Raw genomic sequence first — 72,089 nt, 5'->3', positions numbered from 1 at the left:
CGAGGATGCATCAGAAACGAGGGCTAGAATAGCAGTGTGGCCCTTTCGCAAACACTTCTGGGCCTTGAGGAAAGAGATAATGCCTATGACTGCACCACTTTTGTCACCACGAATCACGAGAGGTTCTTCACCAGAACGAGGGATACGGACGATTTTCTCCTTGCAAAGAATCTCCGCTTGATGTTGAGACAACCAATCCATCCCAATGACGACGTCAAAGCTACCAAGAACGATGGGAAGAAGGTCGATAGAGAAAGACTGACCAGCTAAGACGAGATTGCAACCCTTAACTATGTGTGTGGCCTCGAGACTTTTACCATTAGCTAGTTCTACAATGTGCTTGGTGTTCAAAAGTGTTGGAGTACGTTTAAGCATCTGACTAACTTTTAAGGACACAAAACTAGTATCGGCACCTGAATCAAATAAAACTGAAACAAAGAAGTCATCCAGTAGGAACTTACCCATCACGACGTTGGGATCATTCCTCGCATCACCCTGACCAATCATGAAAGCACGACCCTTGGCACCGTTGCCACCATTGTTGCCCCCATTGCTTCCATTTCCCTGATTGTTGTTGTTGTTCTGATTCTGGTTCAGCTGTGGACAGTTTCTCTTGAAGTGACCTTCAGCACCACACTGATAGCATCCCCTGTTACCCTGCTGTTGCTGCTGCTGATTCTGTGGAGCTTGTGGCTGCTGTTGACGATTCTGATTTGCAGGACGTGAGCTCCTGCAATCCTTGGCTTCATGACCCAGCTTATTACATCTCTGACAACGACCCTTGTTGCACTTAGGGTGATTTCCCCTGTATCCACCCTGACCTTGGTTCCCAGAAGACTGCTGACTGGTGCTCCTATACTCATCTGTCTTTCGCTGCTGGGACTGATACTGAACTGAAGTAGAACCCTTGCTCGAATTTCCATCCCACTTGCGCTTGTTGTCACTAGGAGCATCTGAAGTGGTTGTAGCACTAATGCGCTTGGGCAGCCTGTTTTGCTCAACTGCGTGGTTAGTGAGACGATGAGCCAACCGGATGATTTGCTGAATGGTGCCAAGATTAGCTGAGGTCACGTGGCTCTGAATTTCTGGCACTAAAACCTTAAGGTACAGCTCGATACGCTTGATAGGAGGATCCACCATAGTAGGACACAAGATAGCCAGCTCGTTCGATCTCTTCGTGTATGCCTCGATCTCTGACCCTGTCATCTTTAAATTGAAAAACTCCACCTCCAGCTTGTGGATGTCGTCACGACTACAGTACTCTTCCTTGATCAAATCCTTGAAGTCGTTCCATGGGGTGGCATTGGCAACCACCAACCCTAGCAATTGATCCTGTGCCTTCCACCAGGTTAACGCAACACCTTCGAGTGTTCCTGTAGCAAACTTTACCCTACGAGACTCAGGGCATTCACACATCTCGAAAACAGACTCAATCTTCTCAAACCAGTGAAGAAGACCTACAGCTTCTTCTGTGTCGCTGAAGGTACTAGGTCGGCATCCATGAATGTTTTGAATGTACATACAGGAGGCTGAGCATGTTGACCTGTTGCGCGAGAAAAAATGATAAAGTTAAGCAAAAGGGTTGGTTCATGGAAGTAGGATCTAAACGTCCAAAGATATGTTGAAAAGGGCAGGCTATACCTCCTGCTTGAGCTGCAACGAGTGCTGCAGTAACTTGTTCATTGATTAGAGCCGTCAATTGGGCTTGAGTCATGTTAATACGTCCACTCATGATCTTCACAATAAAGAGAACATAGGTGAGAAAAGTGTCGTGACAATGCATATGTGTGGAGTAACAGAAGAGAGTAAGCACACAATGGGTTTCTAACAATAGTTGCTACATTAACTAAGCATACAATAAACAATGTATCAAGCAAACTAATAGATAGGAAAAATAAACATAAACCATAGCACCTATAGTGTTGAGTCTTGCACGTGGAGCGAAGTGTCGTTGTGGATCGTTGAGCACTGTACAGGTTATAGTCTGGTTTTATCAAAAGTTTTTCCCTTTTTAAAACCCAGTTCACTAAAACCAATGGCTCTGATACCAATCTGTCACACCCCCAAAATCCACAAGCGGAGTATCACCGCATGGAGGCTTGACTGACCAGGATCAAGCCACCAATCATATTGAACATTGTATTTAAAATAAATAAAATCCAACCACACAATATAATTGGTGTTCAAAAACGAGTTAACCAAGTTCAAGTTAAATAGCGGAAGCATAAAACGTAAAACCAAAATATAAGTTCAATAAGTTGAAATGTTTAACATGGCATAAGACTATCCATGTCCCACAACGATCACGTCTCCTCATGCAAGCTCCATAGATACCTAACGACCTGCAAGGCACGTAACAATGAGTCAACAACAAAGTTGAGCGAGTTCACAGTTGGTGTTCTTTGTTAGGTTGTTTCAAAAAAACCATGAGTTCGTTGTAAACCGTAAGTTAACCAGTTTCCTTGTTTCCCAAACCATATCCATAACCAGTGGGGGCTTCCCCATGTGAACCACTAGACCGTTACCATATCGACAACTGATGAAAGTAAGTTGTGCCCTACGTCAATGTCTATCATCATTGGCTAAGTGCCCAGATCCATTAGTACACGCCCGTCCTACCGGCACGGTGTGAGGCTTGTCAACTCTAATAACGCTATCAACTAATGACCCGCTCGCCATTGGCTCGGCGATTAAGTCGATATAAAAATGAGGGACTTCATGATAGAGTTTTGTCTAGTAAGTTTAAGGTTGTTGTCCTACCCAAGGAGGACGAACGTACGTATTCTACCCAAGGAGAATACGCAGGATTAATATTGGCATCCTACCCATGGAGGATGGCGGTACATATCCTACCCAAGGAGGATATGCAGGTTCCGTTTTAGTTCTTTAACACATTCCCAACCACCGGGAATCCCATGCCTTAGAAAGAGTGTGAATCACCTTGGTTTGCTCGGTAAGATTAAAGTATGTGTTCACAGTTTAATCAATCCAATCCTAGTATAAATTTCAATGCCAGTCAGTTACTTACACCCTTAGTTCACATATTCCTATCATGTAAGTATGAACAAGCACGACACATATTATCATACAAGCTAAGATGCAAATTTCGGATCAAATGTATTTTTCCACATTACTAGTTCATTCATCAAAACACCACATGTTAACAGTTCATTCTTAACTCAAAGAATCATACACACACTGTATTATCATATGATAAATATTTGTTTGATTTATAAAAAAAAACCATGTCACTAGTTCACACTTACAAAACTCATGTTCGCTAATTAAGTAATTTCCTATGGTGTGGCCCCCAACGAGTGAACAGCCCAACATCTTACAGCCCAACTCAAATGTAATGTGTAAGGCTCAAATGAGTCAATTAACCCAATTACGTATTGTGCGATATTTATTTTGTGTGAGGTCATCGTTTACCCTTTTATTTCTGATTGTAAGTGGTCCCCATGACCATTAGAATAACTTATTAGAATAACTTCAATATTTGTTACAAAGCACCACTTCAATATTTGTTACACATGCAAGCGGCTACTGACAAACTTATTAGAATAATTCATGGTTTGACTAGACCTGCACATGGGCCGCCGTTTCTATTTCAAAGCCTATAGAGAGTCTGTGAACTATTTCTATATGATTACCATTACTTTTGGATCTCACATGGGCCATATATATTCGATTATATTGGACCGATAATACAACTGGTATCTCAATTCCCTAGAATGTCATGTGATCACCAACATGATTTATTAGTTAACACAATTATCTAGGCCATTCAAATTACATAAATGATTAAATAATCATCACATACTCAAAACCTTATGCAGCCTTAACCGAGTAACATGTGTGCGGCCCACTACTAGCAAAGATTAGTCACATGTGTGCGGCCCACTACTAGCAAAGATTAGTCCATAAACAGTTTTATTCCAATCAAATCAACCAGTATCATATTCCTTTAATTCACACAAACCCAAAAATATTAACATGTGATCGATGACTCAACTAACATCCTCTCAAATCAATTGTTATTGTACTAGACCTAAGTGCACAAAGCCTAAGTAATAATTGTTCCCCCATGTGAATTTGAGGCATGCAAGAACATGGGTGGACCCCATGTCTTTCCACTAACATGAACAATCATTATTTCACAGTCAATCATCATACAATTTACATGTGTTTGCACTTATCCATCCAATTCATGCATTAAATCATGTACACATACATATATACCCTTGATAATCAGAATCATACATAAACAAGATTAACAATTAGAGAATAACATAAATATGAATCAACTAACCACACAAAGTCTCGATGGAAAAAGGGGGGGGGGTCTCCTGCCGCACGTAACTTGGAGAAAGTAGGGTTGGATTTGAATTCTTGTCATCAAAGTTACAATATTACGTACCTATATACTACAACTTGGGCGGTGCATTCCTATTTGGCCGATTACTGGGCTTAATCCCAACAACTGATATCGAAATATTATGTGGATCAAGGGGAAGGGCTGCGGCTGCCCAATCCAAATCTTAACACAAGTTTGGCCCAATAAAGACATATACCCAAGTATATTAAACGTTTACTAATTTTATACCGACACATGTGTAATTCCTATTTTTTTATTTTTTTAATTTTTTCAGCGTGGGAAATGTGAAAGAGGAATACAAGAAACAGGATCACGTGACCAAGAGATACTGACCTTGAAAGTTCGGGTTGTCACATCGGTATATACCAAACGTATACACTTGTGTATTATTCAAGTACATAGTGTATACAGATGGGTATATACCAGACTTATACACTTGTTTATCATTACATATTGTTTCTACTATGCATCTTTTCATCAAACATTGATCTATACATATATGTATAGAGAATGTAATTAAATATTTTTAATCGTTTTCTAGATGGAATAATATTTGATAATGTTTGAATTTTTTTTAAATTATCAAATATTAAGTTAGGTAATTTGTGAGAGAAAAAAGTATAGAAAATGTAATTAAACGAGTTAACACTAACCCGCGCGTTGCGGCGGGTTGTTAATTATTTAAAAAGTAAACCATACCTAAAAATATATTCGTACAGGTCGTTGATTTGTTATTATTAACTTAGAATGCATGTTCAAAAGATATAAAGTATTGGTGGTTTCAATAGGGCAAAAACGCATTGGGTCTCCTGGGAAACTATAATTGCACCTAAAGATCAGGGTGGTCTAGGAATTGTTCTACTAAAACCCTCAAACGTGGGGATGTTGTCTAGATGATGGTGGCAATATAAAACGAAAAAACATAGGGTATTTTGATCAATACATAATCATTCAAGATCTTGGAGTTTTATCACTGCTTGGAGGACGCCCGGAGATGGGATGATCGATTCACTGTCAAACATGTTAAAAACTTGTACTCGTGTGTAGTCCACACAGGAAACTATTACAACTTCCCTTGGAATCTTGGGTGCCAAATTATTTATTGGTGATGAAACAAATAAATACTGGTTAGAATTCTGATGCGTATTCAATTTATGCCTAAAATTCGTCAAACAACATATCAATGACAAATTTATAATAAACAGATTTTTTAGATGATATATTTAATAGAGATGTGTAGTGATTCAAGAAGGGGAAAAAACAACAAACATGACAATGCATATGTGAATCCAATGACAAAGTTTAAGAACTATTTGTCTCAAAGTGTTATCCCAATATCACTCTGTATATCCACAAAATTACTGTTTCTGCAAATTGTAATTTAAAAGTACCCCCTAATAGAATTATCTTACCATAGAATCACCGAATATGTACCCACGTACAACCATGAATCTATGTTATATGGATAATATCAACAATCAAAAACATTATAACAGACAAATGATGACAAATGATCTGATAGTGTATAAACAATCAAAATGAAAATTCAATGCGAACGAATCAACCGAATTCAACACAAAATGTTCTAGAAAAACACAAACTGAATTACAAACCTGAAGATGACTTACGCATTCAAATAACAATAATGCAAATAACAAATTATTCAATGGTTTAATAAAATAATATGATAACAATTAAGGGTTATATTAACTAGTAGGATTCTTCCGCGCCATGCGGCGGGAATTCGATCGTTATCGGTTCTGCTCGTTAAAATATTGGCATTCGCTATAGCAATCGAAAGATAAAAAATATAATAAAAAGTAAAGTCGTGGCTTGTTCAAAAAGATTTTGAAATATGTTTTACATCGATCAAAAACAACGAAAAAAGAATAGCAGTATAATAAGTTACCATTCATCGTCGGTTTCAGTTAAGTTTGATATGAAAACAACACAATATCTATTTTCATTAAACTTTGTATATCATAATATTGAATAACAATACACACAATTGTGGAGTTAGAAACTTTTTTTTTAAAAAAAAGTTGTAGTTTAAAAGTTAAAACAAATACCTAAAAATTATAATCACTACTAAAACCAAATAATAAATAATCAATTATCAAAATAAACTAAAACAAATACCTAAAACATTGTTATTCTAAAAAAATTATAATCACCATTCAAAGTAAATATTAAACAATGAATAATCTTTTATAAAAAAAACTAAATGAAATACCTAAAATATGTGGTCACTGTTCATGACGACTTTATAATTTATAATTATATGTATAATGTATAATGTATAATGGGCATGGAGGATGGAAGAATCATATGCCTCAATTGAACGGTATTTAAAGGTTTACCTGTGGTAAATGATGGATTTGTTTTGGATTATTGAATGGAGTTTGAGGGATGAATAATGGGATTTGGAGATCCGGATGAAAAGGGCAATTCAGATCTTGATTATAACATACAATTTTAGTAACATAAGAAGAAAGGGTTAAAAAATAGGAAGGAAACGCCCAGACGGGAATCGAACGGACGTCAAATGAAATGTGAACATGTACGACTACCAGTGAAACGATTTGAATTTTGTCATGTAGAATCATTTTATTTATTATATAAAGACGCGTTAGTGAAAAAGTGGCACCAACTTGCAAAGAGACGCGTCGATTAATTGAGTTTGAGTGGTGACCGTTGTTGCTTTTTGTAGTATTATATAATATTCTTTTAATTGGAAAGAGAAATCAAGAGAGAGAGAAAAAATCAATTAATTAAAATTAATTAAATGAAGAGAGAAAAATACAATTATACCCTTGGGTCTATTAAAATACATGTAAATTACAAAAGATAATTACAATCTTGTCAGTAAAGAAAAAATTATCTAGCTCTACAAAATCAATGGTCATGATAAAATTATTTTGTTCACAAATGCATCATTGTTCACTCATGCTATATATATATATATATATATATATATATATATATATATATATATATATATATATATATATATATAGGGAGAAGATCATGCGAGAACCACCTCTTATTGTGAGAACCGCGAGAACCAATGTGAACACACAAAAAATGCCTAAAAATAGCTAAAAATCACACAATTTTTTTTTTAATATTTTTTATATAAAAATCGCTACTTTTCGAAGCAAAAAAAAGTTTTATTAAAAAAAAATTAAATTTTTTTTTGCCACTAAAAGTAGCGATTTGAGCATAAAAAATATTTAAAAATTTTTTTTTAGATTTTTTTAGGTTTTTTTGGGGGTTTAGTTTTTAGCATTTTAGCTTGAGGGGGGGGGGGGTTAGGTTTTTGGGGGGTGGGGGAGGGGGGTTTAGGTTTTTTTGGGGGGAGGGGGGTTAGGTTTTTTTTTGGGGGAGGGGGGGTGGGGGTTAGGTTTTTTTAGGTTTTTTTTAGCTATTTTAGGTTGTGTTCACATTGGTTGTCAAGGTTATCACAATAAGGGTGGTTCTCGCATGAGCCCCTCCCTATATATATATATATATATATATATATATATATATATATATATATATAGTTTCTCCTTTTTAAGTGTATATATAACAGTTTTTTGACATGAGGAACATATGATTGTAATTTGAAAGAATAATAAATAATGAGAGAAACTATAATGGTGAGCCATACGAATAGTTAGTGGATGTTACAGGAGTTGACAAAGTTGGTATTATAAGTTATCCCAAAACGTTTGTGGATATCTAAATCCATAAAAAATGAATGAACTAAAAACACACAAATGCGTTTTATAGTGTTGCACTCACGAATTAATTTGTATTTTGTATTTTAGAGTATGATAACTAAAAACACAATCTATACGTTTATGTGATTTTTTTAAATGCATAAATCATAAAACATAATATCTGTTTAATAAAAACCCGATTTAACATATATATATAAAGGATAATCCAACTGGTTTTTGGCTTATTATCATTTTTGATGATTTTTCTTTCTTGTTTTCGGTTAATATTATAATTTTACTCTAAAGTCGAAACATTGGATATTTAACTCCTTACGTGATGCAAAGCACGTTATGGAAATAACCAGATTTTGCTTTGGAACACATAATTTACCTCCCTCATGTTGGTCGTGAGACAAGTCAGTGAAAGACACCCAATGGTGGCGTATACCATTTAAACCCGAACCGAACCGAACCGAACCCAACCCACTTAATTAAACAGATTCAACAATTCACAAGGCACAAGTTGTTTATTAAATAGGTTAGATATCTCAAGATTTGTGTTATGTTCATTTTGTGTTTCGGATATCTCAAGATTTGCTACTACATTCCTATATGTAAACGATGACCTCTCAGTGTCACTGTTACTTATAATTATTAGATATATTAAACATAATTCTTGTTATTATTTAGGATATGTAATATTTATGTGATTACGTATGTCTGTGTAACGATGTAACTCGAATATTGATCCGGTATGTCGTTTGGTTGACCTCCATTCAAATGGCAGTTATTCCCGCCATTATTCAACCGAAACACATAACCGCTTCATGTCTGAATATATATATATATATATATATATATATATATATATATATATATATATATATTTGTTGCCGGGAACTGTTCTTGGCACCAAGACAATTAACCGCCAAAATTGTCCATTCAATTTTATCATCATCGATTCATTATCAATCCGTTTTGTAATCATGGAACCAAACCAATATGATGATTCCGCTGCACATCAATCTGATGTCTATCGTAGTGGTATCAGAGCACAAGGTTATTCTGATCTTAGGGCAACATCTACAACATTTCCATGCCAACATTGTGCAGACGAAAGAAGGGAAAGAAAGTGGCCGATGAAGCGATGTTACTATTGTAACAACCCAGGCCATCAAATATCGAACTGCAAGGAGAAAGAAGACGATGAAGAATCCCAACTAATATGTCTTGCCATTAATACTGGGGTGCAACGACAGTATGACGAAAATGAAGAACACAGAATCAGTCAGAAATAAGAGTATCTCGTAGCCGGAACTAATGGAGGTTTTTGGTCGGAAATGTGGTATGTTAGTAAAACTCTAAAACATCACTTCTCTGGAAATCTGAACACGTTTAAGCGCATTAAGTGTATGAATGATGTAAAAACAAACACGGGTGAAAATCAGTTTTTCTTTATAAGGGGTATCGGTGTTGTGGATATTGTTTCAGTGGTTGAAAAAATTCGTGTTCAAAGTGTATTCTATACACAAGACATAGATAGGAATGTTTTAAGTTATGATCAATTAATTACACAAGGTTTCACGGTGAAATTCATTGGGGACAAGTGTAAACTATTTCCTACTTTTAGTATTCCCCTAAACAACATTAGAAGTGCAAAATCTGGATTAACGAAAGAAGAAGAAATGTGTGTCAAGGAAAAACAGAAGATGATGGAAAAAGAAACCGAATTTATGGTGTTCAAAACAAATTACTTGAACAGTTATTTCGAAAAACTTGAAATATCATCCAACGAACCAGATTGGAACGTGATGATACTTCAAACAATGGAGTTCAAGGAATTTCTGGATTGTAAGGCTTTACTCGACATGATGGACGATGATGAGTATATCGGAAAGTACAAGTTCATTCTTCAAACAAAGTTTGAAGAGATGGTGGAGTGGTTTATAACGAAGAAACTGGGGGTGACTACAAGACCAATTCCGGCTTATGCGTCGAATAATCGAAAGGTGAATCTGTTAGATCTATATATGGAAATAGAAAAGGAAGGTGGGCATAGAAGAGTGACTGAAAATAACATGTGGCCTAAGGTGGCCAAAGATATGAGATTAGAGTGCAGTGATGGTGAATTAATGCGTCTTATGTACGCAATGTACTTAGATGTCCTCGTCTATTACTATAAATTCAAGACTGTTCAATCAAAAGTCTATGATAAGAAGGTGACAGATGAAAAGGAAGTGCTTGGTAGTAAGATGGATCCAAGAAGCAGCCGGAGTGAAGGAGAAGATGTCGAACCAGATGCAGGTGAAGATGCAGGAAATGATGACAGTCAAGAGGTTGCTGGAAATCCGATGGAGCACTACGTACTGTTCACTGATGATGGATGGAATGAGATCAAAAGGAGGCGGATCAGAAAGACCTTCGATTTCAACAGAGCAAGGGCAGCCATGGATGAAGCTAATGCAAGTGTCCTTAAATACTCTCGTAAACAGGATCATGTTTAGGGGAGAGTATTAGACATATTATAAACATAATTCTTGTTATTATTTAGGATATGTAATATTTATGTGATTACGTATGTCTGTGTAACGATGTAACTCGAATATTGAACCGGTATGTCGTTTGGTTGACCTCCATTCAAATGGCAGTTATTCCCGCCATTATTCAACCGAAACACATAACCGCTTCATGTCTGAATATATATATATATATATATATATATATATATATATATATATATATATATATATATATATATTTGTTGCCGGGAACTGTTCTTGGCACCAAGACAATTAACCGCCAAAATTGTCCATTCAATTTTATCATCATCGATTCATTATCAATCCGTTTTATAATCATGGAACCAAATCAATATGATGATTCCGCTGCACATCAATCTGATGTCTATCAATAATTCCATTCATAAAGATTCCTTTCCCACATAAAATTGTAATCATATATTAAAGAAACTTTTTACTTTCTAAATTACATATCGTATACAGATAGTGGAGATGGAAGTGTTACTGAAGGCGTGGATGAAATTTTTATATAATGGTTTTACAATGATATGATTACAGGTGTTTACCTACTTTAGGTCACTAATACTTGGTGGCAAGAAAGATAAATAGCAACATGTTAAATAAATTCGTTATATTTTAATTTTTGAACATATACAAATCCTTCTAGATCACTTTATTTAGAGATTATACTAATTTATAAACATACTTAAAAATTTAATTATAAATGAAAAATAAAAATAAAGAGTTGAGATTAAAAAAAAAGGAAATCACCAATAAATATATACATGTTGACTAGCTAAGTTAACAAACGCCCCGCTTGTGGTATGCGCATATAATGTATATATGTGTGGGCGCTCGAGGGGCAAAAGTGAAAGTGCACTAATTTTAACGTTATTTTACTAATTTCGTGAAAATAACGTTAAAAGAGAGAGATGGTTAATCATGCATCATGTGGCGTCGTTGATAGCCGAAAGAGAAGGGGGTACATGCACTAATCGGCAGTTGTCTGTGTTATGTGCCTTACGTCCAAGGCTTGATGTAAAACTACTATTGAGCCGGGGGTCTCACTAGAAGCAGTCTCTCTATTCCTACGGGATAGAGGTAAGGCTCTATACATCTTACACTCCTTAGACCCTACCTTAACTTTGCTATTGGTGAGATTTACTGAGTATGATGATGATGATGACTAGCTAAGTTAACAAAATGAACATGGACATCTAGCCCTTACCAGAAGACACGTACCCAATCAGAGCTCATTCAGATGACAAATATGAATAGCTAGCCGAGACCGTTAAGGCGTAGCCGGCACAAAAATTCATAGTAAAGTGCAAAGAGGGTTCATATCATTGTCAAATTGAAACACGTGTAAAGTGTGAGCTAAATTTAATTAGTTTGGAGCTACGATTTAGCCCTCACTTTTAGCCACCATTTATCCCCAGCTTTTTCGTCTGTCGACTGACTTTTGCCCCCGCTTTTTCATTCGCCGGCTAAATTTAGCTCACCTTTTACAGGTGTCTTTTTTGTGTTTGTCTAATTAAATAACACTTCTTTTTTTTCCAAGAAAAAAATTGTTTGGTATTATATTCCAAAAAGTTACTCATGCAAAATTACCCTCTAGCTAACTGATTGGCCCCAACATTCCACCTCAAATACTACTGTAATGCAACAAAAACTCAAACAAACGAAGGCATGAGCAGCAAGGAAGAAGGTGCAAAAGTGGTGTGTGTGACCGGAGCATCTGGTTACATAGCTTCATGGATGGTTAAGCTCTTGCTCCACCGTGGCTACACTGTCAAAGCCACCGTTCGTGACCTCAGTTACTCCCTCTCTTGTTCTCTATATTTTGTTATATACTTCAGTATCTCAGTTTCTTAGTTATATACATGCATAACTTTAATTGCAATGCGATCATTGTTTTTTATTTGAATGGAATTAATGGTTCATACACATTCAGATGACCCAAAGAAAACCAACCATTTGCTTGCACTTGATGGAGCAAAAGAAAGGCTTCATTTGTTTCAAGCAGACCTGTTGAAAGATGGTTCGTTTGATGATGTCGTTAATGGTTGCGATGGCGTTTTTCATACTGCATCTCCCTTCTTCATTCATACTGATAACCCACAGGTTCCTTTGTACCTTTGTAGCCAAGTTTATTATTATTATTATTATTATTATTATTATTATTATTATTATTATTATTATTATTATTATTATCATCATCATCATCATTAGACGTATCATTTATCTTTAAGTTTGTTTGTTAGTTTTTGACGCGCGTTTGATTAGTATTTTGTTAGCTTTATACAAAGAGATCCGATTGTTATTTATTTAACTTAACACACGGAAAATATTATTCACCAATACAGTTTCTCAATTATTTTGAATTCTTTGATCCTTCATTTAATTACTTTCTTGTTATCAATTTTTGTGACTACAAATTAATGCTTTTTTGTTGTTCTTAGGAAGATCTGATTGATCCGGCAGTGAAAGGGACACTAAATGTTTTGAGTTCATGTTCTAAGGTTAAATCCATTAAAAGGGTGGTCTTGACTTCATCTGTGGCTGCAGTGTTGTACAATGGTTCACCATTGACACCAGAAGTTGTGGTTGATGAAAGTTGGTTTTCTGATCAAGGGTTTTGTAAAGAAACAAAGGTGTGTTTACTTAATCCATGATGTTTTTAAACTATTGAAAGTTGAACCCAAAAACTTTTGGTTGGTTTTGGTATTTTCAGTTGTGGTACCCTCTTTCAAAGACTTTGGCTGAAGAAGCTGCATGGAAATATGTGAAGGAGAAAGCGATAGACATGGTTACCATTAACCCTGCCATGGTCATCGGCCCGCTCTTGCAGCCAACGCTCAACACAAGTGCGCGAGCCATTTTCAACTTGATCAATGGTATGCCTTGAAAATATGTCGGGGTACCGTCCCTGTTACCCAAAATAAAAAAAAAAAAAAGCAAAAAAAAAAAGAAAGAAAGAACGATACGCATAGACACTCGAGGTGACACATCAAGTCACATGTCAAAACGGGTTTGGGCTAACCACAACAACGTTTAATCTTTTTTTAATAATTGATAGAATAAAAATAAAAGATAAATAGATTATTGGTGACTTTCAAACTTGTTTTTTCGATCTGTTCACCTTTTAGCTAAAGTTCCAAACTCCGTTCATTTGAGATAAAATACAACCTAAATCACCTTAGGGGAATTGACCTGTAATAATCCTACCTAAACCTTATTGACCATTAATAATCTCACCTTAAAATATTCCCCCCCACCAGTCCCACCTTTCACCTATTTTTCCTACAATAACCCCCGTTAAAAAAGTTAACGGAGTTAAGTTTTTTTCCAAATTACAAACAGATTTTTTATGCCTTTTGATCTGAACGATGATACGAGTCCACTAATGTAAAACTTACTTCGAAATGGTGCTCAAAATGACTTGATTTTGGTTAATTGGAAATTTAAATACCCGAATTGAAGCCCTGTTTTCATCGTTTGGAGCAACGTTTCGAGGCAATTTTTACATCAATGGACTCGTATCGTCGTTATAATCAAAAGCCCTAAAAAATATGTTTTTAATTTGGAAAAAAGCTTAATTCCATTAAGTTTTTTTAACGGGGGACCATTGTAGGAAAAATAGGTAAAAGGGGACTGGTGGAAGGAATATTCTAAGGTGGGATTATTAATGGCCAATAATGTCTAGGTGGGATTATTACATGCCAATTTCCCAATCAACTTATTTACAAGTACCTATGTCAAAACTCAAAATTACCACTTGTAATTGCCATTTTTATCTGATCCAAAATTGGTTATTTAATTTTCTGCAATAATTCAACTTCAAGTTCTTAAATTCTCGGCTGCTAACATGTTCACTAAAAAGCAGCATCAACATACAGCAACATCACTGTTGGGTGTGTTCATGTCAAGGATGTAGCGAATGCACATATTTTGGCATTCGAGACGCCTTCTGCAAGTGGAAGATACTGCATGGCTGAAAGTGTTGTCCATTTTTCCGAACTAGTAGAGATACTACACAAGCTTTATCCTTCATTCAAGCTTCCTGATAAGTAAGTTCTTTTAACCCCATTACTTGATTAAAAGCACATAAACAATTTGGAAACAAATGATTCTTGACTTTATAAAATGTATCAATCATAAGATTGACTTTATAACATGAACAATGTAACATATGTAACAGATAATAATATGGGATGGCTGCAGGTGTGCAGATGATGATCCAATTGTGAAGTATCAAATTTCTAATGAAAAAGTAAGAAGCTTAATGGGGGTTGACTATATACCTCTTGAAGATGGCATTAAAGAGACCATTGAGAGCTTGAAGGAGAAGAAATATATTTAGGTTTCATCATCCATATATATATATGAACATTACAAGCTAATATTTGCTAGTAACTAAATAATTATTAGTCGTTATATTTCTCTTGTAAGCGTATGTATAAGATGATAATAAATGGTGTTAAAGCTAATATTTGCTAGTAACAAAATAATTATTTGTCGTTATATTTCTCTTGTAAGCTTATGTATAAGATGATAATAAATGATGTATGCGTTCATGAGGGCACACGCGATGGGATTACAAGTATCACAAGTGATGAAATAACTTTGTAATATGTGGGTAGTAGCATTCAAATAAATCTGATGAAAGCATGAACATTGGATAAAACAGAAGCTTTTATTGGATGTAAATAATATCTCAGAGAGTAAATGTTTAGGGTGTATTCATAAACATTAACCTGATAAGCATCCTTTAAGAAGTCAAAACAAAAGTGTAGCTCAAGAATACTATTTAACACCTTTCATGCTTTTATTTAAACTAGTAGAAGTCACCACGCTTCGCGGCGTGCGTTTGGTTTGTCGTAATATTAGAATCGAAAGCAATTACATAAATTAGTAATTGTTGTTAAGTTAAATTTAAGTTTAACACTAAAAAGAAAAGAATCATTAAAATCCTTTAGAAACATAAAGTGAACTCCAACAAAAGTTCAGTGTTAAAAACTCATATTCAGAAACATAAAACTTCTTAACCTTTCTAGAGCATGACTTGTGGTGGCCAACGTATAGGAAAAAAATTTTGTTGTTACCAAATTCTGAATCCCTATTGACTCTCTCTCGTCTCTAACTCTCTGGGTCTTTCTTTATCAAGTCCCTCAACTCTCTTTTTTTCAACTAATAAAGTCTGATGGCAATTGTGTAAATACCACTTTAAAGTTGACAAATTTGTATACTATTCCTAAGACATCTCATGTTTTGTTATCATAAATAATAATAACTAGGTGTTGCCCCGTCCGCATTGCGGGGCGATGGCCGAATAATTCTCAATCAATTAAAAAACAGTACAATAATTTTGCTAGAAAGAAAAAGTAAAAAGAGTGTTAGGCAGCTCCTTAACACGATTTTTAGCTGAGGGTAAATTCATATTTTTATTTTTACTTGGGGGAAAATCAATTTTTTTCCCAAGGGTAAAATCCTAATTTATAGCTAGAGGAAAACCATATTTTTATTTTGCACCGGGGCAAAAAAACGTAAGTTTGAATTGAGGGTGATATCAAAATTTTGAATTGAGGGTGATATCGTAATTTTGAACCGAGGGGAAAATCGTAAATTTTAGCTGGGAGCAAAAGCATAATTTTATTTTGAACTGGGGGCAAAGATGTAATTTTAAACTGGTGTAAAATCGTAATGTTGAGCCGGGGGAAAAAACAAAATTTTATTTTGAACTGTGGCGAAAATGTAATTTTTGCAGAGGGTAACAGCGTAATTTTTTTTTACCGAGGACGAAATCGTATTTTCGATTTAGCTAGGTGTAAAGTCATATTTTTATTTTGAACTGAGGGAAAATCATAATTTTGAACCGAGGGTAAAATCGTAATTTTGAGGTAGGGGAAAACCATAATTTTATTTTAGTTGGGGAAAAAAGTAAATTTAAACTGAGGGTGAAATCGTAATTTTGCACCGAGTGAAAAATCATAATTTTGAGCTGGGGGCAAAAGCATAATTTTATTTTGAACTGAGGGCGAAGACTTAATTTTAAATTGGGGGCAAAACCGTAATTTTAAAGCGGGTATAAAATAAAAAGCTGAGGGTAAAATCGTAATTTTTTAACCGATGGCAAAATCGTAATTTGGAGCTGCTGGCAAAAGGGTTATTATATTTTTTAGTTAGGAGAAAAGCGTAAGTTTAAATTGGGAGAAAAACGTAATGTAAATATAAAATAATAAAATGGTTGGTCCAATAGAAGAGGGGCGGCCGCCCATTTCGACCAATGAAGGGAAGCACTATTCCCTATGGTAAATGTATATGTTGAAAATGAAAATTATAAGTCACACCTTTAAAACAATGGAAACTCACAAAAATATCAGTTTTCAATATCTTATTTGATGAAATGCAATAATCGAACACATAATTTCCCCATAACAGGTTTTTTAGGAAGAATAAAAAAAAGTAGGTAAAATCACTAAGATAATCGAGGTTGACCCATAACTTTCAAAATAGACATGAATCTTAGCGTTTATCAAAATAATAATTAAAAACGCAGCTTAGCTGGCAGTTTTTTCAAAAAGTGTAGGCTAAATCCTACCCGTCTCAACCAGCGAAGCTGATGTGGTGGCTTCTCAATGAAGGAAATGAGGGGTGATTACTTTGGCAAAGGCGAAAATTCCATATCTATTTTTTAATATTTTTGTTAACTTTGACTATTTTAGTAATTTTTCCAAAAAAAAAAAAAATTATGTAACATTCAACCTATTAAAGTCAGGTTTTACTAAATGGCTTCATTTGCTTAAATTCGGAAAAGAGCATCATGAACATTAACGAGTTTGAACTACCATTTGCATATGCTTGAATCCGGGTTTAACTTATGCATTCAAATGTTAATTATTATAAAAATGGTTTGGATAATCATTATGAAAATGGTTTGGATAAAAACTTGTAATTCCAAAACTTTAGTTTGTATATCTTTTACCAAAATAACATGTGTATTAATTTTCAATGTGTGTAAAGTTTCATATATTTCTGCTAAAACAATTGAAGGATTTTTCAGATTAGACAGACTCAAACTTTTTGTTCAATAATATTATTGGTTACTAAAATAGGGGTGTTGCATTTGCATAAATACTTGAGCTCACAATAAGTGATACAACTCCAACTATTTTTCACACTTACCCTAAACAAAAATGCCAATTTTATATGATATCTATAATTACATGATTAAAGCATATGAAACAAATAGGAGCCTAAACTTTCGCTTTTTGGTAGTCATTTCCTTAAACTTTTTATGCATGCCAAATTTCTTTATTGCTAAAATATTTAAAAGTGTTTTTTACCTACAATTTTGAAGCGTGACTATCAAACCTCTTTCTCCCTACCCCTTCGCTCTCTTCTCCAAGGTAGGTTGTCTTTGTATGACTTGACCACTCTAACAGCTTCTATAAGGCTATACCACTATAGTGGAGAGTTCAAATGAGAAGAATTAAGAATTAAGAATAAAAAGAATAAAGGATACAAAGGTAATTTGAACAAATCATTTAATGATTCTATTATTTATTTTTGTTATTCAAATTAATGAACTCTAATCATTTAATGAGCCTATCTTAAAAAATAGTTGTGCATCTTACACAATAAAAACAATCATGCACATGATCTTACGTTTTCAACGTTTCCTACACCATTAAAACAATATTTTGGTATAGGATACAGAATGTGTAGGACTCAAACACTTTTAAATAATTTTGCGACTCATAATAAAATGTGTAGGACACAATTTTTTTAAATAATTTTGTCCCTTCTAATAAAATTTGTGTAGGAGCCAATACATTAATGATGGTGAAGGAGTAATTTATGGTTACATTAATAAGATTTGTGTAACTCTTTAAAAAATTTATTAATATTCTACATCAAAATGTCTATACTACCCTTAGTAATTAAAACGTTAATTAAAAGTAGACAAAAATGATATATTGATTCACAACCATTGATCAAAAAAATATAGGGCCTAGATTAATTCATTTTTTCTTCTTTTAAGAAGATTCTTCTCAAATGAACCTCCCCCTACCACTATAACACCTTCTATACGGTTATACCTTGTTAATTTTATTTGAATAAAAAATGGGGTAAGATGTATATTAATTAGGAGACTTTCATATATAACCTTGTTAATTTCGTCTACATCCAAGCAAAACTTAGCTAGAGATATCAAATATACTCGAGTAAATTGCCATTTTCGTCCCTGAGGTTTGGGCACGTTTGCCATTTTCGTCCAAAATGACACTTTTCTACCATTTTGCCCCCCACGTTTGGCCATTTTTGCCATTTTCATCCAAATTCCTAACTTGGTTAGAAAGTTCAGTTTAATAAGGATTTTTTTTAATTTATAATGTTTTTGAATAAAAGGTAGATTTTTTTTTAATTTATAATGTAATCGAAAACTCAAAATCAGAACATAACATCATCATCATCATCTGCAAGAAGCTCTCATCCACCATCACCGACACCACCATTCCCCACCACCTCCACCTCCGCCACCAATCCCCACCACAACACCACCTCCACCTCCACAACCGGCTTCATCTTTCTCTCTCTCGGAAACCACAACCATCGTCATCAGTCATCTTCATCGGAATCCACAACCATCTTCGTCGGAACCCACAACCAGTTCCATCTCAGATTCAGTTTCTAATCTGTCTATTTTTACCAGATTCAGGTTCGATTCCTGTTCATCTTCATCTCAAGTTCCGATCTGCTTCATAAGAACATGGTCGTGATGGTGGAACGAAACGGAGAAGATGCAGTTGACGACGGCGATGGAACCGTGACGTTTTTTGGTGATGGCGGAGAAGGACGACGGCGACGTCGTCTCTCTCTCTCTCTCTTATCTCTCTCTAAACCCTTTCTTGAAGATCTTGAAATTGCATCAGATCTACAAACAATAGTCGAAGATTATGATGGTTGAAATGGATTTGCAGATTATGAAGATGATGTGATGTAGTTTGCTCATAGTGTTTTGAAAGGAATTGAATAGTTTGGTAGAGATCTTGAATTTGGTGTCTCGGAATTTGCAGATGATGATGTTCATAGGATTCTTATAATTATTATTTTGAATATTTTGTGATAGATGATGATGTTCATGTGAAGATTGATTTGTTCTTGATTTGGGTTTGAAGATGATGATGATGATGATGATGATGTTCAGAGATAGAGATGATGATGTTCATGTGTAAATTGTTTTTTAGTTTTGTTTTACAACTTACCCCCTCCCTTATAATTGAGAATTTCAAAAACAACTCTATCAGACGACATAATGTAACTAGGTTAGGAATTTGGATGAAAATGGCAAAAATGGCCAAACGTGGGGGGCAAAATGGTAGAAAAGTGTCATTTTGGACGAAAATGGCAAACGTGCCTAAACCTCAGGGACGAAAATGACAATTTACTCAATATACTCATTGTTAACTTTATAATATAGAACAAAGTTACCTTTATTTATTTCTCACAAAACAAAAACGGTTCTAGAGGAGAAAGGATTCCAAGATGAACAGAAAAAACAAAAGAAGGCCATGTTTCCATCGAGTTCATATGTAACATTGACCATTTGTGGTATATCTCATCACAAACTTTGTTCAATGTATGTGTGCTCCAAATGCCACAAACCACAACTTGTTTATTCAAGTTTTAAGATAAAGAAGGGTAAGATGGTTATTGTTGCAGGGTGGATGATGATATCAAATTAAGGATTAAACAAGAATGGAAGAGCAAACTAACAACATGATTGAGATGTGGGTCAGTAAATTGGCAAAGACACCAACTTCATACATGAATGAGGTTTCAATGAAATTTCTTAGGAACCAGTTAACTAGACGATCAAACTCCAAACTAAGTTTGTATCTGTACCTTAGGATTGCCTCATAAACTTGTAAAAGATCAAGAAAGGCTAGGAAGTCATCAATTAAAGTTATTACAGATGGATCTCTAATGTACCTTTATCCTTGTTAGTGACGAATATCTCTTGGTTAGATGAGATATCTACCTTCTCAAAATAGTGTTGCAAGTATTATGTTTCCTTCGCTTGGTCGCGTTCTTCTTCGTCTTCTTCATTGTTGCCTTCAAATCGCTCATCTCCCTTCTGCAAACTTGATGGAAACATCTCTTTAACTTTACATTCAATAGCTTCCATGACAACATCGAATCCGTGGTTTAACAAGTAATCCGGACTAAGTATGCTTCTTTTCTGAGATGGAACATACATAACACTCATTATTCTTTCGTTGATCCTTTAAATTCTAGACCAATTTTACCAAATCCCTTTACAAACATTATATTGTTCTCATATGTAGTGGTTTCTATTACTTGAATGCAGTGTATACTTTGTGATTACAAATCATATGTTTTTTAAAAGTCGGGTTCATATACCATATCTCACTCCATGAATGATTGTATGTCCCCATTAGCATGAACTTAGTCTTTTGTAGGGCCTTGTCCCTTCATTTTGCCTCCAAATCTCTGCAATATTCATTAAGTGTCTGGGATTATTACAATAAAAGCAATGAGTTACGTGCTTCCTTCTTTTTCCGAGAGCTTTTATCCTTCCAGACTTATTCTATACATTGCTTGATGAATATTGATAGATAACATCATCCAATTTTAATTTGTTTAAATTGACGAGCTTCCTTATTACACTGTTCGAGTCTGGCTACCACCTAAACATACTTTCCCCGATCGGAATTTTTTTCTTTCCATCCTTATTATTGAGTTTTCGAATGATGATAACAAAATACCAGAGGAGGCTCTGATACCACTTGTTGTTGGGTTGATGATATTGAATTTAAGACTAAACAAGAATGAAAGAACAAAATGGTAAGATGCTTGTGATGTGGGTCGATAAATTGATAAAGACCCAAACGTCATGCACTAATGAGTTGTTACAAATTTGAAACATTCTATAAATCCATTTATATACTAATTTGGTTAACCAACTAATGGTAATTAACTAACAACTAACATTAACTACCCTTAACCGCCAAACTTCCTGAAACACCCGTAAGCCGGAGGTCATGGTTGATTTACTCATCAAGACATAGTTGTTAAAAACGAGAAATTCAATGAAACATCGAAGCAAAAAGCCAAGTCTAAAAATTCATTGCAAAAAGGTATACATTGCCTAAAACAAAACATGATGTTCGTAATGGCTAACCTACACTTGCCTACTTACCTGAAGTGCATACTAAAAGTCAGCTATGTTGGTTTAGTTCTAGTTTTAAACACAATAAACTACTTTAACATTTATGGTGCAGTTTAGGTAAGTCAACACATAATAATAACTTTACCACCCCCACTAGGTTGCCAGTCATTTGATAGTTATCTGTAGTGTACATTCATAGTTGTCAATAGTATTCATTCAATAGGTATCTAAAGTGTAAACATGAACAAAGTTCGCAGACCCTCTCCATGTTTACTTCTTAGTGTGTAAACGCCTACAAAGCTCTAATACCTTCCCTATGCTTACTTATTATGGGGGGGGATAGTGCACGGTCCTCCCAACCGCCGGAGTGATCCCACTCCCCCAGCCGCTACCCGACCAAGCTAGCTCCGCGGTGAATTCCCCTTGCCGAGTTCTTACCCTGGGCGACATATGCCACTCCCAAGACTCGAACCCGGTACCTCTAGGAAGAGGTGGGTGTCGGTGGCCAACTGGGCTACCCCAGTTGGTTCCCTATGCTTACTTATTACCATTACACATGTCGTGTATAACCATTACATTTAACCCAGACGGGCAATCATCGTTGTCATACATTCCACATGTCACGTAGAACCCATTCTAATAATGTAAGCACGTATAAGGTTTGTTGACCTTCCCTATGTTACACTAGAAACTCACATATGGTCAAAGTTATGTGCAACATAACTAACCGAGAAATCCTGACTTTAAACACTAAGTTAACCTGGTCAAAGATCACATATACTATATCAACTTTTCGCTACCAATTCTCAACGACAGACAATATTTTTCTACAAATAAAACATTTCCAAACTGTACACATCTTGTCCGACCAATGATTCGATGGAAACATTTCGTTGTACACATGTAACTTTTCGTTGGTCGAACATTTCATTGCAATAGAGAACTTTTTGCTAAATAATACATTTTGGTGGGCATAAATTTCTTTATACTCCGTAGCAGACATTCACCATTTTAATATTTCGCTAAACATACTTTCCATTAAGCGGGTGCATCGAAATATTACCTCTATTCGTGAAGAAAACCTAGATCAACCTATTAGCGGCGACTAGGATCTGAAAACACATCAAGACATCAACTTTATGGATCCATATCACCCGGAATACAAGGCAAACAAGGTCCCAAGCATAATGTTTCATGAAGTCATAAGCTTTAATCTGTTTTCTTCCCTTAAAATCACTGGGAACCATAACGTGTTGTAACCGCTATTATTCACCTCTTGGTCTTGTTAATACTAACCATGAGTAAACCCATACCGACTTCCTTTGATTCTCACTTGAATCTGTCTTGAAAATGGCTCAAACCCAACTTTCTCTCTCTAGAACCTCTCTCTAAGTTGGTGAGATTAAGAATAGGAGCCGCCCCCATGCCTTTCCATATTAGGTTCCAAATTACCATAATGCCTTTAAGGCCCTCTCCATTCTCTATTACAATAAGTCAATAACGGGCTTAAACAAAGCCTGTGCTCAAAATGTCCCTATTTTTTAATCTTTTAATTACTATTTTGCCCTTAGTAGAAATGGCAATTCTATTGATAATTTTGGATGTTACACTTCCTAAGGGTGTCAAGGAAGTTAATTGTGACCAAGTTTTACAAACATAATAATAACATTCTTGATTTTGGTTTACTAATCAATAGTTTTACACTAAATAAGATTAGTGAAATAAATTAACAATTAATAATTATTAAACTGGAAAAAGCATCTTGCCGTGCCAGGTCAAAAAATCGAGTAAACATGAGTTCGGGTTAAAACACAACGTTTTAAGAAGGTATCACTTTGGTTCGGGTCAGAGTGGATTCAGACTAAAATTAGCTTGTGTTAGCGGCGAAGCTGGTTGCGCCCGCATTCGTGGTGCCGATAGGAGTGTTAGAGAAGGAAACTGTGGTGGTGACTGCGACGGTGACGAGAAGGCGGTGGAGGTGGTGTTGGAGGTGTTCGACAACGACCATGGTTTCATGGGTGGCGGTTGTCACACCCCCAATTTCCACGTGTCACCGGTGGGCCCGGTGTGGGGTACAGTGACGTAGTTGGCATCGTCATAGACAATCAACACAAATAATAATGCACAGCGGAAGCAGAATAGAAACATTTCAACTTTTAGACAAGTGTAACAATAAATATCACAGTAGTTGAAATGGATCCACAGGCGGATCAAATAAAAATAGAAATAAATAGTTCAACAGAAGCCTACTACAAACATCAAATTCACTCTTTAAATCAGATTATCACTTCATTCTTGGACATTTTCCATAGTAAACAAGGAGCACTCTTTCAAGAACTCTCAAGAAAAGCTCTCTGGAGGAAATCTGATCAACAAGGCCGACTCCTAGAGTTCACTAAACATCTTTAGGACCATTGTAAGCCTTCAATCCGTTCTACAATCCGTTTTTGCTTTGATTATTAGTAAAAGTCAAACTGGGTGTTCATAACCTTTGACTTTCTGATTAAACGGATTTCTTTCAGTAATTTCTCGAATTGAAACTTGTTATAGATTGGTATTTATGTGGGAAACAAACCCTCTAAAGGGCACTAACTGATTCCCACTACATGCATGCTAAATGTCGAGTCAAACCTATTTCTAAAAAGTCAACAGAAACGATTTTGGTGAAAAATGACATGATTAATGATATAGATGACATGCAATCTGATTGATCATCATAAATAACTTGTAATACATATAAGAATGTGTTTTAATCATCATCAACTCGACAATCTATAGTATAGCCACGAATCGGAACCGAAAGTCTTGTAAAACGATTATTTCGTAGACTATCGATTCGGATTCGTACATGCATGTTCGAGATCTGTATTGGAAAGTATTTTTGACTATTTTTATTTTAGTTAAACTTTCTGGAATTTTCTTTGATTGAGTCTATGCTTAGCCTATTCGAATGCATGTTTCCGGTTTATGCATAAAGTTGACTATTTTGCCCTTTTTGATTTAAAACGGGGTTTTTGGAAAAGTGAAAGGATAGAAATCTTTATTTTTAATATATGAACTTGCACCGAAAGTTTCGGATCAGTTGGTGGTCCAGATTGTGAGTTATGGCCATTAGCGTAAAACTATATTATAAATTTACATAAACGGTCCTTTTCGCGTAGAACCCGTTTCTGGCCACGTTTTGGTATAAAACTTTTTACCAACAGAAGTAATATAATATTCTGGGAATTTTGATGATTTTTATTTGATTTTTGGCTGAACGGATCCTAGATCGCCTAGTCATTTCGGCTTATGTCGGTTTTGACCGTTTTAGCCATAAAATGAGTTTTACACATCCTTTTGACCCGAAACCTTTTTCTACTGATTTTATATGATGAATAAATTATTTTAAGTATTCTGGAAATATAAAAATCTCAGATTTGATTTGAAAACCCGAAAACGCCCTTGAATCGCATATTTAGCGTTTTAAGCGCATAGTAAGCGTTATACTTGTTTTAAACCTATAAGACTTATACCTACTGATGTAAATTACATATTTTCATATAATAACAGTAAGTATAATATTTTGAACTCAGGTTTCCAGTTTTGGCATTTTTAGCCCTTGTGAAATTACTAAATTGCCCCTACGGTGCATAGTTTGGTTTTAAATGATATATTTGGTATATGGGTCATACCCTACTGATATAATATGTTATATTAAGTATATTTACTGTATGAACCAGACCCGAAACTCAGATTTCTGATTTTACCCTTTTATTATCTTTTAAATGACCAAAATGCCCTTTTAAGGCATAAATTGGGTTTAAAATTATTCCGGGCAATATAGAACATAACTTACTGATATGATATCATATTTTAAGCATATTACATCAGGGAACTTGCATTTGAATCATTGGCCTACCCGTATCGCCGTTTTCGCGTTCGGTTCGGTTTACGTAACTAGTTTGCGTAAATTGACCGAAACGGGTCAAACGATATCATTTTTATTTCAAAATCCAGAATGTATTTAGTATACCCATATTATACAAGTATTCAAACTTGTCGGGTCTAAATCACATTCTATCCGGTCTTTCGCTTAATCGTGCGTAAACCGTATCATTCCTAAAACTAATCGGTCAAAGCTTAAGCTTAAATAAAAGGCCGTTAGGAATCTAATAGGTTAATTATAAACCTTTGTTCCAGATTAGGAGGCCCGGTAAAAGCTACCAACACTTATCATTTGTGACTTATACTTTGCTCAGGTAAATACATTTTGACTTATTTTCCCTATACGGGCTTGGGGTACGGTATTTAAAATACCGCTTGATCGGGCGCACAAGTCCTGCGCCTTATAGGTGTACAGTCTTGAATAGCTTGTGCGACTTCGTTTAAACAGTTTTGTCTTACTTAAAGGCTTTGGGGGGTTATTGACCGTGTCCCGGATATCCTTGGCATTATCTTACGAGATGGCCACGACTAGAGCACGGGGTGTAGGCGTACACTCGGCGTGTATAACTCTTTAATGTGGTGTGTCATTTAATTCTTAGCCCGGACAGCAGATCCCGGGCCACCAGAGATATAAGTGCATGTAATTCGTTCACAAGTTTATATTTTATAAATATCCCAAGTTAATAAAAATATTTATGCCTTGTGCATTTAAATCAATTTTCAATCATTTTCAAAATGAGTCAGTCGATTTGTATTTACCAGTGTAAACTGACGTATTTTTCCCAAAAAGGTTAAGTGCAGGTACTACACGAAAATAGGCTGGCTGTTTCCTAAAGAGCGTCCACAATAGTCTCGCAAACTCGGACGACAATTATCTGTTGAACTATTTTATCTTATTTTATTTGATCCGCCTGTGGATCCATTTCAACTACTGTGATAATTATTATTGCACTTTATTTAAAGTTGAAATGTTTCTATTCTGCTTCCGCTGTGCATTTATTATATTGTGTTGATTGTCTATGACGATGTCAACCACGTCACTGTACCCCACACCGGGCCCACCGGTGACACGTGGAGATCGGGGTGTGACAGGTTGGTATCAGAGCCAACGCTGAGTGAATTAAACACTATCCTAATGTGTTTAATCTCAGTTACACAATTGCACATTCCTCGATTTTCGAGTCTAGACAAGAAACTTAGGAAATGTTCAACATTTCGTTTAATTTATTTTATTATTTATTATTGCATTGTCTTATATATTTTGTTGTGCAACTTGTTTGACTTTTGACAGGATCAGGATGCCGCCAAGGATGAGAGGTCGTGGAGGATTTCCCACATCACATGACCATGAGGCTGGTCCCTCACATAGGCGGGCCCCATCTGCTTCACACCACACAGCCGCCAACGACCTTTGGAGGTCTATTGCCGAGCCTGCTAGGCATTCGGTTTCCGCGAGCACTTCTCCGTCATTACCCCACTCGTTTGGGCCCCATTCGGAGAACGGGCCCCATGATTCGCTTGGATCATACATACCGTTGCACCAGTCACCACACCAGCACCCAGCGCCAGCCTACCAGGGTTTGTATAACCCTAATGCTTATGTGGAGGAGCCAGTGGGCCATAACCCACTTGGACAGGAGGACCACTTTTCTGGTGGTCACGAGATGGACGTAGACGAGGAGACGGACCCTTCGCTCCCACCATCAGGCACACCAAACCACCCGATTGAGATATCGGATGGGTCGCCATACACAGGATCACCATTTAATGGTGTGGACAGCTTCCAGGAGAGGTTCAAGCAGCATGATTGGTACTTCACCCCTAGCCACAACTCTCCGATGCTTCAATCACTCCATGGTACTCCGATGCTTCAATCGCTCCATGGTTCGCCGGTGCACTCACAGCACCACTCGCAGCAGCAGCAGCTCCAGCAGCAGCCGCCTCTACCGCAGGACCTATCTGAGGCCCTGTGGCGTGACGTGATCACTCCGTCACCACCGCCGCCGCCAGTCTTACCTCCTCCGCCTCAGAGGCCAAGGAGGAACGCGCGCATGTCTACGCGCGGAGGGATTCGCATAGGCACCCCTCCACGTGTTAGTAGCAGCCGCTACACATCTCTACCCGGGGAGTCTGAGACAGGGGAGTCTCAGCATCCCGTATCGGAGGTTACTTCTGTTCCGATCCCGCCTCTGCCGCCGCAGAATTTTGGAGAGCCGATTCCGGCTTATGCTAGTGCCGCTCAGTTCAACCCGTTCGAGCAGGTATTCCCTCAGGGTTATGATTACACGGGAGACCCTTATTGGCAAGCTGTGAACTACAGCTCACTCCCACATAGTGGTCCACTTGGAGACCCTTGGGCTGCTGGCCCATCTACTTTTGGTTACCCTCCGGGTTACCAACAGCCACCGCAGCCGCAGCCTTACCAGCCGCCGCAGCCGCAGCACTACCAGCCACCACCACCGGCGCCTATGATGTCGCCACCGCAGGTTCAGGAGATCCTGCAGGGGATTGATAGCATGCGACGCGAGTTTCAGCACAATATGCGAGAGGATCGCCGACGCACCAGTGGCCTGTTTAAGAAGGTATTTGATTTGCTCAAGGGTAAGGGCAAGAAGGATCGATGAATCCTTCGATTATCATTGCATGTACTCATGTCCCTGCGTGGACATTTATTCCAGTACTCTACCCCTGCGTGGGTATATCTATCTTTCTCTACCCCTGTGTGGGTATGTTATCTTGTTAACCCCTGCGTGGGTTTGTTTTATTTTATTTTGTTATTGTTGTACTTGTTTAGCCCCTGCGCGGGCATGTTATTCATGCTAGTTATGTTATTTCAAAGTCCCGTTTAGGGCAATTATGTACTGGTATTTTATTGAAAATTTAAATGGTTAATTTGAATTTATCATTTTAATTATATGCATGAATAATATTAAAATAATGGAAAATATCAATTTTTTTTTTGATTTGCCATTTCATAAGAATCTTAGTAAGGTATAACCTAGCCTGAATGCCTTATTAACAGGCCTGGCCCTGATGGTAAAACCTGATTGAAAGGATTTAACTCCCTGTTAACATCTGAGAACATGTTAACATTCTGGGCTAAGCGTGATCTGTAGAATCACACGACCCATTTTTTTTTATAAATTATCTACAGATTATATCTGTATACAAGTCTATTAATGACTTGATACCTACGGGTTATGACTATGTCATATAGTGGCAGTTGTGGTCTATGACTCCCTGCCTAGTAAAGAATTATCTACAGATTTTTATCTGTACACAAGTCTATTAATGGCTTGATACCTACGGGTTATAACTATGTTATATAGTGACAGTTGCGGTTTATGACTCTCTGTCTAGTAAAGGATTATTTGTTTTATTATACAATTTATAGTCCTATAAAAATCTAAATTTATAATTTAGTGATTGTCCTTGTGACTAGGCCTATAGTGCCAATATATATATTTTCATTCCTTGATTGCTAATAAGAGCCTGAATGAAATTTATTAAATTAACTGCTAAGGTTTTTGATACCATGGTTAATATATCGTCTAGGACGATAATACTGTTAGGTTCTAAATAAGACCTTGTCCCTTATTGTAGCTTAAAGCTACGATGGCCAAATCGGAAGAAACCAACAGTCATTCTGGGGAACGCTCAGATAATGCAAAGATTCACGTTACCGGTGCAGAATTGCAAGCACTGATTGATAATGCTGTCGCCAAGGCTATGGATAGGCAGTTCAAAGAATCTAGTGGTACTCAGAGTAGAACCCGCTCAGTGACGCATGTCAAGGCTAAGACTCATTCTGGGGCTCATAGTAAGCCTCCTTCTAAAAAGAGTGAGCCAAAGAAAGTTGAGGATGATAATCATTCCTCCAACCACAGCAGCGTCCCAAAGCAGGAGATTAAGCTGAAACATGACACGTACAGCAGGTCCTGTACGTACAAGTATTTTGTATCTTGCAAGCCCAGAGATTTCACTGGGGAAAAAGGAGCCGTCGACTGCATGACGTGGATTGACGAAATGGACACTGTGGTGGATATCAGCGGGTGTGCTGATAGAGATGTTGTGAAATACGCGTCCCAGTCGTTCAAGGGAGACGCGTTAGCTTGGTGGAAGTCGCTACTTCAAGCTACTGGAAAGGCCGCCCTATACAGCATGAATTGGGATCAGTTCGTAGCACTGATCAAGGAAAATTTTTGTCCGCAGCATGAAGTCGAGCGAATTGAATCGGATTTTGTGTCTCTTGTTATGAAGAATCTCGACTGTCAAACGTATCTTACTACGTTCAACACGTTGTCTCGTTTGGTGCCTTACCTGGTGACCCCAGAGCCGCGTAGGATTGCTCGATTTATTGGGGGTCTGGCACCAGAAATAAAGGCGAGTGTTAAAGCGTCAAGACCTACTACCTTTCGATCCGTAGCAGATCTATCCCTCTCCCTCACTCAGGATGTGGTAAGATTGAGAGCTATGAAGAGCTCTGAGGAGAACAAACGGAAACGTGAGGAGGACGCCTCACGAAGATCCGAAAAGCGACATAGAGGGAACAACGACCACAGGAAAGGGTCGGGGTCTAGGAAAAATGATCATCAGTCGGGTGAAAAACCCAGATGCAAGTTTTGTAGGAGACACCACTTTGGGAGGTGTCGGTTTGAAACAAAATCCCAGTCTTCGGAGAAGCGATGTGGAATCTGCAAGTCCACCGATCATAAGGCTGTGGATTGCAAGAAGATGAAGGATGCAACGTGTTTTGGTTGCAACGAAAAAGGTCACATTCGGCCCAACTGTCCAAAGTTCGCGAAGAAGGCCGAGGAAGGGAAGAAGACTAATGCGAGAGTCTTCAAAATGGACGCAAAGGAAGCAGTCCTTGATGATAACGTCATTACCGGTACGTTCCTTGTAAACGATATATTTGCTAGAGTTTTGTTTGATTCGGGGGCTGATAAGTCGTTTGTAGATAATAAATTTTGTAAACTGTTGAACCTTCCTGTTAAAACCTTAAGTGTGAAATATGAGGTGGAATTAGCCGATGGAACCTTAGAAACCGCCTCGACTGTTCTAGATGGATGTGTTATATCCATTAGGAATCACTCTTTCCCGTTATCCTTGCTTCCCTTTAAGCTAGCCGGATTCGATATAGTAATAGGCATGGATTGGTTGTCGAGTAACCAAGCCCAGATTCTGTGCAACAGAAAGCAAGTAATAGTTAAGACTCCGTCCGGTGAGTCACTTACTATTCAAGGAGATACCCAACATGGATTGCCCGAGCAAGTGTCCATGCTCAAGGCATCCAGATGCATGCAGAAGGGTTGTGTCATTTATATGGCACAAGTTACCATTGATGAACCAAAGCCGAAGATTGAAGATATTCCTGTTATCTCGGAATATCCTGAAGTGTTTCCTGAAGAACTACCCGGATTGCCACCGGATAGACAAGTAGAGTTTCGGATAGATATCATTCCAGGCACTGCGCCTGTAGCAAGAGCACCATACAGATTGGCACCAACGGAGATGAAGGAGTTGAGGACGCAGTTGGATGATCTATTAGCTAAGGGTTTTATCAGACCTAGCTCATCTCCTTGGGGAGCGCCAATCTTGTTCGTTAAAAAGAAGGATGGTTCGATGCGTCTGTGCATCGATTATCGTGAGCTTAATAAGGTCACTATCAAGAATCGGTATCCGCTACCCAGGATCGACGATCTGTTCGATCAGTTACAAGGAGCAAGTTATTTCTCCAAGATTGACCTAAGGTCAGGTTATCATCAGTTGAAGGTCAAGGAAGAAGACGTACACAAGACCGCGTTTAGGACTCGTTATGGACATTACGAGTTCCTAGTGATGCCGTTCGGGCTCACTAACGCACCAGCCGCGTTCATGGATCTCATGAATCGTGTCTGCAAACCTTATTTAGATAAGTTCGTCATAGTCTTTATTGATGATATTCTTATCTACTCGAAGAGCCAAGCTGATCATGAGAAACACCTTCGTTGTATTCTCAAACTTCTGTATCAAGAGAAGCTTTATGCCAAATTCTCGAAGTGTGAATTTTGGCTTCGTGAAGTCCAGTTCCTTGGACATGTAGTAAGCGAGCGTGGTATCCAAGTAGATCCCGCTAAAGTAGAAGCAGTCATGAACTGGCAGGAGCCGAAGACTCCTACCGAGATTCGCAGTTTCCTCGGATTGGCAGGATATTATAGGAGATTCATCGAGAACTTCTCAAGGATTGCTGCGCCCCTAACTTTGTTGACCCGTAAGAAGATTAAGTTTGATTGGGGCCCTAAGCAGCAGGAATCCTTTGACATTCTGAAGCAGAAGCTGAGCAATGCGCCAGTATTGACATTGCCCGATGGTATAGATGAATTTGTGGTGTATTGTGATGCATCACATACTGGCATGGGTTGCGTACTCATGCAGAAAGGCAAAGTCATTGCCTACGCTTCTCGACAGCTCAAGGTGCACGAGAAGAACTACACCACCCACGATTTGGAATTGGGTGCGGTTGTATTTGCTCTGAAGCTATGGAGACATTACTTGTATGGAACCAAGTGTATCATTTATTCGGATCACAAGAGTCTTCAGCATCTGTTCAATCAGAAGGAATTGAACATGCGTCAAAGGCGATGGATGGAAACTCTCAATGACTATGACTGTGAGATAAGATACCATCCAGGCAAGGCAAATGTGGTTGCCGACGCCTTAAGCAGAAAGGAAAGGGTCAAACCGATCAGAATCAATGCCAAGCGCATTGAGATAAGAAATAACTTGAATGAAAGGGTGTTAGCTGCACAGAAGGAAGCTGTGCTGGAAGCTAACTATCCTGCAGAAAAGTTGGGAGTAACTGAGGAGCAGTTATCCCACGACAAAGATGGAATGCTACGCCTAAACGGACGAATATGGGTTCCAGTATATGGAGGACTTCGGGATGTTATCCTCCAGGAAGCCCATAGCTCTAAATACTCAGTTCATCCTGGAGCAGATAAGATGTACCAGGATTTGAAGTCAAACTACTGGTGGATTGGTTTGAAAAAGTCCGTGGCCGAGTATGTGGCCAAATGCTTGACTTGTGCGCAAGTCAAAGCTGAGCATCAGAAGCCGTCAGGTTTGCTTCAACAACCTGAAATTCCCAAATGGAAATGGGAAATGGTGACAATGGATTTTATCACCAAGTTACCAAAGACGAAAAAGGGAAATGATACCATATGGGTCATAGTAGACAGACTGACTAAGTCAGCTCATTTTCTACCCATCAAAGAGACGTATAGCTCAGATATGTTGGCTCAATTATACGTCGATAAGATTGTAGCATTGCATGGTATACCTGTATCTATCATTTCTGATAGAGATACGAGGTATACGTCGCATTTTTGGAAGAGTTTCCAACAGTCGTTGGGCACTCGTTTGAATTTTAGTACGGCTTACCATCCTCAGACTGATGGTCAGAGCGAGCGTACTATTCAAACCTTGGAAGACATGCTTCGAGCATGTGCGATCGACTTAGGTGGTAGTTGGGATAAGAACTTACCACTGATTGAATTCTCCTACAACAATAGCTACCATTCCAGCATAAAGGCTGCGCCTTTTGAGGCCCTATACGGTAGAAAGTGTAGATCGCCCATTTGTTGGGCAGAAGTTGGAGATGTCCAGTTGTCTGGACCAGATATCGTCTTTGAGACGACAGACAAGATCGTTCAGATCCGTGATCGTTTGAAAGCTGCCAGGGATAGGCAGAAAAGTTATGCGGATCCTAAGCGCAAAGATTTTCACTTCGATGTGGGTGAAAAAGTGTTGCTTAAAGTATCACCTTGGAAAGGTGTAATGCGATTTGGAAAGAAAGGCAAGCTAAGCCCAAGATACATAGGACCTTTCGAGATAATCGAACGTGTCGGGGCAGTCGCTTATAAGTTAAAATTGCCTGAAGAACTTAGCGCTATTCATAATGTGTTCCATATCTGTAATTTGAAGAAGTGTTTCGCTGACGATTCACTGGTTATACCGCATACGGATATACACATAGACGAGAGTCTAAAGTTTGTTGAAAAACCTTTGTCGATTGAGGATCGACAGGTAAAGAAGCTTCGAAGGAAGCACGTGCCTATTGTTAAGGTCAAGTGGGATGCCCGTAGAGGTCCCGAATACACGTGGGAAGTGGAATCCACGATGAAAGAAAAATATCCCCATTTGTTTGAATAAATCTCGGGGTCGAGATTTCTTTTAAGGGGGTGAGGATGTAACACCTCGAAAAATTTCGTCCAATAATGTCTTGACACGTGTCATAAGGTTCCGTTATGTGAAAACATACTTTAGAGGGACTAAAAGTGACAAACAGTGAAAACTATGGAACGTAAGGGTCCAAAGTGTCAACAATGGATAAATAGGCTCTATGATAACCCCACATAATGTTTATAACCTTTAACGGATGGTTCATGGATCATACGACGCGGAAATTGCACAAAAGTGAAGTATTGTAAACTATAGGGGCCAAAAGTGTCAACATGTTTAAATTATACCTCTGAGTGAACTTTTGGCAGACCCGAAGCTTTGTATAGCTAAAATATACTCACTAGAATATGTGGTAAAAATTTCATGAAGTTTCGTCAACGTATGAGAAAGTTATGGCCAAAACCGTACTTAAGGGACTAAAAGCGTCAACGTCGAATTCAGGGCTTTTCGGTTGAGCGCAAAGTTATCCGAGAGCATTACCATGTTGGTAAAAGTCCTAAGGTACATAAAAACCAAGTTTGGGGGTTTACGGGTCGAGAAAAGTAGCCGAAACATCGCGTGCAAGTCCAGGGGGCAAATCTGCCAAACATTGAAAGTTGCTGGTTGCAGACCAGGCCCTTACGGACCGTATGGGGAGGGGCTTGCGGTCCGTAAAGGTTGCCCAGAACCTCAGTTTCGCGAATTCAGCTGATTTGGGTCCGAATTTAAATTGTTTACAGCTCATTCCACCTCCCATTTGCTCCAATACGTGCCCTTGCATGCCTAGTTCAACAGGAGCCTACTACAAACATCAAATTCACTCTTTAAATCAGATTATCACTTCATTCTTGGACATTTTCCATAGTAAACAAGGAGCACTCTTTCAAGAACTCTCAAGAAAAGCTCTCTGGAGGAAATCTGATCAACAAGGCCGACTCCTAGAGTTCACTAAACGTCTTTAGGACCATTGTAAGCCTTCAATCCGTTCTACAATCCGTTTTTGCTTTGATTATTAGTAAAAGTCAAACTGGGTGTTCATAACCTTTGACTTTCTGATTAAACGGATTTCTTTCAGTAATTTCTCGAATTGAAACTTGTTATAGATTGGTATTTATGTGGGAAACAAACCCTCTAAAGGGCACTAACTGATTCCCACTACATGCATGCTAAATGTCGAGTCAAACCTATTTCTAAAAAGTCAACAGAAACGATTTTGGTGAAAAATGACATGATTAATGATATAGATGACATGCAATCTGATTGATCATCATAAATAACTTGTAATACATATAAGAATGTGTTTTAATCATCATCAACTCGACAATCTATAGTATAGCCACGAATCGGAACCGAAAGTCTTGTAAAACGATTATTTCGTAGACTATCGATTCGGATTCGTACATGCATGTTCGAGATCTGTATTGGAAAGTATTTTTGACTATTTTTATTTTAGTTAAACTTTCTGGAATTTTCTTTGATTGAGTCTATGCTTAGCCTATTCGAATGCATGTTTCCGGTTTATGCATAAAGTTGACTATTTTGCCCTTTTTGATTTAAAACGGGGTTTTTGGAAAAGTGAAAGGATAGAAATCTTTATTTTTAATATATGAACTTGCACCGAAAGTTTCGGATCAGTTGGTGGTCCAGATTGTGAGTTATGGCCATTAGCGTAAAACTATATTATAAATTTACATAAACGGTCCTTTTCGCGTAGAACCCGTTTCTGGCCACGTTTTGGTATAAAACTTTTTACCAACAGAAGTAATATAATATTCTGGGAATTTTGATGATTTTTATTTGATTTTTGGCTGAACGGATCCTAGATCGCCTAGTCATTTCGGCTTATGTCGGTTTTGACCGTTTTAGCCATAAAATGAGTTTTACACATCCTTTTGACCCGAAACCTTTTTCTACTGATTTTATATGATGAATAAATTATTTTAAGTATTCTGGAAATATAAAAATCTCAGATTTGATTTGAAAACCCGAAAACGCCCTTGAATCGCATATTTAGCGTTTTAAGCGCATAGTAAGCGTTATACTTGTTTTAAACCTATAAGACTTATACCTACTGATGTAAATTACATATTTTCATATAATAACAGTAAGTATAATATTTTGAACTCAGGTTTCCAGTTTTGGCATTTTTAGCCCTTGTGAAATTACTAAATTGCCCCTACGGTGCATAGTTTGGTTTTAAATGATATATTTGGTATATGGGTCATACCCTACTGATATAATATGTTATATTAAGTATATTTACTGTATGAACCAGACCCGAAACTCAGATTTCTGATTTTACCCTTTTATTATCTTTTAAATGACCAAAATGCCCTTTTAAGGCATAAATTGGGTTTAAAATTATTCCGGGCAATATAGAACATAACTTACTGATATGATATCATATTTTAAGCATATTACATCAGGGAACTTGCATTTGAATCATTGGCCTACCCGTATCGCCGTTTTCGCGTTCGGTTCGGTTTACGTAACTAGTTTGCGTAAATTGACCGAAACGGGTCAAACGATATCATTTTTATTTCAAAATCCAGAATGTATTTAGTATACCCATATTATACAAGTATTCAAACTTGTCGGGTCTAAATCACATTCTATCCGGTCTTTCGCTTAATCGTGCGTAAACCGTATCATTCCTAAAACTAATCGGTCAAAGCTTAAGCTTAAATAAAAGGCCGTTAGGAATCTAATAGGTTAATTATAAACCTTTGTTCCAGATTAGGAGGCCCGGTAAAAGCTACCAACACTTATCATTTGTGACTTATACTTTGCTCAGGTAAATACATTTTGACTTATTTTCCCTATACGGGCTTGGGGTACGGTATTTAAAATACCGCTTGATCGGGCGCACAAGTCCTGCGCCTTATAGGTGTACAGTCTTGAATAGCTTGTGCGACTTCGTTTAAACAGTTTTGTCTTACTTAAAGGCTTTGGGGGGTTATTGACCGTGTCCCGGATATCCTTGGCATTATCTTACGAGATGGCCACGACTAGAGCACGGGGTGTAGGCGTACACTCGGCGTGTATAACTCTTTAATGTGGTGTGTCATTTAATTCTTAGCCCGGACAGCAGATCCCGGGCCACCAGAGATATAAGTGCATGTAATTCGTTCACAAGTTTATATTTTATAAATATCCCAAGTTAATAAAAATATTTATGCCTTGTGCATTTAAATCAATTTTCAATCATTTTCAAAATGAGTCAGTCGATTTGTATTTACCAGTGTAAACTGACGTATTTTTCCCAAAAAGGTTAAGTGCAGGTACTACACGAAAATAGGCTGGCTGTTTCCTAAAGAGCGTCCACAATAGTCTCGCAAACTCGGACGACAATTATCTGTTGAACTATTTTATCTTATTTTATTTGATCCGCCTGTGGATCCATTTCAACTACTGTGATAATTATTATTGCACTTTATTTAAAGTTGAAATGTTTCTATTCTGCTTCCGCTGTGCATTTATTATATTGTGTTGATTGTCTATGACGATGTCAACCACGTCACTGTACCCCACACCGGGCCCACCGGTGACACGTGGAGATCGGGGTGTGACAGCGGTGGTGACCATAATTAGGTGATGGGGGCAATGACCAATAGGTGGTAAAAAAACAAGAGAAAATTACGAAAATAGCCAAAGGCCAGGGTTGACTTACGAAAATAGCCACCTCATGCGTCCTTGGAGTGGCGCATCACGGATTCAAATGCGCGGGATGCGTCTGGAAACAATGGGATGCGTCTTTGGAGCGAAACCCAATAGAAAATGGACACGTGGAGGAAGGGGTCAGACAAACTCCTCCAAGGGGTCAGACAGACTCCTCCAATGAGTCAGGCAGACTCCTCCGAGTGTGAGATCCAAGGCGTCAGGCCTGACCCCTTGGAAGAGTCTGCCTGACCCCTTGGAAGAGTTTGCCTAACCCCTTGGAAGAGTCTGCCGCCACGTGTCCATTTTCTATTGGGTTTCGCTTTAAAGGCGCATCCCAAGACTTCCAGACGCATCCCACGCATTTGAATCCGTGATGCGCCACTCCAAGGACGCATGAGGTGGCTATTTTTGTAATTCAACCCTGGTCTTGGCGATTTTCGTAATTTTATCAAAAAATAATGACTTGTGAGTGTTGCTCACCTATTGGACGTATTTCAAGTTAGCTAGTGTTTAATATCTAGCCCAACCCTTTGAGGCTAATTAATATGATATTTTAAATATAAGAAATATGTGTTTGATATTTTTAATTTTTAACTTAAAACAAGAAGGTTTTGGGAGGATAAAGAATATTCTCATGGACAAAACAATCTCACATATCATCTACGTGTTAAATAACTATGTAGGAAATGGTTGTTCATGATTTACTCAGAAAAAACGTTTTTGGATCTTACCCTTTGTATTTTGTATATGATAAAAGAATAATGTGTTAAAAACATGTTTATCAACGTGGTGCATCGAACAGAAGCTGGTCCCTTGTATCGTTATTTTTTATACCACTTCAAACTTTAAAGATAAGGCAAGTTTGATCAACGGTTTAGATTTTCATGAGATCAGAACGTCCATATGTACCTCCAAGTGTCAACCACAAAAATGTGGACCCGATTAGCAGTAATCAATCTCTAACATATGAACACGAGAATCGTTCCTTAGTAGTAGCAGTAATAGTAATAGTATTGGAGGATCGAAATGAGCGGTGTCGGAAAGACGGTCTGCGTCACCGGAGCTTCGGGCTTTGTAGCTTCCAATCTCGTCAAGCTTTTGCTTGAACAAGGATACTCCGTCAAAGCCTCCGTTCGCTCTCCCAGTCGGTTCTCTTTCTCATTAACTTCAAGTGTACTTTTACAGTTTTTCATCCGTATTGTTTTTTTTTTTTTTTTCATATTTTCATGTTTGAATTAGGCTTGGAGATCTATGACCTATGTAGCTAGAATCAGATGATGTATGTTTTTATTTTGGGAAAATTGTTAAAATAAATGTATATTTCACTTTCATTCATTGGGCTTGTATATTGATATCTTGTGTTGGGCTTATTTTGTTACGGTTGTTAAGTTGTTGGGCCATTGTCTAACTGGTTTGTGAGTTTGTTACTGTAACAAATATCTACAGGGGTTTAAGTGTAACATTGAGGGCTGTTTATCATATTGGAGCATACTTGGAGGTTTGAAGTGGAAGTTGCATTGTTACAAGATATAAAAGTGGCTTATACGGTCATTATTGAAGTTGTAACCACTTTATCATCTTCACTTGCTCTGCTAGGGTTTCAGTCTTGATTCTGAGTTTTGTAGTTAACAATCTCTCATCTGTATCTGAGAGATTGTTCTGGTTAGATTGTTCTGTATTGTTGATGATCATCAGTGAATGATCATCATCATCTGTTTTGTACTTTGTATTTTGTATTTTGTATTTGATCTTACTATTGTAAGATCTGATCTTACTGTTGTAAGATCTTTGGGTATTTAGGGGGCAAATTATTTTGGGTTGGTTTAATAAGATTTTGTCACCTGTTTTTGTCGCTATTTCTGCTGTTTTGTTTGTGATTGTGTTGAAATCATATATTTCTACATGGTATCAGAGCTTTTGAGCTCTTGATCCGTTCTTATTTCCGCTGTTTTGATCTGATTTGGTTGTTGCTTGTGTAGGTCTGCTTCAAGTTGCAGATCTGTTCTTGATAGTGTTAGATCTTCTGGATCTTGGGAGATTTGTTGATATTCAAACCCTAGCTAGGGTTTCTTACATCTTGTTGAAGAACTGTGTTGGTCTCTAAACCCTTGGAGGTTTAGGGCAAACTGACCAGTTTATCTGTTCTTGATATTGTATAGAAACTTCAGATCTGTATAGATCTGGTGTTTTTTTGGATAGCTTGCACCCACTGTGAGATCTTTCTATCTCCTCTCTTTATTTTTTGTTGTTGATTGGCTTAGTTGAAGTCGGGGTAGTGAGGACCGGCATTTGGTGGTTTGATATTTGCTATCTGTGGTTTTTTGTAAGTTGGTTCTTGTCTTTAGTGTTTGGCTCCTGTATTAAGACCTGTCCAGGCACTATAAGTGACGAACCTGGAATCTGGACACTGATACAGCTTCGCCTTAGGGTTTGTTGTGTTCTTATCTTGTTGTGTGTATATTTGTTGTTTGTGTTAGTTTTATTATTGGTTGTTGACCATGACTGGTAAAGATGATAATGCTGGGTCTTCTCAGACCTTGATTAGTAAGTTGGATATAGGAGATCCATTGTTTTTACATCCTAGTGATTCTAGTTCTTTAACTCTAGTGCTATGAAATTGGCTCTTGAAGCCAAAAATAAATTTGGATTTATAGATGGTAAATGTAAAAAGAATACTGATGATGAAGTTCTAAGTAGTCAGTGGGACAGGTGTAATTCAGTTGTTTTAAGTTGGTTGTTAAATTCTGTTTCTGAGGAACTATACTTAGGGCAAGTGTTCTCTAAGTTAGCCTCAGAAGTCTGGATTGATCTAAAAGAAACTTATGACAAGGTTGATGGCTCTGTAGTGTATGACTTATATAAAAAAATTAATTGTATTATTCTAAATGGGAGTTCTGTTTCTGAATATTATCATAAGTTGAATACAATGTGGAAGCAGATTGATGCAGTGCTTCAACTGCCTACATGTTCATGTCAAGCTGCTAAAGATTTCAATGATTTTTCTACTTTAATCAAATTAATGCAGTTTCTTATGGGCTTAGATGATGTCTATCAGCCTGTAAGAACTAACATGTTAACCAGAGAGCCATTACCTACTGTCAAAGTTGCTTTTTCAATCGTGTCAAGGGAAGAGTCACATAGGAATTCTAGTGTTGGGTCTAAAACTCAGAGTGTGTCTTTTGCTTCTAAAATCAACCAAACAGTTGAACAAAAAAAGAAAGAACTTGGAGGTCCTAATCCTAATCTAAAATGTACCCATTGTAATAAAATTGGTCATACTGTTGACAGATGTTTTGAGTTGGTTGGGTATCCTCCAAGTTTCAAAAAGAAACCTGGAGGTCAGGCTGGAAAAAGTTTCTCTAATACTAGGTCAAATGTATCTTCTGTTCCTTCTGTTGCTCAGTTTTCTTCAGAGCAGGTTGCTAAACTTTTGAGTTTGTTGGGTGAAAAAACTAGCACTGAGTCTCAGTCTTCTAATATGGGAGGTGAGTCAAACTGTGTTTTTGGTTCTTTAGATAAGTTTGTTTGTTGTTCTAGTCTTATAAACTTTGGTTTTGATAATAATTGGATTTGTGATTCTGGTGCTAATCAACATATGGTCAAAACTGATAAAGATATGTTCAATTGTATTGATGTGTCTGAATTTGATTTAACTGTTTCTCATCCTAATGGAACTAAAGCTAAAGTGTCAAAAATTGGTAATCTTGAACTTGCTAAAGATGTCGTTTTAACTGATATGTTCTTTGTTCCATCTTATAATGTAAATTTGTTGTCTGTTTATAAGTTGTCTAAAGATAATAAAATTACTGTTGTTTTTAATGAAAATAATTGTTTACTTCAGGATTCGAAATCAAAGAAAGTGTTGGTGATTGGTAAACAAGATAATGGTCTTTACTTTGTTAATAAAGGTGATAGTACTGTTAACTTGTGTTTTAATAGTTTGAACAACAGTAACTTGTGGCACAGTAGGTTGGGTCATCCTGCTGATCAGGTCTTGTCAGTTTTAAAAGGTGATTTAGGGATTGCTGAGAGTACAAAACATAATCCTTGTGAAGTTTGTCATAGAGCTAAACAAGTGAGAGTGCCTTTTCCTTTGAGTGAACATAAAACAAAACAGTTAGGTGATATAATTCACTTAGATGTTTGGGGACCTTATAAAGTAACTAGTAAAGATGGTTTCAAATACTTCTTAACTGTTGTTGATGATTATACACGTGCTGTTTGGTGTTATTTGCTAAAAAGTAAGTTGGAAGTTGTTGAGAACATTGAAAGTTTTTATGAGTTAGTGTTAACTCAGTTTAAGAAAAAAATTAAAGTGTTCAGGAGTGATAATGGAACTGAATTTGTGAATAATAAAATGGAAGTATTTTGTAAACAAAAAGGAATTTTGCATCAGACATCCTGCTCCTACACACCACAACAAAATGGTGTTGTAGAGAGAAAACATAGACATCTTTTAAACCTGGCAAGATCTCTGTTGTTCCAAAGTGGTGTTCCACTTAATTTTTGGTCTGAATGTGTATTAACTGCTGTTTATATCATTAACAGGTTGCCTTCTTCTGTGTTGTTAGGTAAAAGTCCCTATGAGTTAATGTTTGGTTTTAAACCCTCATTTACACATTTTAGAGTGTTTGGTTGTTTGTGTTTTAGCACTATATTGAATGATTCAGATAAATTGTCTTATAATGCTGAAAAGTGTATTTTGATTGGTTATTCGAATGTTAAAAAAGGTTATAAACTGTGGAGTTTAGATAACAAAAAAGAATTTTATTCTAGAGATGTCAAATTTTATGAAACTGTTTTTCCTTATAAGTCATCTAGTTTAATCAATCAAGATGTCTGTTTAACTGAAAAATTAAATCATCTGAATTTTTTTGATAGTGTTGAGGTATTAACAACTAAACCTGTAATTCCCAATGATGAAGAGGGGAGTAATCAAACTCATGAGGTTACTGGTGAAGATCAGCAACCAATTCCCTCTACATCTGCCACTCCTAACAGTGCTGATCAACAGCATTCTGTAGGTGGAGTTGAAAGTAGTAGTAGTAGTGCAGAATCTGGTAGGGCAGAGGACACTAGTATCTCACATGATGAGTTTAACCCATCTGAGGGAACAAGTCCTTCAGTTAGAAGGTCTACTAGAAAAGTTGTTGTGCCTAAAAAATTTGAAAACTTTGTGCTGAATAGTAAAGTAAAATACAGTTTAGATAAAGTTGTTAGTTATTCTTGTTTGTCATCTGATAACTTGGCTTTTACTGCTTCTCTAAATAAGATTGTTGAGCCTTCTTGTTATGAAGAAGCAGCTAGTAATCCCAAGTGGGTTGAGGCTATGAACAAAGAAATGGAAGCTTTGTTCAGAAACAATACTTGGGTACTAGCTGATCTTCCTAAAGACAGAAAGGCTATTGGTTGCAAATGGGTTTTTAGAGTTAAGTATAAGTCAAATGGTGAAGTAGAAAGGTTTAAAGCTAGGCTTGTGGCTAAGGGTTTTAGTCAAAGGGAAGGTCTTGATTTTGGGGAGACTTTCTCTCCTGTTGTCAAAATGGTTACTATTAGAACTGTTGTTACCTTAGCTGTATTTTTTAACTGGTCTTTGTATCAGTTAGATGTTGATAATGCTTTCCTGCATGGTTCTATAACTGAGGATGTTTATATGAAGTTACCTCAAGGGTACTACTCTAAAGATGAATCTAAAGTTTGTAAACTTGTTAAATCATTGTATGGCCTCAAGCAGGCACCTAGAAAGTGGAATGAAAGATTGACTACTGTTTTGTTAGAGTTTGGTTTCACACAAAGCAAGTGTGATCATTCTTTGTTCATTTTGAACAAAGAGAATGTTACTGTGTTTTTACTTGTTTATGTTGATGACATAGTTTTAACTGGTAATTCTGTTGCTGAGATTGAAAGAATTAAAAAAGTTTTAAATGATACTTTTAAAATTAAAGACTTAGGGATTTTAAAGTATTTTCTAGGGATTGAAGTATTATATAATAAAGATGAGGTTTGTTTTAGTCAAAGGAAGTACTGTTTGGAACTTCTAAATGAGTTTGGTTATTTAGGGTGTAAACCTGTTAACACACCTATTGAACAAAGCTATTTAGTTAGTTCTAAGCTTGATAAAGATCAAAAGTTTTTAAAAAATATAACAGGTTTTCAAAAATTGATTGGTAAACTTATATATTTGTCTTTAACAAGACCTGATATAAGTTATACTGTTCAATTTTTTAGTCAATTTATGCACAAACCTACTGAAATTCATCTAAGTCTTGCCTTAAGATTGTTAAGATACTTGAAACAAAGTCCTGGTAAAGGTCTAAGTTTCAAGAAAGGTTTAAATCTTGATTTACTTGGATATGCTGATGCTGATTGGGCAAAGTGCTTGTCTACCAGAAAATCTGTAACTGGTTATTGCATTTATTTAGGTGAATGTCTTGTTTCTTGGAAAAGTAAGAAACAAAGCACTGTTTCTAGGTCTACAGCCGAAGCTGAATATCGTGCTATGTGTTCTGCTACTTGTGAACTTATGTGGCTAAAGAATTTACTTTCTGAATTGTCTGTTAGCTGTTCATTACCTATATTATTGAAATGTGATAGTCAGTCAGCAATGTCCATAGCTGTTAATCCTGTTTTCCATGAAAGGACTAAACATTTCGAATTGGACTTGCATTTTTTAAGAGAGCAAGTGTCAAATGGTGTTATAAATCCTGTGAAAGTTGACTCAGAAAGTCAACTTGCTGACATTTTTACTAAAAGTCTTAGCGTTGAACAACATGTTCAGTTTTGTGAGAAGCTTAAATTAGTTGATTTGTTTAAGCCAAATGAATGAAGGGGGGGTGTTAAAATAAATGTATATTTCACTTTCATTCATTGGGCTTGTATATTGATATCTTGTGTTGGGCTTATTTTGTTACGGTTGTTAAGTTGTTGGGCCATTGTCTAACTGGTTTGTGAGTTTGTTACTGTAACAAATATCTACAGGGGTTTAAGTGTAACATTGAGGACTGTTTATCATATTGGAGCATACTTGGAGGTTTGAAGTGGAAGTTGCATTGTTACAAGATATAAAAGGGGCTTATACGGTCATTATTGAAGTTGTTACCACTTTATCATCTTCACTTGCTCTGTTAGGGTTCCAGTCTTGATTCTGAGTTTTGTAGTTAACAATCTCTCATCTGTATCTGAGAGATTGTTCTGGTTAGATTGTTCTGTATTGTTGATGATCATCAGTGAATGATCATCATCATCTGTTTTGTACTTTGTATTTTGTATTTTGTATTTGATCTTACTATTGTAAGATCTGATCTTACTGTTGTAAGATCTTTGGGTATTTGGGGGGTAAATTATTTTGGGTTGGTTTAATAAGATTTTGTCACCTGTTTTTGTCGCTATTTCTGCTGTTTTGTTTGTGATTGTGTTGAAATCATATATTTCTACAAAAATTACCCAAATGTCACTTGACCAACTCAACTTACCAAAATGTCACCCTCATGCGTCCATGGGCGGACTCATCCGGTATGGGAAGCGTCTGGTGTAAAGTTGAAGAGTCCATGAATGACGTGGTTACATATGTCCAACAAAGAAGAGTCCACATGTGTGTTTTCTCTCTCTAGAATTATTTGTTATTATCTCTTCCGAAGCGTCAGTGCACTCTTCCAAAGAGTCAGCCAAAATGAGAGGAGTCCGCCGAGCAATGGGAGGAGTGCCAAAATGGGAGGAGTCAGCCAAACTTTATGTCGGACACGTGTCAGCTCCTCATACATGAACTCTTCAAGTGACAAACGAACTCCTCCCATGGTGCAGGAGTCCATCCAAGGAGGCTTGAGGGTGACAATTTGGTAATGTTAGTTGGTCAAGTGACAATTTGGTAATTTTCCCTTTTATTTTTGTCTTTTTTCTTATATATGATATTAACGTTGACTAGGGGTGTAAGTGAGCCGAGCTAAGCTATTTCTAAGACTTAACTCGGACTTGGCAAGTTTATTATGTATTAATTATTTTACTTATTACTTATATACATTTATAATGATTTTTATCTATGTAAAAGCACATTAGGTGCGTGTCTAGGCATAGAAGCGTGGCGTGTGGCATATGCGCCTAGTCTGAATAGTCGCATTCTCAAGCACTCGGGTGTATTTTTGGCCCAAAAACATTTATAAGAGCTCTAAATTAAATATCCTACACTATCCTTCAACAAGCGTGGAATAAACATGAAATAGCTTTATAAAACCCCTAAAAAAATATACTATGCGACTCTTTTAAAAAGCCCTTCATTTTCATGAAATTTCCGCCTTTGACAACATAGATTTTTATATTTATATGATTGTATATTTTATTTATAATATATTAAGTATACATTTAATGCAAAACTAAAATTGATATCATGCTGTAATTTTTTTTTTATAATGCTATATATATTATTTAGTTATTTTCTTCTTATTTTTTATATATAATTGATATTACTATATCTAATACTATAAATATACGTTTAATACAAAATTAGAAGTTATATAAATACGTGTTTAGGCTCGCGAGCTCAATAAGTGAAGCTTAGGATCGATATCCTTTAAGCTCGGCTAGATTAGAGTTTTTAGCTAGTTGATCTTGACTATCTCTCGAGCAGTTTGGCTCGTTTATACCCCTAACGTTGACTTTTTCTAGATTTGTGTAGATAATCCAGCAAAAACAGAACATTTGCTCAAACTAGATGGAGCTAAGGAAAGGCTTCACTTATTCAAAGCAGACCTACTTGAAGAAGGCTCCTTTGATGCTGCCGTTAATGGCTGCGATGGTGTCTTTCATACAGCTTCTCCTTTCTTAACTGCAGTCTCAGACCCACAGGTATATATGTTATTTCCATGCTGATTCTTTATAAATATAACCTTATAATCCGCGTACCTTTAATAAATTTTATATGGTTGACTCTCTGTTTCAGACTGAGTTGATTGAACCAGCATTGAAAGGAACACTTAATGTTCTTGGTTCTTGTTCGAAAGCTTCATCGGTTAAAAGAGTGGTTGTGAGACTACATGGTATGGTGATGGACCATCCTTGGAGGATGATCCGCCACCTAGGCGACACATCATAGTCCTCACTAAGATGGTCCATCCTCCAAAACTAGAAGGCATGGTAGGATGATCCTAGTCATAGTCCTTCAACACTTTTTATGTTTTTTTTATGTTTTTTATTATTTTATTTTTTTTAACATTTGACAAATACACTAATAAAATATTTTCATTAATATTAAACACACATTACATAAATATTAAAAAAAAAACATAAACTTAAAAAAAAAAGACTTAATAAAAATAAACATAAAGTTAAATAATTTGATTTTTTTCATGATGTCGTTTTGTAGTTTTTTCAACATCGAACGTTTCGGCTCGGGTTCGTTCTCGACATTCATCATCATTATTTCCCATTCCTTAAGCCGAATTTTTTCATCGGAGATTCGGATTTTCTCATTCGACAATCGGACCTTTTCTTTTAACTTCTCGTCCGATGCACGACTTTTTTCTTCGACGGCCCGCTCCTTCGCCTTCGACTTTTGGGCCGATATGTCGTTGTACACTTTTAGGTGTCCCATAAACTCAACCATGTTCGGGTCCACCGTTTCCTTTCCTTTTCCCTTGGCCCGCTCCTTTTTTGTTTTGTCTCGGCCCGGTGGACGCTCGGGTTCACGTACGTTATACTCGTCTTCGTCATAGTCGGCGTCATCATTTAAGTTAATGTGACACCTCGCGTCCGATCCACCGGCGCTTAAACTACCCGTTTCCGATGTTTTTTGGCGTTTCGCCATCGCCACCTCGTTAGGAATGGGCGCCCATTTTGGGTCGTCTTTTACAACCATCCACGCGCGAACGTGAGGAAAGTTGGAACCATGATTTTGCTTATACTTTTGCAATGCCATTTTGAACACATCCTCGTCGTTCCACCCGCTACGACGGTCACTTGTATATAATTTGTTATACTCCTCGCAAAACCGATTAATGGCCGAGTTCAATTTTCGCCACTTCGATGAAACCGAGTCGATATCTCTATACGGGCCTTGGTCCATCATGGCGAGAAACTTGGTCAATACCTTGGACCAAAACCCGTCACCCGGTTGGTTATTACCTATAAAAAAACAAACAAATAAAAGTAAATAAACAAAACAAACCTTACAACATATAAAATAATAAAAAAAAACTTACTGTTATGAATTAAAAAATTAAAAAACTTAAACTAAACTAACTGTGAAGAATTAAAAAATTATTAAATTTAAAAACTTAAAAACTAAACTTAAAAAAACCTACTGTTATTAAAAAAAATTAAAAACTAAACTTAAAAACTATTAAATTTAAACCAAAAAAAACTATAACACTTAAAATGTAAACTTTATAAATTTAAAAAGATGTAAACTTTATAAAGATGTAAACTTTAAAAAGATGTAAACTTTAAAAAAATACGAACCTTTTACCGGGTTGTCGGAAGTGCCAATGAAAGCCTTGGCTAAGGCTTCTTCTTCGATTGGGGTCCATTTAATCGCCTTCGGTTTCGACGCTTGATCACCCGCTACTTGTTTCCCTTTGTTTCGTTTTCCTTTCCCTTTAGGCGGTTGGGTTTCGGGCACAATCTCCACATCATCTTCGGATTGAACGGGGGGTGTGGGGATCGGTTGGGGTTGAACGGGGGGTGTGGGGATCGGTTGAGGTTGAACGGGTGGAAAGTTCCAAGCACCCCGCATCATCATTTGTTGAAGAGCTTGATTTTGGGAGATTTGAGTGAATTGGTTGGGCGATTGTTGGAATGACGCAAACGCGTTCGATGAAAATTGGGAGAATTGGTTCGGTTCTAGCGTTGGATAATATCCCGGAACCGAAAAAACATTTGGTTGGGTCGGATTGGTGGGAGTATTCGGGTTGTTCGAAGGAGTGTTGGGAGTATCCGGGTTGTTGAACGGATCCATGAAAATTATGTGGAAGAAGGTTGAGAGTGTAGTGGAAGAGAGTGTAAAAATTATAGGAGAAAATGGTGAATTGTGGAGGTTAATTTGGTGTTTGATAGTGAAAATGGATGTTTAATTTATATAATTTAAAATTATAGCCGTTTGGCTTTATTCAAAATATAGAAATTTAATTTTTTTTTTTTATTAACGGTCATATTTTAATAGGGGGGGCCCACACTTTTTGCGTCGTCGCCAACGTCCATTTTCGGACGGAGAAGACGGGGACGGTAGGGGGCGGCACGGTGTTTGGACCGTCGCCGACCCGCGACGGGCCAGGGCCGACCCCCATACCGTATAGCCTGACATCCTCACTTGCTGCAGTTGCTTTTAATACAAGGCCCAAGACTCCTGAAGTTGTAATCGATGAAACATGGTTTTCTGATCCGGATTTTTGCAAGGAAATGAAAGTGAGCATAATTTCATATACTAATATTTTTTTAACTTTGAGTTTTTACACATGGCGCCACGGCCCATCTCAAATACCACCAATGCATTTTTGACGCATTACAGTTAAGGGTATGTTTGGCATGGGGCTTTTAGGAGTTTCTAGCTTTAATCTTTTAAGAAAAAGCACCTACTCAATAAAAAGTCTTGTTTGGTTGAAGGAGCTTAAAGCTTTTAGGTTAGGAGCTTGAAGCTTTTGATTGAATGCTTCTACTAGTAGCGTTTAGAATGAGCTACAAGTTTTTAGGGGAAAATGACTATTTTAACCTCTAAAGATAATGAACTTTTTAATGCACAAACTTTTTAAATTTTTAGTTATGTCCATTTTGGTCATTTTATACATTTTATTAAAAGCTACAGCTACTCTGCCATACACCAAATATATGTAAAAAGCTACAGCTACTAGCTACCAGCTACCAGCTACCAGCTTCCAGCCACCAGCCAACAGCCACTAGCCACCAGCTACTTTTGCCAAACATACCCTAAGTGTACTTATTATGGGTGGTAGGGTGGGTGACCTATTGAGAAGTTGGTGGTCATAAGTTACATAATATAATATATTAATATTTAATTTGTTAAATTGATTTTCATTTTGTTATATCAGTTATGGTATGTGTTGTCAAAAACTTTGGCTGAGGAGGCTGCATGGAAATTTGCAGAAGAAAAGGGTATGGACATAGTCACCATAAACCCTGCAATGGTCATTGGTCCTTTGTTACAACCAACTCTTAACACTAGTGCAGAATCTATCGCGAATCTATTAAAAGGTGCGATATAATGTAGGAAAATTTGAAGCTTCAAGTTAATCATTAACTACAAGTTTTAAGCATATAATTACTATTTCATTTTGCAGGGTCAGAAACATACTCAAACTCGATTAGCGGGTGGGTTAACGTTAAGGATGTTGCAAATGCACACATTCAAGCTTTTGAGATCCCCTCAGCAAGTGGAAGATATTGTCTTGTTGAGAGTGTTGTTCACAATTCTGAGTTAGTTCAAATACTAAAAAAGCTTTACCCGTCTAGCCAACTTCCACAAAAGTAGGCGTTTTTAACTCGCGTTATATGAATTCGGTGTATATTTACATATCTTGTATCTTTTTATTTAATTTTATTTTTGTTGAAACGAATTTTCAGGTGCGCTGATGACAAGCCGTTTGCTCCTACTTTCCAAGTGTCCAAGGAAAAGGTGAAGAGCTTGGGAATTGAGTACATTCCCCTTGAGCAAAGCCTCATGGAAACTGTGGAGAGTTTAAGGGAAAAGAACTTTGTGCAACTGTGATCATCTTCAGTGGCGGAGCGCTTGACCAAAAGTTCCGAGGGGGCGCAAAGTCATGGGACCCAACTTATATATTGTATAAATATTTAGGCAAAATAATTGGGGGGACAATCCTATATAATTTTAAAATTTTCGGACGAAAAATAGGAAATTTTACACTTCTAATCGAAACATTCGGGGGGGGGGGGGGGTTGCACCCCCCCACTTTACACTAAGCTCCGCCATTGATCATCTTTAGCTCCATATTATACATATATTGTTGAGAGATTTGTGTGTTTCTCAGTTGATCATGGTATGTTATCAATAGATTGGATTGGTTTGTCTATCGACTCCATATGGATTGGTTAACACGTAATTACTTGAAAATACAAGGGCCTTTTTTCTATTCGCACAGGCCTCCCGACAGCCCGAGAGCTCTCGGGGACAGCCCTGGTATTTGACCCTCTATTCAATTATCAACATTACATAATGAGTAGACTTTCTACATGTTGCCCTAAGACGATATGTAAATAATGCTTTTGTCCATGGGTATTTTGTGACACGTGTCATTTCAGTCAGCAAAGGGGTATTATGGGACGTTTTTTACAAATGGGCGTAGTGAGATAATGCCCAATAATGCTCCATCAATGATTAACCAATTATTGCCAAATTTTGTGAACTAGAAATCAACAATCTAGAGTTGAAATTAAATGACAAAGCAAATGCCTGAATTAATATATTCTAGTATTCTACAATTGATTTTGACTCTCCTCTTTTACCAAATTCCACTTTTGTTGGTTTTCTATTTTCATGTTAATTTCAATCCAAATTAACATTCTTAAGTTCTTTTATTGTAAATCTAAACTTAATTTGGTCTAAGAAAATTTAACTACTCTTGGCTTTACTATTACCCTTTCCAATAATTAAGGGAAAAATACATAAAATAGTCATATTCACCTAACTTTTTTTCAAAATAGATATTGAATTTTAGCTTATCAGAAGTTGCCACATCAGCTTCACCGGCTAGGATTTGGCATACACTTTTGGCCTCCAGCTAAGGCTTAGCCCGCAGTTTTTGCAGCTTAGCCTTCGCTTTAGGCGAAAGCGCAAGTTAAGCCCCCGTTTTTGGATGTCAGCTGGCATAACACACGCTTTTTAGGGACGACTAAACTTTCATGTATCTATCGGAAAAGAAGAATCTAGTCAACATAACAATTTAGGTAAATTTCACTTCAATTAATGGTATCAAACATCATCACATTCGTTCACCTTTTTTTTCTTAAATTTAATGGTATGAACAAATGATGATTTCAATACATTACTAGGTATATGGGACAAATCTTTGCAAACAAAACTCAAATTTAGCAATCAACTTGCAACCGAAATCACCTAGTCACAAATTAGCAAACCTCAAACTACAACAAATGGGCCAAATGGCATTTCGGCTGCAAATAAATGGCAAATGGCTTTTTACAACCACAACATTTTGTTTATAATGAACATTTGCTATTCCAAAACATTATAAAACAAATAAGCAAAAGCAACATTATTTTTACATATGCTCCATACACAAATTTAAGTTACTAAAATTATTAGAATAGACATGAACCCGATATACTTAGTTACGGCAAATACGTGCCGTGGGCATGGTCACGCAAATTACAGCATACTTCTTCTTAGCGGCCTCAGTACCACGCTTCGGCTCTTCATCCGCGGCCAATGCAACGTTGGCCACGGTTAAAGCGGCCGCAGCTGCAACCGCAAACATCATGTCTCTCCTCCCACTCTCCTTCTTTTCTTCCACCACAACTTTCTCAACACCGGACACCTTTGATGAGGCATTGGCCATAACCGCAAATCCCCGGCGGCTCGTGGTGGTGGAGGGTTGCTTGGTGGCGGCGATGGCGGCTGAGCCGCCAAGGAATGTGGATGCCATTGTCATTGATGCCATTTGTGGTAGTTTGAAGTGGATTAGATGTTTGTGATTTTGTCAGAAACAAGTGTAGGTTGATGTTGGGTGTTTAGTTAAAGGTGTTTCTAGTGAAATGTGATCCATTTCTTATCCAAATTGTTAGGACGACGCAAATGGGTTGCTGCCACGTGTAATATTTTATCTTGGCAAAGTTATGTGGTCTGGTTTTGGACTTTTGGTGTCTTAAAGCAGATTTGTTGAAAAATAATAATTTTAATGATAACTTATTAGTAATGATTGAAACATCATTAGATTAAATTAACTTTAAAACATTATTAAAATAAATAAATAATAAGTATTTTTTAACCAAAAATATGTCAATCGAACGTAATACAACTCTTCACTTCAAATATGTTAAAACGGTATCATGAATTTTCAAGGAGCGTTAACACTCAAATTTTGCTTTTTATGTGTTTCAATTATTATACGGACAAACCAATGGGGTGGTGGTTTATTGGTAAATTCAAAGCCTTTAAATAACTGGGTTTGAAAGGGAGATGTCTTGGGTTCAAGTCCCACAGACGACAGGAATTAAAAGAAATTTTACCGAACAACGCTATAGAGTTCATTTTACAAGAAAGTTATTATTAATAAATTTTGATTGGTTGGAGCCTAGAGGGTCGATGGATCCCTCTAGACTCTCGTTCCGCCATTGACAAAAATAGGGTTAACAACCTGCAATTTTATAAGAACGGCTAAAGTAATAATTAGTTATTCCAGAGGGAGTGATTCCGACAAAATCAAATTGGTGTCAATTCCATGTTCTAGGTGCCATATTTTCTTTGGGTTGAAGAAGATGGAGGTTGAGTTTTGAATCGGAAATGAGGGTAAGCTCTCAAACCTCCTTGCTGCAAATTGTGAAGGAAATCTCACTTTCAAGTGCGGCAAAACCCATACCGCCCCTTGTGCGAGTGTGGCAAATCTCACCTTTCAATCTATGCCAATGGCCTTTTGCCGAGTCCACTTCCTCCGTCCTTTTTTAACACGCAAATATCGACTGATGGTGATTATTCCCACACTATAAAACTAGTCACTATTTCTATAGAAGTTGATAGTTGTACAAGAAATTCAAAATTTAGATGTGTATTGGTTTTATATAAGTTTTTGCTTAAAAAAATAAAAATAAAAAATAGCAACTGGCAAACCTAAGGAATAGTGTCAGAGTAGTTGCCTGTTTTGGGCCAGACCAAACCTTTTGCAGGCTTCACATCCATCAAGCTTTATTTGTGTAAGAAATGTTGTAAGCTAAATATGGACATATGGTCCATCTTTCGCTAAATACAAAGCCCATGAAACAGTTTTGAACTACTTTTTAGACAATTGTATTTTGAGAAATAAATATGAACTTTTTATACACAAGTTATATATTTTGATTAGTAGATGACCAGATTTGATGTCTACAAAGTAGACCTTCACTAATGTACTACATAATCATTTGACTTGTTTTAGAGGTCAATATATTCTTGTTACATGTTTTACTAATATGGGTGTGAATATGTCATGAGTATACGAATATTGGTAATCTCGGTACGTATGATTATAAATCATCTTCCATACCCTTTTATGATGATTTTATTTAATTAAAAAATACCTCTTATGATACATACTATTTTAAAGTCTAAAACTTGATTTTAAAGTCGCTTGAAAAATCGACTTCAAGTATCAAATACTCAAATACACTTGCAATAACTTTATAATTTTAACTATATAGTTTTCTAACAAATTGAACATATCCTTTATCATATAATTTAGGATTTATATAATATATGTACTTATATATTTGATTTCGGTTCGGATAGATGGGTTCAAACAGGTATCTCCTAATATCTTTTATCTCCCAAACCAGTGAAAATTTGTACAACTTATAGTCTGATATGATACATGGTCCCAGACTTGTATAGTTGTATAATGATCTCATTATCCATCATTAAATTTTCTATAGAATTTCAGGGTTTTTTTTTTTTTCATCTTTAACCAACTTATGTGCCTTTGATTAAACTTGTTTACCCTCAAAAAATATTGCGTACATATAGGCAGGACATTTATTTTTTTTTTGAACAGTAAACTTCAATAGAAACAGCGAGTCCTCAAATCAAGGACCGCCACCACGAAAGTTACAACATATACAAGGGATTAATCGCCCAATCTTTCCACACAATAGAACAAAACCTAGTCCTGTTTTTTAACCACAAATACGACCAAGACTTAATAGAATAAACGACTTCCGTAACCTTCGGCTCCTTTGCTTGGAAAACTTTGGCGTTCCGAGCCCTCCATATAGCCCAGCAGGTTATCATAACAATCCCTTTGACAATCCGTTTGCCCCATTTGTTAGCAGGAATATGCTGATGCAGATTTAACAAATCTTCAAAATCGAAAGCAAAAATAGGGCCTATCTTGCACCAATTACCTACCGCAGACCAAACACAAAAGGAAAAGCCACACCCAGTAAACAAATGCATCACGTCCTCGTCCTCCACATCACATAAAACGCAAGTCACATCTGGCAAGTCAATGTTCCGTCTACGAAGTGCTATCTTTGTAGGAATGCGCTCCATTTCAGTTCGCCATACAAATAAATTAACCTTGCCTGGAACCCAAGTCTCCCACTTCATCTTGTAGTTACTCGGCTGTTCTGTGCCTTCCTTTATCAGCATTTTCACAGCAGCTACAGAAAAGGGTTGCCGAGTGTCTGTCTTCCAGTTCCATGTATCGTCCGAACCTGTAAACGACACATTAACTAATAAAGAAGATAGATCCTGCATCTCCGAGATCTCTGCTACTGAAGAAATGCCTTTTCGCCAGTCCGGAAAGAAACGCAGGTTGTGATCCACCCTCCGCAGCCGATCAAAAACAGAACAGTGTTTAGATTTCTCCAAACTGTAAAGGTTCGGCCACCGGTACTTCAGTGCTGTGTTCCCAATCCAGATATCATACCAGAATTTAATAGCTTTCCCGTTTCCCAACGATGGTCTGATGAGGTCGGTCATTCTGCTCCCATTTAGCTGCATACGATTGACTTCTTTAACTATATTGTTCCAGCAGCCTTTAATGCGACTGTTAAGAGGTAAAAAATCCCATCGGCCTCTCCCGTAATGAACAAGTTGCACTACCTTCGTCCAAATAGAATTAGGTTGCGTTTTGAATCTCCACGCCCATTTTGCTAAAAGGGCAATATTAACATCCCTCAGCTTTGTAATGCCCAAACCCCCATTTTTCTTAGACTTGGTAACAATATCCCACGCCACCCAACTCATTTTTTTATCTTCCGTCGAACCACCCCAAAGGAAATTTCGCATCAGTTGTTCTATTTGGTTTGTGACTTTCACCGGCGCTTTATAAAGGGATAAATAATACACTGGTAAACTGGCGAGAACCGATTTAATAAGCGTCAATCTCCCTCCCATGGACAATAAGTTAGCCTTCCATGAAGCAAGACGCCTTAGAATAGTATCGATGACTGGAGACCAATACTGAAACTTGTTCATATTTGTGCCGACTTTAATTCCCAAATAGTCAAACGGGAAGTCACCCCTTTTACAACCCAATATGTTCGCCATGTTGCTCACCGCATCTCCTTCCATCCCAACCCCAAACAATTGCGACTTGCGAATATTAATTTTTAATCCCGAGCAAACGTAAAAAACTCTAAGCAACCTTGCCACCTGAACAACATTATCTCGAGACCACTCACCCAACATAAGGGCGTCATCGGCATATAATAAGTGAGAAATGTCCGGACCTCCATTAAAAGCCCGAAGATCCTTAATCTCTCCCACGTCACACGCTTTCGTAACCAAACAAGAAAAAGCCTCCATCACAATTAGAAAAAGAAACGGAGACAATGGGTCCCCTTGACGAATCCCCTTATGACATTGAAACTCAAATGTCGGGGATCCGTTAACCAAAACCGAAGACCTTGAAGATTCCAGAATACCCTTAACCCACATACACCATCGCTTTGGAAAACCCATTTGTCCCAACACCGATATAAGGAATCCCCAATTCACATTATCGTAAGCCTTTTCGAAATCAATTTTAAATAAAAACGCCTTCTTACCACTTTTTTTCAACCACCCGTAGATCTCATTCAGGATAAGGGGCCCATCTAGGATAAACCTGTCCTTAAGAAACGCTGTCTGTGTATCAGAAATAAGCTTCCCAATATGAACCTTCAATCTTTCAGCCAACACCTTCGAGATAATTTTGCTAATGACACCCACCAATGTTATTGGTCTATAATCTTTCAACCCCACCGGAACATTAGTCTTTGGAATCAATGTAATAAACGCGGTACTGCAACCTCTATTTATGATACCATTATCAAAAAAATAATCGAACAACTTCACAAAGTCTTCTTCCAAAGTGTTCCAGAAGTGTTTTATGAAGCGGAAGTTAAACCCATCAGGGCCCGGAGCTCTATCAGACCCGCAATTAAAAACCGCCTCTTTTATTTCTACCCTAGAGAACGGCCTGACCAAAGACTCAGCTTCAACAGGAGATAAAGAGCTAATACCTGTACATTTTAATTCTGGCCGAGATGGATGTTTATCCGCAAAAAGATTCCTGAAAAATGATAAGACTTGCTTTTTAATCAACGACGGCTTAGACACCCATTGACCCTCAACCATAAGGCCCGGAATCGCGTTAGACGCTTTCCTCCCGTTAACAACCCTGTGAAAGAAGGCTGAATTATCGTCGCCCTTTGCAGCCCAACGCACTCTAGACTTTTGTTGTAGGTCTCGAGACTTCCATTCATTGAGTTGTAGGACTTCTTTTTTACTCTCTCCCCACACCCAATACTCATCCTCTTCCAAACTCCTTTCTTCCATAAGTTGTTCTAATCTTTGAATTTCTTTTTTTGTCGATTCTAAATGTTCGCCTTCTTGAAGAATCACCTCGGACCACCATCTAGAAATCAGAATTCTAACTTTTTTGAACTTCTTCATAATAATAGCATCAGGGTTGCCCTCAAAATACCCCTCAGTATGATAGTTTTGTAATTAAAAGAACGTACAGCATATATTTTTTAAAATTTATGCATTTTTACCAATTTTAAAATCTATATATTTATACCAATGATTTATACGCTTATACCTATTAAATTATATATCCATATCAGTTTTAAGATTCATACTATTCCTGTAGTCTTTGCCATGCATACTATTTTTATAGTATTTAATATTTGTATATTCATCAGTTTCAAACATTTCTTACATTTACAAAATATTCTTATTATTTTATTTTTTTAAGGTTTATACCACCTTTTCACATTTATAAACTTATAAGGCAACCTTTATTCTTTTTAAACTAACTAGCGTTACGACCCCCCGTTGCGGCGGGGGAGTAAAACCGTGAAAAGAGTAATGTCGAAACGTTCTCACAGTGTTGATAAATATACAAATTTACTTGAATTTATGTCTATTCCTGTCTATATATTATAAACAATGAACTTTTATTTCGGATACATGTTGAAGCAGAGAACACACGCAATCACTCATTAGTAATAGTTTTTACAAATCATTAATAATTAAATAAATAGTCTTAAATGCATTTTAAATAAACCTACATGCACAAAATAATTTTACATAATTCATGTAAGAGTTTAAAACGTAGTCTACCCTTAGTCTTTTTAGTAATAGTTAATTAATAATTAATAACCACTATTTAGGATTTGCGCCTTGCGGCGAGACCGTGAAACTAAAGGAAAAGTAAATGTAGAAACATTGAACAACACTCATGCATTGAAACGTGTTGACTTGCAAATATTAAACCAAAACTTAAAATACAGATAAGAATAATTAAGTCGATTTAGGACCTGCGCATTGCAATGGGGCAGTTAAACCGCCAAAAAATAACATAAAACACTGAACTACACATGCGCGTAGCAGCGTATTAACTCGCAAAATTTAGAAAAATTTAGACCGAAAAGTAAAATGACAAATTGTAAAAGATGACAAGTATAAGGGACTAAGTTGAAAGTGGAAAAGTGTTGAGGTAAAAAATGAAAAATATTTTTTGACTAAGGTTGTAAAAGAAGAAAAGTGTATGTATGAAAAGTGTAATAAAAATGAATACTATTCTAACCCCACAGTCAAAAGGTGATAAATAATATATAGTTACCCAACAATCAAAAGGTGATAAATAATATATAGTTAATTTATAAACGTCAATCTTAAAGGTTTAACACCATTCCACAACCATTGTCCACTGCCACTAAACACAAAATCAACCCCCAAAACACCACCATAATCCTAACATGAGTAACCTCAGCATGACCCGCCACCACAAAAGGAAACACTAACCCGCCAAATGTGTTATATAGTCATACATCTATTACATATCAAAATTGTAACATCCGTTAAAGGAGAATCCTAGAAACCTGGCTTGTTTGTAAATTGGATTCGAAGTTATTTATCATTTTATTTCTGTTAAGTTAATTAGTTATGCACTATTTTAAACGACGTGGTATGATCCAAACGGCTTTGCGTCCAAACAACATCATACCTTAAAAGACACTACTCCTTCTATCTAAACGACAACCTCAACAACACTACACACACTACTCCAAACGATATCCCATCCCCATTGGGTCAACACTGAAACGACACCCTTACTTCCTCTTACCTAAACGATATCATTCATCACCTCCCAAGCGACATCATCACATTCCAAACGTTAACACCCAATACCCAAACAATACCCCCCTCTCCAAGCGGCACCACAAGGTCCACAACCAACCTCACCCAGAATCCAAAGGACATCACCTCATGTCAAACGAAATGTAGTTGTTGAAACTCATCTTTCCAAAACGCGAACAAGGTGACCAAAACAGCCCATAAATTTCCAAATTCGTGATCATTTAACTTCTTCCTTGTCCCTAAAGTTATGGTTCTAGTCTAGAGACCTATTTCGATTTTTAATCATCCCTAATATACCTCATAGTTTACCTAATTTAAAAATCTAATCAATCACCATTAAAGACTTGAAAATATTAAAACCAAGTTAACAAATTCGACTATTTGAGCACTAGGGGCGGAGCTACCTTATGCCGGGGGGCAACGCCCGCTACGGCTTGGCGCGGAAAAAATTGGAAAAATTAGTGTAAATTTTGAAAAAGTTTGAGGTTTTTCCGATTTCGTTACGGCTTATTTATAAAACGTTACGGGTTGGCGGATTTTCTAGATCCGCCACTGTTGAGCACCACAACCCCAAATACAAATATCAAACGGCATCTCTCTATTTTCCTCACAAATCCCCACTCTCGATTCCTGGAAACACCCTCTCCAATTCACGGATTCAAGCAAGAACACTTCTAGGGCTTGGAACTTCACATTGCAATTTCTCTTTCATTTCTTAATCAATCAAGTAGTTCTTGAGCCTAACTTGTTTAGTTTTTTATGATCTACAAAACCCCTCTATCCATTCCTTTGATTGAGGGCATCCAAATCCGAATTTAAGTTCTTGTGATTTTAGGGGTCTTGGATTATAAATTTTGGGGATTTTGATCTTAGACATGTGTTGTTTATGAAATTGAAAGTAGATTACTGTTCATTATCATATTGGAATAGGTTGTGTAATTTTTTGCGAATTTTTGAACATTTTATGGATTTATTTCATATTTTAATCATGTTATATCACATAGAAATTATATAAAAATTATCAAAATGGAATTTTATAAATATTATTCTGATTTTTTAGAAAATATACAAGGTATGGAATTTTTATAATAAATTTCATGTCTCTCACAAAATTATTTTTAAATGAAAAGGATTTATTAAATAATGGTATTAAATAAGTCTTTTATAAATTAATGAGTTTTAAATAAAAAATATAATCGTGATAAAATCTGCTTTATAAAGTTGTTAAATTAATTTTTACTAACTTATCTAAAAATAGCATTTACAACATATAATAATATAATATATTGTTATTATTATAATTAATCACATTTATTTCGATAGTTTAATAATTACTATTTTATTTTTAATATTGGATATTATTATACTTTTAGATTATACAAAAGTACCCAAATCATAGGATTAGATTTTATAGTTTTAGTATGTGTTGGTTGTTTAGTATTTTCTTGTTATTTTATATTTAGGATGATTTTTTCGGAGTTTTCCCTCATTCTCGTGCGGAATTATTCAAGGATCGATATACGCAAAGCAGTGAGTAGATCTCTAATTCCCCTTTTTACATATAACTTTTTTGGGGTGTAGTATGTGTCGCAATATCTCATGTTTCATTTAGTTTAATTATCAACATGCAAAGTAAATGTGTAGATTATGTGTTATATATTTGTTACTTGATTACTCGCTTTGTGTCTCACATTTTAGGTCCACTAACTGACCGGTTCCCCACGGCCATAGGTTGAACTAGGTATCACCACCATCATTCAGTCTTGCTCCTCGGGGCTTGAGACTCACTTGTGTCGCATATATCGCTTGTATCGCAGTTGGTTTTCCTTTGTTTACTTATTGTTGATATTATTGGTTTTGATTGTCTCGTTTACATTTATTTTGCATGTTAACATTTTTAAACAAATTAGTTTATTCAAACTTAGATTTACTCACCAACTTTTTGTTGAATCAAATTTATTTTCCGCATGATACTGGAAATCAGGTTTGACGATACGAGGAAGAAGACGCCTAGGAATGGCCTCAGGAAAATAAACGAGATTTTATTTTAAGTTTTATGTTTTGTTTGATGTATGGATTATTTGGAGTTTATATGTTTAAATGACATTTTTAATTTGATATGATTAAATATTTAAACTTTTAATAGTTGCCATAAGCTTTGGATAGTTATTTCGCTCTGACCAATAATCCGTCACGGGTCGGGTGTGACAAAACCCTTAGTAGTTGTTAAAACATCCATCGACTTCGTAGTCGGTTTTCAAAAGCTGACTTTGAAACCAATTTGACACTTAACTGGTTTTCAAATTCGGTTTTGGTCACAAAAACATAAATCCATCAGAACGCCTCCTATTGCTCGTTTATGAGAAATTTGTATCCTATATGGAGCCAATGTATGTGAAGAGAGAAAGGTGAGAGAGTAGGATAGAGACAAAAAGATGAGGGGGAGGAACTACGTGGCCACAGATGTAGTGTAAGAAAGTGCATTCGTCCATGTTTATAATCCATTCCAAGTATCTCAATCAACTCCATTCACACCCGAGTTTTTACCGTAGAAACAACCTGACCCGACCCAATACCCAAACTGCAACCGCATCCACAACCGAAACCAAAAAATGGTCACGTGAAAAAAAAAAAGATGCTACAACTATCACGTCGAAAGCAACCGTACATAAAAGTGAACGATGGAGCTTGGATGAAGAATACGCATTGGCTAAGACTTGGGTCGACATATCTGAGGATCCAAAAATCAATTGTTTAGTTATATCTTTTTATCTTTTTCCTTTTAATTTTTTAATATATAAACTTTTTTTAGGTACAAATCAAACGAGTGACAACATATGGGAATGGATTCGTATTTCTTTTTTTCTTTTTCTTTTTCTTTTTTTTTTTTAAGAATAAATGGGGAGGGGAATATGTACACCTAATTGTAATCATAAAGTTGAGGGATCTTCATCTAAAAGTTGGCAAATTTAACAGAATCTACATTCTACAATACATGTTGAAACAACCGACGTAGTGGTGATAGCGATACGAATGTTGTTCAAGACTCATGTGACAAATTGTAACACCCGTTCTTATAAATTAAGGTTTTACGTATCATTTACGAAAACAATCATGTAATTAAGATTATATATGCATTGGAAATTACGGGTTCGTTAAAAACTTTTTACAATTTAAAAGTATACAACATATCACGTGTACGTTCGTCGTTTAACATAATAACGATACATAGCGCGGAAGCTTATTTCGTAATCGTGTTCGGTTCTTGCTCGACGCTTGATCTTCATCCGTGCACTCTCGACATTCACCTATGATCAAAACTAACTTAGAAGTCAGTTTTGATAGTTAAATAACAAGTACAACAAGTTAATCGGGTCAAATATTCGAAATAAACAAAAAAAAATCAATATTTTCAGAAATTAGGCCGTCGCCACGCGCGACCATGGTCGTGGCGCTACGCCACGGTCTCTTTTTGACAGATTGTTGCAGCTGGTTGCTGCATATTCTCAGCACGATCGGATTTTACGGAAACGGCCATAACTTCTTCGTTATTGATCCGTTTTACCCGATTCTTTTTCCTACGCGTCCGTAATTTAATCCTCCATCTTACGGAGTTAAAATCCTACATTCAACATAAGAAATTTTGAGACTTCTAATCATTCGACTCGTTACCTTTTTACCAAATTTTAACCCGTTTATGCATTTTATCAAACAAACGTATTTATTTGATTCTTATATCTCATACACTTCTTCAAATTAGTGTTACCTACTATATTAGGTTCTAATCATAGGTTTATTACACCTTTTAAGTCCGTTTTCGCTCGTATGCTTATTTTGACCCGTTAAGGGTATTTAAGCACTTTCGAACCTAAAATCGCTTTCGATTGCTTCTAACATTCCATCACCACATTTCTTATCCTAAAATCTCCCACCACAACTGTAAGTGTGTTGGATCTAATGTGGATATCTATATATTCCGAGTTTTACCCCTCGGATAAGAGATTTTACGGCAAGAAGCATTTTAAGGCATTTAACCTTTGAAAGTCACGCCTACAACTTTTATACGCATCTAAAAGTTACAATAATCATAATATAAGTTTCTAAACAACCTCTAAGGGTTGTTTACCCAGTTTACCCATCAAGGGCTTTTTGGTCACATTTAATCCTTCATTTTTACGATGAAGGACTTCTACTAATATTTGGCCAAATTGCACATCTTACTACAACTTATTTATGCGTACCTGGATCGGATCAACGTATAGACCCGTTTACACCTCGCATTTATTAACCAATATTCTATAGCGTCGCAATTATCCCAAAATTGCTACTCACTCCTGTTTACATAGGACTTGACAACCAACATTAGTCATTATTGTCAAATGGTGTTATCACCACCATTTGACCCGTTTGGCTCATATGACCGAACATTTACATATGTAGTAAAACGGGGTTTTAAATTTCCAATTTACACATCCGACCCATTTCGGATGTTGCCCCTTGACCCCTTCTTTTCTTTTTAACTCATTTCTTACAATTTTGACCCTATTTCGGCTTATGCCATGAGTATCCTTTTATTGTCAATTTACATTAATCAACACTAAATTAAATTTCCGTTTTTACCCATTGTCTCAATATTAGATTACACTACAAGGTAATCTTATCAAAACTCATAACCTCTTAGTCATTACATGACCAATTTACCGATTCGCCCTCTTTACCATAAACCATGGTTTTTATCATCCTTATATGTTCCGACTCGTACCAACCGCGTCGGAAACCATATTTTTGTTATTATCGTTATCACATTTATTACTTGTAAGGTAAACAAGTATTCTACATAAGTGTGTAAGTTTCACTTACCTTGCATCCGAGCTACGCTTTTCTTCTATGCTTGACTCGTTTGACCCGCTTTCACTCCAAGCTTCACCTGGCTTGTTTAAGCGCCAACTATTATTTCATCATTTACAAGGCGGTTAAATTAGTCAATAACAATCACGACTATTCCGCCTCACTTATTTTCTATGTCTAATTATCATTCATCACATCGTAGGTCAGTTTGACTTTTTCTAAAAGTCAAATGCCCGTTAGTATACTAATTGCGTAATCGAGTTCATCAACTAATTTTAGCGTTCTATAATTACCCGGTAGGCGTTATCTTTAGACCACCGTTTTAACCAAAGTTCTAACCACGTTTATCACATTTAGAACTCTTTTTAATCACATTTTGCATAATAGCCAAAACATCACGATTAGGTGTTTTAACTACAAAAATTCTAGTTTCGAGCCTTCTTTGAGGCATTTCAACAAACACTTTAAGGGCATAATTTTACATGTTTATTTATCAAGTCTCTAGCTTATCTCTTAGCCCTAATTTCACATAAATCAACCATCTTACAAAGTTGTTAACTCCTATAGTTCTGAAGTCACTTCACAATTGTCAAATTACACTAGAATATCACCCAATTTCCTAGTGTTTATTAAAATCTACACAACCCACTAATCACCTACAATGGTGATCATGGATTTTACTAAATTCTCACATGATTTCAACTTGTATTTGTCTAGGGTTTGTCCCTAGACACTATATTGTTCCTAAATCATCATAAAACAAACATGCAACCATGAATTTCAGATTTTCCCAATTTCATGAGAATTTCGAGTTGAGAGTTTTCATCAAATTTTACATACCTTGAAATCCTCTTGTGATGAGGATCAATAATCTATGCTCGATTTTCGATTTCAGCTTGATTTGAGCCCTCAATTTTGTGAAATATGTGATGAACTAGGGCTTGGTGAGGAGCTCAGGTCGCCCCCCTGCGTCCCATGTACGACCAGACATCTCAATTGAGATGTTTGGTTTTGTTTTTAACAAGTTGATGCAGCCCGCGCGTTACAGCGGGATGTTGATTATGAATGTCTTTATTATCACTATATGAGATGTTGATTAGAATGCCTTTAGTACATGTTGATACACACTTTTCTTCAATTTTGACATCGATATCGGTATGGTACCTACCTCATCCCTAATTACACTTACATAAAAATATATCTGAAATTTGAATGCCAGCCAGCGACATACCCCAGCCAAGCCCCAAGCCCTGGTTGATTGAAGACAAGAGGGATATTTGAATGGAATTCCTTTATAAGATGTATGCCCATTCTTGTTTTCCAACAATATTGTTCACTGAGCAGAAAAAAAAAGATCCATGTTTATACGCAATTGTTAGCATGGGGAGGTTAGGTATTTCATCATTGGAGAACAAATTATGTATACTATAAAGGAATTCCATTATGTATACAAATTGAAATAAAATGTAATCACAGATCAAGTTAATCGGCAAAGAAAAAAAACAATAGACAGTGCACCATTATCATGTATTAAAATCTACCCTCTATGATCTAAAGGATTTGCAAAACATGGATCTGAATGAAGATAATTCTTGAAACATACATATGAAATATTCATCTCCCATGAAGCAAAATGTACAATCAAATCCGAATAGAACAATTCTAAATGTAGATATCTACTACTTAAAAAAACCTAAACGAAATTACACTAACTGAAAAGACAAAAGGGTTTAAGAAGCCTTTTTTATACAAAAAACCTCAAAACGGATTTTATAACTTTCGAGTGAAAAATTATAATTCTAATTTTTAATGAACGTGAACGTGATTGTGTTTGAATACTATTTAAACACCTTTCTTTAGTTTTGAATTTTGGTCAAACTTTTGATTCACAAACAATTTGCAAACGCATCATTCTGTTACTTCCTTGCCGGTTCTCTCCTCTAATCACTTTGTGATTTTTCTGCCGCCGGCCTCAAGCGAATGCTCAAATCTTTTGCAATCGGCGGTTCAAATTCTTCTTCGTTCTTATTTCTTGTCGCTAGCCCCTCTGCGATGTTTCTTATGCTTTTTCTCCGTTTGATTAACACCCATTCGAATTCCGTTTCGCCTGTCTTCTTCATATTCGCAATTTATGCAATTCTTTACATACAATAGAAAACACATGCCGATTTCAATAATAAATCATAGCCTGGTTCTTTTCCTTTTTACGATTTGATCGGTAATCGAAATCACTCACTTCCTGATCATGTTATCCTTCTTGATTCGTTCTTGGTGACCTTTGCTCTAATACCAATTTGATGGCCCTTATAAGGATCAATGAACACATAATAACCAAATCAAGAACAATACATAATCAATTGACATAAACTAATTCGTAATATAATTTCTATATGAACGAATATACGAATGTTCCTACCGGCGTGTTTATACCTGCCTGAACCCAACCGGTGAACCGTCATGTCTTCACCAAAGAACAGTCCGTGACATAAGTCTCAAGAACTTCAAATTCCGCAAGGTAAGTTAACGATATGAATTCCTTATTACGGCGGTTTCCTGATAGCCATTAACTCATATCATGTAAGAGGAAAAAATAACGTATGAAATAGGTTGTCAAATTTCTATGAAGCATTTCGTCAAACAGGTGGTGTGCAAACACCAAAGTGTTAATTTTGTTGATAGAGGGAATATAATGTTGTCTAAAAAGTAACAAACATGAACACAAAATTAAGGGTTAGATGCAAAATTTACCTTCTAGAATTCAACTGGAGACTCTAAACAAAATTACCCTAAGTACGAATAAAAAGGAGGGGTAGTGATGAACAGCGAATTTGGAATTGATCAACCCAAAACAAATTTCGAATCACACCTGCAAGTCAAACTTCAAAACAAAGAAAAAATCTGAATCTTTCAATTTATATCATTAAAGGGAAACCAAAACATCATACTTGATCATCGATTGAACCGGATTGATCAATTCCACATTCAAGTCAAAATTCACAATCCAAAACAAAGAAAAAACTGAATCTTTCAATCGATATCATTAAACCGAAACCAAAACATCATACTCGATCATGGTTTGAACCGGATTGATCAATTCCAAAGTGAGAACATCAAATAATCACTATACGTATGGCATGAGTATCAAGTGTAAAGATCATAGATTGTAACTCAAGAGAGAGCACTAAATAATCACTATATCTTTAACGTCGTAGGGATGCTTCTGGAACGAAGAGTGTGAAATCTGGATTTGGAAAATAGAGCAATTTGGGAAACGAAACGGTTTTCTAAATAATAAATATGGGGTTTGGGGAAATAAACCGTTTAAAGAATATTAATATTATATACCCTTATATTAAATATGGAATAAAGATAATGAGCATAATAAAACATAATAAAAAAATTAAGTAATTAATTAAGTGGACACATAATGGATGGCAGTCAAAATTCAATTGACACGTAATGGACGTTTAAATGACACGTAATGTTTTGTTCAGTAATAATAATCCATCTTTATCTTTGTTCCATAAATTATATATGCAATGGCAGTTAATGACGGTTTATTTTCTAAATAGTTTATATATGCAATGGTAGTTAATAAAACGTCGGTTCTTGAAACGGTGGCGGTGAATTGCAAACCGTCGATTTGTGATTAAGGACGCAACGATTGAGTATGGTAGGAATTTTGGTTGGTAAATGTATAAGGGTATAATCAAAACCAATAATATAAGTTTCATTTTTAACAACATTGGCCCCTCTAATTTGGTTAGTTAATTAAGTAGGGCACAACCTACTTATTTCTAACAATATTCCCCACTTATTAACTAGGTTAATTATTCCTAGTTAGCTTACTGGGTTCGGGAAGTCATAACCCGTTTTATTTTAAGTCTCGTTAACTCAGGATCTTATAACCTTAATTCCTTAAAAACTTTGATTCGTTTTTATTTAATATTAAGATTTCTTATTTAAATCCAAATATCTGTCGGGTTATTTTTACTAATAACGGTACGTTACCCGTCTTTTAGTATTAACAGAGTTTAATTACCAAGCCCGTTTTCGGGGTGTTACACAAATCAGTAGCGAAGCTTGAGATTTCCAACCGGGCGGTCAAAAACGTATATACCTAAAAATTTCTATAAAACCGGGGGGTAAAAACGTATATACCCAAAAATTTCAATACAAAAAACTACATACTCTCCACTACTGTTCGGGGGTCGGCCGCCCCCTCCCGCCCCCACTAAGCTATGCCGATTTGACAAATACTTGACCAATAGGGACAACAAAGCTAAACGTGTTTCGTGGCATTTAGTCCAACAACACGATAAAAAATATGACGAACCGGTTCAATGACATAAGGGTGTACGGGGTGTAAGCGGTGAGGTGGTTCGGTGATGGGTTTCCCCGATCGGGAACACCGCCGCCATCAAAGCGGGGTCCCGATTCGGGGTGGGTTTTGGGCGTGGGCTCACCGATTGAAAAGGCACGAGATTTGAGGAACGGTCTTATGTTCAACGGTCGGATTTAATAAAAAAAAAATTCACTTTTTTTAAACTAATATAAATAACCATCTCATTCTCACCATTTTTTTATACTCAAACCATCTCATTCTCACACATTTTTTAAACTCTCCAACCACACCCACTTCACTTTTTATTTTTTATACTCTCCAACCAAACCCCCTTCACTTTTTATTTTTTATACACCGAGCAATGGAGAACCGACCCCGCGAGGCCAAGAAAAAAACTAAGGGACGGGTCTCGAAACCGTCTCGAGATGGTTCGAGCGGTGCAAATGCTCAACCACAACCCCCTTTCGGATACACTTCACAACCCCCGTTTTTTTCCAACAACCTACACACCCCTCGTTTTACAACACCAAACAACCCAATTTCGGCTATTTTCAAAATTTGTTATCAATGGACGCTCCTCCTCAATCCCCCGCCTTCGACCCATATGCTTTTCGTTCTCCACAAGTTCCTTCTACACGAGGAAATGTCGAACGTCCTCTACCTATTTACGGTGACGAGGACGAGGAGGTAGTGCCCGAAACTCAAAATTTGGGCGACGACGACGAGGAAGATGAATATAATGTGGACGAAGACGCGGGCAACGAAGAAGATGAGGCTCGAGAAAAAAAAAGGGAAAACGGTGAGCGAAAAATGGAGAAAAGAACAAGAAGAGGCGTTGGCGAAGGCGTGGGTACATTGTTCTACCAACAAAAAAAAGGGCAATCAACAAAACCGCGAAAGTTTTTGGGGTAAAATTTTAGAGCATTTTAACAAAACTATCGGTGGAAGTAACCGGACCGTTCATCAAGTACGGTCTAAATGGAACCCGATGATGGCGAAAATAAACTTTTTCAACGGCCTATACCAACAAGCGGTAAAATTTATATTTTTTTAACATTGTATATTTTTTATTTTTTTTCTAAGTTCATACTTTTATAACACTTTTTAATTTTTTTTATTTTATAACATGTAGGATCGCACACGAGGAAGCGGATGTAAGGATCTCGACGTGATGAAAGTCGCGTTAAAAGAATTTAAAGAAAGATTTCCAAGCGGTTTTCAACACATCGAGGCGTGGGAGGTCGTTCGAAGACACGAGAAATGGGCCCAAGTCCCATTGATGGGTGAGGAAGGTGAAGGTTCGGCACATAAAAGAAAGCCCGTTGACGTGGACCTTTCGATACCGGATATGAACGAAGATCCCTCGCCAAAAAGAGCACAACGGCGAGACAAGCGTCAAGCTACATCGTCCGAGGGAAGCTCGGCCGAGTTGGCGGCACAATTCAAAGTGTACACCGCCATGAAAGAAGCGAAGCAAGCGGTAGAATTGGAGGCGATCGAATTGAGGAAAAAAAGAGAGTCGGTGGCTCGCGAGCTCATATCGGCACAACTCGAGACGATGAAAAATTACAATTACGATCGAGATATGAAAACATTCCTTAAGCCGCACGACGATGTTCCGCCAAGTATGTTGCCGATCATCCTCGCCCGAAAGCGAGAAATCGCTAACAAGTACGGGTGGCCATGCGATTTCTAAAATTTTAATTTTCTAGTTTTAATGTAATTTTTATTTTCTACTTTGAATGTGTTTTTTATTTTCTACTTTGAATGTATTTTTTTTTAAATTTAATGAAATGTCTTTTATTTAATTTATAAACATCCATAATTTTACAAAAAAAAAAAAAAAAAATTAAACTCACCTAATAGGGGAGTGCCGCCATCGAAAATGGGTATTAGGGGAGTGTTAGAGGGGAGTTGACATGGCACTTTGTGGTTGGTTGTGTGTAAGAGGGGGGACTCACCTAAGGGTGTACGGGGTGTAAGAGTGGAATGCATTCGGTGACCCCATTCACCTAAGGGGAACACCGCCGCCATCCCTTAGGTGAGTGGGTGAGGGGAGTGAAATGGGTGGGGGTTCACCGAAGAGAGGGGAGGAGAGAGGGAGGAGAGAGGGAGAGCTTGACCAATCAATGCTTTTTTTTTTTTTTTAAAAAAAAAAACCAATTCACCTAAGAGGGGAGTGCCACCATCAATTTAGGGTGTTAGGGGAGTTTAAGAGGGGAGTTGACGTGACATACGAGGATTGGTTGGGCGTAAGAGAGGGGACTCACCTCTTAGGTGAGCACCCCTTACACCCTAAGAGGTGAGCACCCCTTACACCCTAAGAGAGGCAAATGATCACGGATATCAAATATTTTAATAGTATATTGGAAAATTTGTCAGAAGCCGAGTGAAATACTAGCCAAGATTAGTGAAGTAAAGAATCTGCGAAAAATATTTTGGCTAGAATCTATTAGTTAAATGTGTTGCTAGATTCTTTTTTATGTAATTATTTCACTATTTTTTAATTATGTAATGTTTTTTTTTATGTTTATTTCATAATTACATGTAAAAATAATATTAAAAATAATAAAAAAATTTATGGAATTATTACAAAATGCTCCACACTCAGAAGACAAAGTGTTGTGTTTGTTACCCCACTACCACAACACCACATAGGGGCACCGTACATCATTACGTGGTAGTTAAGGGGTGTTTGGCTTAGCTTTTTGGAACAACTTATTAATTTATTGGCTTTTTAAAAAAATCAGTAAGTCAAAACAAAATAATGTTTGGATAAGTGAAAAGAAATTTTTGAAACAACTTTATGTATAAGGTAGAAAAGTCATTTTGAAAAGCTAGGAAAACTTGGCTTTTGAAACTCCTTTTAACTTTTCATAAAATATTACGTTGTCCCACCTCATAAGTTCATCCAAACACTTTTTTAAAATAATTTATTAACTTATTGACTTTTCTCATCTTATAAGCTCATCCAAACACTTTTATAAAAACTCATTTTGGATAAGTCATAAGTCAATAAGTCTTTTTGTCAAAAAGTCCTTTTGTTAAATAAGCAATCCCAAACACCCCCTTAGTCTCTTAGTAAGGGACATCATTGAATAGGGTGTTGCCCTGGTAATGATCATAAAAGGGTTAAGAGAGTGCAAGGTTTAATCGGTTCTCATTTCGCTCGCTGAGGGGTGGTGCCTTTGTGGCTTGCTGATGGTTGATCAACTATGTATAGTATAAAATGCATGTTATTGTTCATAGTAAAGTATTACAGTATATTGTAAAGATTATTTTTGATTTCATAGCACAAAGATATGTGATTTTACTGGTGAGCCTTATTTATTTATAGTGCATTTTAAATGAGAAGTCATTCAATATAGCTGACTTTTAGTACGCACCTCAGGTTAAAGTTGCATGTTGAAATGTTGTGCTAGCAAAGAAAGCTCTGTATTGGCATACCGTTATGTGTTTTAATTATTTGTGTTATGAAGACTTGATTGTGTTTATATTTCGGACAAATGGTTGTTATGGATGTTTGTTTTTAATTTCCGCTGCCTAAATGACTATTTTCAAGTAAATCCGATTATTTGCCAAAGTTGAGTAAAATATGAATCTTTATAGAAAAATCCGGATAAATGGCTTAAATCAATTCAATCATAACTTGTTACAATAATGGATGGTCTAAAGGGAGTAAAATGTGAATCTTTATAGAAAAATCAAAACAAAGATGGCTAGAAAAGTTTAGACTTAAACCAATTCAATCAAAACTTGTTACAAAATAAAAAAAAAAATTATTTATTTTTAGCCCAAAAGGTTAAAAGGATTATAAAACAACATATATTTCAGACGACTGATTGTAATGGATGTCCGTGTTTGGTTTCGGCTGCCTGAACGACTATTAAGGTATCCCCTAAGCTTGGCATTAAGGTATCGCCTAGTAGGCAACACTTTTTATTCACATTAACATAACAATAACATATGGTTTAAGGGGAGTAAAATATGAATCTATATGAGTAAAATATG

The 72,089-nt window shown here is 36.7% G+C and overlaps 4 protein-coding genes and 1 long non-coding RNA gene across 5 annotated transcripts; 2 read left to right on the top strand and 3 right to left on the bottom strand.

Moving 5' to 3' along the window:
• The first annotated feature begins 12,198 nt into the window (after positions 1-12,198).
• Positions 12,199-15,125, top strand: LOC110898417 (cinnamoyl-CoA reductase 1). The gene is made up of 6 exons (XM_022145200.2): positions 12,199-12,417; positions 12,556-12,725; positions 13,064-13,255; positions 13,336-13,498; positions 14,488-14,671; positions 14,826-15,125. Exons 1-6 carry the CDS (start codon positions 12,291-12,293, stop codon positions 14,962-14,964), a joined length of 975 nt encoding a protein of 324 aa, XP_022000892.1. The 5' UTR covers positions 12,199-12,290; the 3' UTR covers positions 14,965-15,125.
• A 23,342-nt stretch (positions 15,126-38,467) lies between these two features.
• LOC110898419 (cinnamoyl-CoA reductase 1) lies at positions 38,468-50,660 on the top strand. The gene is made up of 7 exons (XM_022145201.2): positions 38,468-38,731; positions 46,256-46,425; positions 46,520-46,604; positions 48,872-48,978; positions 49,620-49,782; positions 49,869-50,055; positions 50,152-50,660. Exons 1-7 carry the CDS (start codon positions 38,614-38,616, stop codon positions 50,294-50,296), a joined length of 975 nt encoding a protein of 324 aa, XP_022000893.1. The 5' UTR covers positions 38,468-38,613; the 3' UTR covers positions 50,297-50,660.
• LOC118485670 (glutathione S-transferase T3-like) lies at positions 46,841-48,666 on the bottom strand. Its single transcript, XM_035982030.1, has 2 exons — positions 48,037-48,666; positions 46,841-47,700 (listed from the first exon to the last, which is right to left on the bottom strand). The coding sequence occupies exons 1-2, from the start codon at positions 48,530-48,532 to the stop codon at positions 46,850-46,852; spliced, it is 1,347 nt and encodes a 448-aa protein (XP_035837923.1). The 5' UTR covers positions 48,533-48,666; the 3' UTR covers positions 46,841-46,849.
• A 1,037-nt stretch (positions 50,661-51,697) lies between the features above and the next one.
• Positions 51,698-52,322, bottom strand: LOC110898416 (photosystem II 5 kDa protein, chloroplastic). The gene has a single exon (XM_022145198.2). The coding sequence runs from the start codon at positions 52,221-52,223 to the stop codon at positions 51,891-51,893; it is 333 nt and encodes a 110-aa protein (XP_022000890.1). The 5' UTR covers positions 52,224-52,322; the 3' UTR covers positions 51,698-51,890.
• A 9,705-nt stretch (positions 52,323-62,027) lies between these two features.
• Positions 62,028-64,731, bottom strand: LOC110902891. Its single transcript, XR_002571497.2, has 3 exons — positions 64,574-64,731; positions 63,746-63,832; positions 62,028-62,193 (listed from the first exon to the last, which is right to left on the bottom strand). It is a non-coding gene; the product is annotated as an uncharacterized LOC110902891 (long non-coding RNA).
• Between the last annotated feature and the right edge of the window lie 7,358 nt (positions 64,732-72,089).

The sequence above is a fragment of the Helianthus annuus genome, chromosome 13, assembly GCF_002127325.2.
Source record: "Helianthus annuus cultivar XRQ/B chromosome 13, HanXRQr2.0-SUNRISE, whole genome shotgun sequence".
Taxonomy (NCBI): domain Eukaryota; kingdom Viridiplantae; phylum Streptophyta; class Magnoliopsida; order Asterales; family Asteraceae; genus Helianthus; species Helianthus annuus.
Note: the sequence above shows the minus strand (reverse complement) of the source record. Positions and strands in the feature narration are given on the sequence as shown.

Excerpts from the sequence above, each read along its gene's own strand:
- LOC110898417 (XM_022145200.2), top strand. The coding sequence starts at position 12,291 with ATGAGCAGCAAGGAAGAAGGTGCAAAAGTGGTGTGTGTGACCGGAGCA. Across the intron at positions 12,726-13,063 it reads TTCATACTGATAACCCACAG|GAAGATCTGATTGATCCGGC; the intron begins GTTCCTTTGTAC and ends TGTTGTTCTTAG. Across the intron at positions 13,256-13,335 it reads GGTTTTGTAAAGAAACAAAG|TTGTGGTACCCTCTTTCAAA; the intron begins GTGTGTTTACTT and ends TGGTATTTTCAG.
- LOC118485670 (XM_035982030.1), bottom strand. The coding sequence starts at position 48,532 with ATGGATCCGTTCAACAACCCGGATACTCCCAACACTCCTTCGAACAAC. Across the intron at positions 47,701-48,036 it reads TTCCGACAACCCGGTAAAAG|GTAATAACCAACCGGGTGAC; the intron begins GTTCGTATTTTT and ends GTTTTTTTATAG.
- LOC110898419 (XM_022145201.2), top strand. The coding sequence starts at position 38,614 with ATGAGCGGTGTCGGAAAGACGGTCTGCGTCACCGGAGCTTCGGGCTTT. Across the intron at positions 38,732-46,255 it reads AGCCTCCGTTCGCTCTCCCA|ATAATCCAGCAAAAACAGAA; the intron begins GTCGGTTCTCTT and ends AGATTTGTGTAG. Across the intron at positions 50,056-50,151 it reads TCTAGCCAACTTCCACAAAA|GTGCGCTGATGACAAGCCGT; the intron begins GTAGGCGTTTTT and ends ACGAATTTTCAG.
- LOC110898416 (XM_022145198.2), bottom strand. The coding sequence starts at position 52,223 with ATGGCATCAATGACAATGGCATCCACATTCCTTGGCGGCTCAGCCGCC.